The sequence below is a fragment of the Anopheles bellator genome, chromosome 2 (assembly GCF_943735745.2).
Source record: "Anopheles bellator chromosome 2, idAnoBellAS_SP24_06.2, whole genome shotgun sequence".
In the NCBI taxonomy this organism is placed as follows: Eukaryota; Metazoa; Arthropoda; class Insecta; order Diptera; family Culicidae; genus Anopheles; species Anopheles bellator.
This window is the reverse complement of record NC_071286.1, coordinates 56,820,086-56,892,174: the sequence shown is the minus strand read 5'-3', so window position 1 is coordinate 56,892,174 and position 72,089 is coordinate 56,820,086. Positions and strand designations below refer to the sequence as shown.

At 47.5% G+C, this 72,089-nt stretch overlaps 1 protein-coding gene across 1 annotated transcript; it reads left to right on the top strand.

Moving 5' to 3' along the window:
- The first annotated feature begins 33,328 nt into the window (after positions 1-33,328).
- Positions 33,329-61,360, top strand: LOC131207757 (locomotion-related protein Hikaru genki). Its single transcript, XM_058200385.1, has 11 exons — positions 33,329-33,569; positions 49,151-49,924; positions 52,771-52,974; positions 55,857-56,197; positions 56,289-56,451; positions 58,590-58,763; positions 58,842-58,976; positions 59,065-59,208; positions 59,401-59,610; positions 60,450-60,644; positions 61,146-61,360. The coding sequence occupies exons 1-11, from the start codon at positions 33,329-33,331 to the stop codon at positions 61,358-61,360; spliced, it is 2,796 nt and encodes a 931-aa protein (XP_058056368.1).
- Positions 61,361-72,089: the final 10,729 nt, after the last annotated feature.

Here is a 72,089-nt window from a genome sequence, read left to right as displayed (position 1 = left end):
AATAAATAGTCACACAAAAATAAACATAACATATTCAATACAAAATCCACAAACTGCGGTAGCAACAAACTTTTCGACATACACGATTTTCCAAAGGTATATAAATCAATGTACACAAAATGGATTAATGAACGATGTGCCATAAAAATGTAATATGTGTTGTACTACTGTGCGCAAAAAATAATATAAATTTGCTTATAGCTCGAAAATGTTTTATTTATTCCCCAAAATCTAAGTTCTTCAAGGTGATCCCTTCTATACGCAGTATACCTCTGACTACATTTGTTCCAATGTTCGAAACACCTTCTGCGGTTGTGGCTCTTATCTCCACTATCGAGCGCAAACGGTGTCCTCGGAGAGGCTTCTTGAGTTTATCGAACAGCCAGAAGTCACAGTTGATGCAACACTTGTCTCATAATGATTTTCTCTCGTTAAATCCCATCTTTTTAGACGCACGGTATCACTCAAACGACACATAACACTTTGGCATTTGGAAATAATTTTTAATGCAGTACTCGCTCGATAGGCGAAGCAAACTTCTGGTTCCTCTGGGATTCGCACGCTTTTAGTTTTTGAAATGAAACAGACATAAATTCCTAGTCGCTTCTCACTGTTAGAAGGCTCTGTGTACTGTGGAAAACGCAAGTTTATGTAAATGTTAAAAAATAATTTAAAGTAGAACATAAGAACTACTTTATAAGAGATATTAATAATAGGAGATGTTAATAATAAATTCATCAACAATTCATATGGCTATGTAGATAAAATGCTTTATTGCGAAAAGGGAGTGAAGTTTAAAATGTTAGCAATACAGCGAATTTCAAACGCTAATAGCCGAAGGCCGAATTAGCGGAATTCTAAATTTCTTATTCATATTTGCGTTTATAATATGTACGAGAATTTGAAACTTGTTCGTCACTAACAAAATAATTTCAATTAATTCATTTCGAACTCAGGCGTTAGCACACTGAGTTCTTTCATTCTTAGAGCACTAATTTAAATCTGAACCGGAGCGGAAAACAAACGAAAACTTGAGTAACGGAGGTTTAAAGAAAGCAAATTTAAGTGACCACATTTTGGAAGAATGAACCGCAAATGAAAGAACCTTAAAGGGAATTGAACAAAGGGGATTCAAACCAAATAACGTTACAACAGGTTGGTCGGCACTTTCGGACTGACCTAATAATACTCGGGCACCGGCAAACGGAACAGGTGAAGGTTCATTTCAGGACTTTCCTTAGCTCCCTGAGCGGTTCTTTATTGGTCCGGCCCCATCCGAGACGCACGTTCGCCGCAGTGGACCAACAGTGGCCAGGGGTGGCACCAATACTCATTCGCCCTTTTTTCTCACGCTCACACTCCACCAGAGGACAGTCAGGACATTATGGGTGACCGGTACCGGTGTGTGTGCAGTGGAAACCCATTCCGTTCTCCATTTGCCCAATCAAGCGGAATGGACGTGTGCCAAGCGACAAAAAATAAAGCAATAGGACGCACCTGTCACTGGCGAATGGCGAATGCGTGTGCCCGAGGCACCGGGACCTGTCCGCGCGGGACTTGAAACGCGGAAGATCAAACCACTCCCCGGAAGGACCCGGAGGCCATGGCACGGTGATCACTCTCCCGCGTGTGTCGTCACGTCACGCACGGCGAAACAAAGCGGCCAAATCGCTCGTGTCGATAGTGAAATGTGGCGTTCGATTTCGAACAGACAGGAGCTGGGCCGGCGTTTTATGTCCTAAGCCCCCCCGGCATGAATGATGAAGCATGTTTTCGTGCCACCCACACAGGCACAATGGGGCCGTTGTGTGGCTCTAATTGGTTGTGTCTCGATTTGCCGAATGGCTCAGCGCTTGACTCGGTGCGTTGATGTGGATGATGATGATGTTGCCCGCTGTTGCTGCTGCTGCCAATCGGTGGCTCATCGCTCGGATGTCGATGAATGATGGCGCTTATCAGATTCAACGCCCAGCATGGGCCGCTGGGTGGTCGGAACAAATTGCCTGAAAGAAGGGAAGGCGCGATGAGAAAAAAGGACACACAAAACAAATAAACACAGAAACAGGCACACACTGGCACTCACATAAATCCGCATCGACACAGCTCCGATCCGGTTCCGGATCCACGCACAGCACACCGAGCGCCTAGCGTTGAATAGCCAAACATGTGCGGTGGTTACATGTGGCCGACAACCAAACCCCAACAACCGGGACCAGGACGACCAACCCAGGACCAGGACGAGGCGACGAGAACGTGCCCACTGTTTATGCACATAAATTCCGCATCCGGCGCTCGCATCTGCAAATATAATCTGACATGTTTAATGTTTGTTGCGTACGGTTATGACATAATCAATTACGGGAGGTCGTGGTGCCGCCAATCGAAATGACTGTCACCAAACCACGAGCCGCCGCCCCATCCGCCCGCTCGCCGAACCGAATTTTCCCGGGGAAAACCCTCGGCTTCCGGATTTTCCTTTTTCCTTGCTACGCCTCACATCAAGATGCTAACATAATAACGGAACGATGTCGCCGTCGTCGTTAGAGTCCTGCAAAGGATGAGGTCTATTGTGCTGTGCCGCGGAAGGCAGTGGGTTGCAAATTGAAGGGTTTTCGGGGTAGCCGACCCGTGCCAGGGGATTGAAACCAATTTCTGCTGGAACTGCTCCTCGGCCTCGGAAAAGCGGAAACCAATCTCTCGGCAGTATTCGTGCACACTGTGTGGACCGTGGGGCGGAAGTGACTGCGCTCGAGCCCCGGAAGGCGCATCTTAGGGAGCCGAGCCGTGATTGGACTGCCGAACTAGAGCCCAGCTAAGCCTCTCGCTCTCTCGCTCTCTTCGGCGCCCGTGCCAAACGACACGCGCGACTTCGAGCACATCCTCCGACCCGACCGACGGCCAAAAGGATGTGCTTCAGTTTCAACAAATTCCTCGCTGTCAGCGGCCGGATGATTAATAGCCGGGATGATTTGTTCCGATTGTGGTGTGCGAAGTGTATCAACACCGGCACCGGCCGTCCGGGCGATAGTTTATCCTTGCCGTGCGTGCCCGGTGTCCGATGCCCGATGATGATGCTACGATGTCCTGTTGCCGTGGCCAGTTATTATTCAATATCCATTAGACTCGGACCATCGGAAAGGGCCCGAACGAAGCCGAGAGCGAGTTGCCGCCGTCGGGACGTAGGGACAGGGACAAAACATCGGCCTGAAAGAGGATTAGAGTTACAACGCCCTACAGCGGCCATATGGCCCACATACGTGAGGGTGTGAGCTGTGTATTGATTTCAGTAAAGCCACCGACAACATTAATAAACCAACGTTGGGTTTGAAAAATTGATAAGCTGGGATTGAAACTGGAAGCTGCTTGGAAAGTGTGCCTTCGTGTGATATGTTCGCCAAATAGCATGAGATACATATTCACAAAAGAGTTTAAATATTTTTAATCAATAAACTGTTTCAACAATTGCATATTTCATATGCATAATTTCTGGGACAATCGTACAAAAATAGATATTATTGCTTAAAACTCTAACTTTAAGAAGAATCTGAAAAGAACGGGGTAAAGTAAAGGAATAGAAAGGAAACGTAGATATGAAAGTTAATATTAGTAGCAAATGGTATACGAGGTGTATTCTAAAAGTTCTGACAATTTTGTAATTACTCAGTTCATGCCGTATTTACCAAGCCGATCAATTGCAAGAACAGTGCGTCCTTGTCCCTGTCTATCAAACGCCATGTGAACGCTAATAGAAACTTGACTTAAACTAAAATTAAAGTAATATTTTAAACTAAAAAAATGATTAATCTATAGAACCCGCCCAATTCGGGTTCTTACGAGGGAGAGTTTACAAGTCGAAAATAATAAGACGTAGACACCGTGACGTTCAAATCAACTCTCCGCTAGTCTCTTTTTCCATTTCTTATTTATAGCAAAATGCCGAGCTCCCGGCATGTATTTGCTAACTCTTTTAATCTAGCATCTGCTTCCCCCTAAGTCTTTTTCCCATTCATTGACCGTTATTCGTCTCCGACGTAACGTTTTAAGTGCAGTCATTTTTCGTTTGGTCTAATTTGTCTTTCAACTAATTTCGTAACTTTCTTATTTATTTTGTGGACAAGACGGTTTTTTGAGGGGTTCGTTCTTATTTTATGAGGTTTTCTTGAAAGCAGGACGATCTTGTGCTGCTGCGTTCTCATGTTACTCTATGCTTCGTCCTGGCCATACGGGCTATGTGTGAACAGATATTTTCTTTGCGTGTCATATAATTCATTGGTTTGCACGAGCGTTGGTCTCTGCAAATCATCTCACTACAAATATTATTTTGTGAGTATTTTTTGTAGATTTGATGATTGAAGGAATCTTTTTCGTAAGTTTATCCGCTTGATAGTTGAGTTATTCGTTTAGCAGCTGTATTTGGGTACTTTTACTCTGTTTGCATTAGAAATTTCTTATTTCATAAATACATCCAAGATGAGACTAAATAATTAAACTCGTCAGATGTCATTGTTTATTTCAGGTATTTGATATTACATCCAGAGTTAACATTCGGAACTAAGAGGATACGTCCATTGGATCCAAAAGTTATTCTATGTTAACTTGACCCAGCATCGACGACCTCGAAATCGACTCGAGCCTACGAATCCAATCCTCCCCCGGAAAAATAACTGTCAAATTGTCACGGAAACGGCCGACAAAAATTGGCTTCTAGGTATAAGGTGAGTTTAGTTCATTATTTTTCAATATTCTAAGAGCGAAATACGAACAAAACTCATCGTTACTAGGCATGCCTAACTAAGACGAAAAATAACTATGGTCTGATACAAAACCCAAATGAACACCGTTTCCTCACATCTTGCCCAGAAGACTTCAAATTAATATACATTCCAGCAGCACACCCAGCACTGTTTGAGTTGAAATATTTGACAATCAATCTCTTCATGGTTTAGGTAGCACACGTAGCCGAGCACTGGACAATCAGTGGGCTTTGCTCGTACGGCTAGAGTAAACAGGAAAAACATCGGCAAAAATGGGTTGTTAAAAGTCGCCAGGCCAACGCCTACCGGCATTCCGATGTCCCCGGTACGGAACGTTCATATCAATTAATTTACCTGATGCATGCTGATTCCCTAGCTAAACTAGGGCGCAACGAAGCAGAATCCGGCCGGCAAACGGAAAGATGAAACTGGGTTTCTGCGGGGGTCCTTGCCGGTAAGGTGGGTTTGGCAAGTCATAGCAAGCACGACGATAGAAAACCGGAGCCCGTTCAGTGGCGAGCACTTACTACAAATTGTGCATTTGCATACAGCACTCATTATTTATGATGCGTTTTTGTGTGTGCTGCAAAAGGACCGAGACGGAACGGATCCCGAGACCCGTCCCGTTTCTTGGGCCCGGGGACATCAACCCCAGAGCAGAGAAGTTAGTCGGTGGAGCTATTAGTCAAAGTAAAAAAATGATTAAGCAAATGTGGAACTTTGGTGACGTGCCTTCGGGTCGGCAACGGCAGCAGCCGTGCATACAAAAAAGGGGGCCACCTTGGCAAATGCAAAAGTCACTCCGTCGTCGTCGTCGTCGTGTCGAGTCGAGGACTGGGAAATCACACCCAGCCAACCCCCCGCCAGGGCGGGTGGTAGCCGATGTAACGCCAAAGCTCTCCAGCTAAATCCTGCTCCGAAGTGAAAATCCGGTGAAGGCGACCGACCGACGTGTTCCGACACTGGTTCCGTTCCGTTCTGCTCCGGTGCCCCCTGACATGGGTCACCCGTCGTCCTTTGTGTGTGCATGTGTGTGGGGAGGTGGGGGTTGGTATTTTTGCCATGCCATGTTTTGTGGGCCCCGGTTCCATCTTCTATCTTCTATTTTTGCGCCCTCAGAGAGTTTGCCCATCGGCTTTTTTTTGCTCCGATCCCGGGTGTGAGATGGTTACTGTCGCTCCTTGAGATCCTTTATTCATCATTCCATGCTCCAAGTGCTTATGAGGCCGACGGGTTGGCAAAAAAAATTAACCAACCACCGACGACTGTCGATTGGGGCCATTGTGGCCCGATGATGAGAAGCGACGATGAGGGCTGCAGCCCATCATCCGGTGGATTTGAAACGTGAAAAGGATTCGCCGCGATGAATGGCGGACAGGGCTTTTCCAAAATATTAACAACTGAAAGTACACTTCACTTTCGAGTTTCTCGGAACTCGGAATACAGTCTGCTAGGTGTGCTGCGCTGTGGAAAATCGACCGACAAAAAATCCCAGCACAACAACTTCTCTTCTGTTATGCTTCCCGGATGGGCCGAGATCCTGTTTGAAGCCGCGTTCATTCAGTCCACGTCCGCGCGGGAGTTTGTTATCGAAACCGGGCAGCTGATCGGTGGTCAGTTTTTGCTTCCATCGGCGACAGGGCTCCATAATGCGGGCACATGGGTAATGCTCAAGTTGCTTGCTGCTGGTGCTGAGCTCGAGCATGTTGCTCGAAGTTTCAGAGGATGCGATAAAAAGCAGCGGCCGGAAATGCCTGATTAGCTGTTGAGCGAGAGAGGGCAATGAGAGTTCCGTCCATATTTCTACATCGACCGGAAACTTTCAATCACTTTCCATGTTGCACATTATCGTGTAGCGCGCACCAGGACCGCGGCGTTCGCGTATGATCCACCGTTCGATTCGAAGGGAAAACAAAACCCGCTGCGAACGGGAGATGGTTTTTCTGCTTCTTGCCGGGCTTGCCGCGAGTTTCATCGTCGCGCCGGGAACGGCGGTGGGATAGAAATTGATTTTCGAACGAACGGGAAAACAACCCTTCCGAACGGGCTAAGAATTGTCGTAAATCGTGTCACTCGTCGTTCCGTCGCTGGAAAATCTGAAAATCAACCGAAGGATAACGAGCTCGAACGAGGAGTGCGAAGAAAATCCTTTTTCCGGGAGCATAGTTTTCCCGCGAGACGACAACGGCTGTCGGTCTGTCTGGGAGAAGGACTCGCCTGGGTGTGGACTGTGTACGGGATAAGATTCTTCCTCACACGTGTGTTTGTGTGTGCTGTTTCGGATGTCCCAAAGCCGGATGTCGCGCAGACATGTGCCGTCACACGTCACCAGTATATTCGATGGACGATTTGCGATGGAAAATTTCCCACAACGGTGTGTCGGAAAAATGTCGAAACATTCGCAATCCGTTTCCACATTTCGGTTCCGAACATTTCTTCGGAACGCGCGTCGGGACATCCGACACCCAGGGTGGAGGTGTTGAAAAATGCACGAGAGCCACGCAACGACACGTGATATCTGTCCCATTTCGTCACGCCGTTCACACCGGCCAAGTGCGCCCTTAACCCCTTCTGTGAGGATTACGGAGAGTGATATTGAGGGGGGGCGAAGCGCACAAAAAAGGACCTGACACCGAAAGACACTGTGTGGGAAAATCACGGTGGCCGCTCAATCCTGCGTCAACAACAACCCGCGCGTCGTAAATCCAATCCTATTAAAGCTACTTTACCGAGGCAAGCCGAAGTGCCGTGGCTCAACCTCTGACCCCCCGCCCGGTCCCAGTCGGGCGGAAGGCGGATGAAGTGAACATCAATTTCCGGTTCCACTTTCCACCCCGCCAGTGCTTCGCCTAACAGGCGGCGCAATATTGCGCAATACGCACGATACACACCGCCGGGTCGGAGGCGCGTCCTGGCGCGAGGTAATACTCCCACGAGGATTCTGCCATTTAGCTACATTTCCGACGGAGCACCGCCTGTCCACCAGCTCGCCGGTGTCGCCTGTCACGTTTTTTCCCCATCTCGACGCGCGCGCGCGGGTTGCCTACTTTTAGGCGCCGAGACCAAACTTCGCAATCTCTGTCTCTCTCTCTCTCGCTCTCACGCCCAGGCCGTGACGGTTCAACGCGACCCTCACGCGACCGGATGGGGCAAAGCTATTAAGGCTCAAGGTATAATTAACTTAATACTGCTTATCTGTATGCAAATCTTGACTCTCATTTCCTGCCAGCCCATCCGGCCAGTCATCGCCCCGGGGGCGATGACGAAGATGCTGCGATACCCGACCGACGTCCAAGGATCCCCCCGCACAGGTTCTTTGATGGAGCGCGGCCTGGGAGGAGTTGTGTTTCGTCGGATGAGTTGTTCGGAGTAATGAGAAGTGGCTGTTCGGCCCTCCCCAGTCTTACGTCATGACTTTGCACTGCCAACACGGGTAATAAACGCGACGGACGCGACGATGAAGATGTGGACGGCGAGATCTGGGCCGAGCGGGTGATGAAGAAACTCTCCTCCGGCTCCTGATTAATCCTTTCCTTTCGCGTGCTCCGTTTCCGGCACGGCCCGGCACGCCAGGCTACTTCTGCACCGGATATTGTTTCAATTCGGCAGATCCTTGTCGGGGCAACCGGAGCGTGCCGTGCGCACGAAATCGCGGGAAAACAGCGGCAATCAGGGTGGGGTCATGGGACGTGCCGCTGTTCCTGCAGCAGCCACGTCCCTGTGTCCCTATGTCATCCTTCGCCCAAAAAGCAACTCCCGACGAGGGCGATATGATGGGAAGTTTTTGGCGCAGGAAATTATTGTTCGCAAACGCGACACGGGGCACGGGAGGACCTCGCGGGGGTACTTCGCGGGTATCATCCCGCCGAGCACTTCCGGGGCCATGAGTGGTGAATTTGTAGTGTTTCAAAAGTTGTGTTGATAAAGAAAGTTTACATGGAAAAATGCGGCTCCCGTGCAGCAGGAAGAGGAGCAGGGAAGCAGGGAGGGGAACGCCGGGAAATGAGGAATTTGTCGCACCCACCCAGCCATCGTTGCACCCTCGTCGAACGGGCCCGACTGCGGGCGAGATCGCGAGGCAAATTGGATTCTTTACGAAATTGAAACTTTCTCTCGTCCTTTTCGGGGCGTCCTTTCGCGCCTCATACGGTACGAGTCGCGCCGTATGCAAAGCCCGCATACTTCACGCCCACGGGGGCGGGTAGCCGGAAAATACTTCCCAACACCCCGTGTCCGCCGCGGCACCACGGACTTTGCCACGGTCCGCCATTAGCGCCGTTTCTGGTGTGGCGTGTGAATTAATTTCAGTCCTTTCTATGATTATCTTTCCTCGGTTTGGCTCGATTACCTCCCGGGTCTCTCTCCCTCTCGCTCTCTCCCTCTCTCTCTCTCTCTCTCTCCCGGTATCTCCCGGTGTAGCTGCACATCGTGTTATATCATTTTATTTCGTTTCATTTTACTTTATTTTCCACGAAACCGGAGGCAGCTCCGCGTCTTCGCGACGCTCTCAAGAAGGTCCCGGTCCCGGGTGAGAGGCGGAAAACTTTTCGATAACGACCTTCTCGGGAAGTTTCGCCACGAGACAAGTGAACTGAAGCGCGACCGCGCGAGGTTGGCGGTCCGGTTCCGGATGAGCTGCTGTTGCTGCAACCGAATAACGGGAGTCTATATGAGCTGTGATCTCGTATTGTTTTACATAATCTTTCGCGTTGTTGGGCAGCCCCGTTGTTCCGTGATGGAATCGCGAACCCGTTTTCGCGAGTTGGGTTGACGCAAAATATCCGTGCACTTTCGACGTGAATCGGAAAACCGCGGAACTGGTGGAAGCCTTAGTTGAGATTCTTGGTTTGTTTGTTTTGGGCCAAAAAAGGTTGTTTTCATCGGGCTCTTAATCGGATATTAGGAAATGGGAGCGGGAACTTTGATAGATTTACATCCGAGAAGAAGTAAATTCCGCTTAGAAGACGGCTTCTTAACTCATTACTCGCCAAGCAAGTTCTCGACATGCGATTGTCAGGCAGATTGTTGTTAGGAAATTCTCGCACTTTGAAAATGAATCAAAATGCGATATGGTATTGTGCGACTTGTTTTGCTTTTTCCGAAACCAAATCTCCCATTTCGAGGAACACATTCCGAGTGAGCTAGAAGGAAAGAAGTACATTTCCGTTATTTATGTGTGAAAATGCAAATATATTAAATCCCGCACTAACGAACTTTCAAATCATGATTGGGGAATTTAAGTTTCATTGCGAAGATCGTTATTTAACACTCGTAACATGAAAAAATACAAATAACTTGCAAACATAAAAATATAAAATACACCGTCTTGAATGCCAATAGCAAATGGCGTACTGGAAAATCACGATTATGGTAGAAGGATCCGCGGAAACTGCAATAAAGTTAAGAAGAGATATTTAGATGCTTCGTTTTACATTGATGTATTGAATATTTATCAATAGTCTGAAACTGATTTTTAGGCCCTAAGTCAGTTTGAATGCTTTTAGACAAAAAAATCGCTCCTGATTTTCATCCACAAACCACCGACACTTTTTCGCCAACCTAACACTCCGTTCCCGTCTCTCGCTCAGTTGTTGCATGCAGTCCAAAACGCATCATGATCACGGTGGTCCTCGAACAACGGAACCGTAGCACCGGGCGGCAACAACTTTTCTCATCGGATCGCCTGAGTTTTTTGCCTAGTTTTTTGCTGAACGTTCCTTCGCAGAAGCGCAGAAGACGGTATTTCATGGAACAAATTAAGTCGAGTCAAGTTTCAAGTGCGAAAGCGTGGAGCACTTTAAGATGGTCGGGCGCTTGGCGTTTTTCCAGAGAAAAACAGAAACTACCTGGAAAGAAAAAACGACGGGCTAGAGATATAGGCGCGTGGCTCCGTCTCGCTTGGAAGGAATACTATGGAAAGGTTCGCTCGCTCGGTCGCAAGGATAAGCCGCACTTGCGATGCCCAAGAGTGTGTCACAATGGAGGTCTCGGTGTTTGTGCCGGAGAACCATCCCGCAGATGATGCAAACCGAATAAAGGGGAAAACTAGGGAATCCCCTGCTTACGTATGCAAAGTACGTTCGTCGCCGAATGCATATGGATATTTCCATGTCTTCGGGCCTCTTCCTTTGTCCCAACAATATCGTTTTGTGTACACATCTTCAGATGCCTCCCCGCCACGGCCACTACCTTCCTAGCCCCGCGTATCCGCCGGCTCAGCATTTCAATCCATTTCTTGGCACAGGACACCGAACACATGGGTCGGGGATTGTTCGTGCGCCGCGCAATTGGCAAAACTCCCACCACCCCGACTCCAAGGACCCGTGAAATGGGGACGAGAAGGAGGGCTACGACGTTGGCTACAAACAAATATCCGATCCGATTCGGCCTTCGACTCCGTTCCGTTCTGGGTTTGAACTCCCGGGTTCCTCCGCTGGGGCGAATTATGCAAATGCTGGCCGCCACACGCTACATGTTGGTCGCTATATTTAATAAACAAAGCCACCCCCCGGAGAGGGGGCCACGATTCGGCCAGGAAGTCCCACGGCAGACCGGTAGCTAAAGCTGCTTTGATCCGGTCCCTTCTTCCAGCTGGATGCGAAGGATCGGGTCCAGCCGGCCGGAGAGCAACAACTGACCCATTTTTCATGCGTTCCAGTTCAATGCGCGTCCGGCCGGCTGCTGATGATGCGCGTTACTGTGACCATTCGGCCGGCTAGACCGGTTCCCGGGAAGGATCACCAGGACCCAGGAATCATTTATCAGCGTGGCCGAACGCTTGATCCTCAGGATGCTGCCGTGCCGTGTCTGTTTTGCTTGTAACCAAATCCTGGCGACTTTCAAATCCACCCCCGGTGGCCGGTTTTCCGATTTCGAGTCAGGGGAATCAATGGTGTTCTCGGCATCTCCCGGCTCGACCTGTGTTGCGAATTATTAGGGTCCTTCCACACCGGTGCCAAACAAGCGAGCGACAGCGTTAGTTCAACCGGCGAGCACTAGGGGGCGCCGGAGAAAGTCAGGCGAAAGAGCAGAGAGAGAGAAGAGAGAAAAGGAGTGAGAAGGGAGAGAGAACGAAAAAGAAGGAGATCGAACTAGCCCGCTGAACAGAGTAGTCGATTTTTATTTGCACGCCACTAATTACTAATACTAAGTGCAAATAAAAATACGCTGTAGCGGCGATCTACACCACACTATACTATATTCTACACTATAAAATACAACAACCTGTGAAGCATGCCGCCCTCTGCGAGCACTTCGAACCATTACACGGAATCCGCCCGGGGGCCAGCGTTCCAAGCATAAAGTGATACGTATGGAGACATTTTTCCGGTGCCACGTGTCCCTACTCTGCTGGTTTCCGGGAACCGAGGGTAACCATCTCCATTGGCCGTCGGTGGCGACATAGAGGAAAGCATTTGTCCTACTTTCGGAGACCAGAATGATGATAAACATCTGGAAAGTGGTCCAAAATCTCGACCGCGGCCGCAAACTTTATTATTCGGCAGGCAGGTCGGCTGGTTGGGGCGGCCGGAAATGGAGATGTCCTTGCGGAGGTCCGTAACCGGTGAGATCGGTGTCGTAATGGTCTTGATAGATTTTGATTATGCTATGGCTCCCGCCAGCCCCTCCTTCTTCCTGTGGTCGGCGGACCGTTCGGACGGACCGTTGTTGCCGATGGTTTGTGGCAACGATTGGCATGATGGTTGCAAGAGTCTCCGGCCAACCCCCGGTACGCGCGCACTACACAATACGTTCCAATATCAATCATCCTTTTGCACGCCATAAGCAGAAGCCCTCTGTGTCGGCCTCCTCTGTGTGTGTGTGGGTGTGTGCGAGGACATTTCGATACGGCTCGGATTCGAATGCACAGCGAGCATGCTTTCCATAGTAGCAATACATTAATGTACAGAGCAAAGTGAAATGGAACCGAAAGAAAGGAGCTGGGAGGGCCAGAATGAGACCGACAGAGAGCGGGAGAGCGAGAGAGTGAGCATCCTGCCGACAATGGCAGCACACAGGCCCCATAAACCCCGGTCCCCTCCAGTCCATCATCCTCGTCGTCGTCATCATCATCGGCGCATTTGAATGAACGTGAATGTGGCAAGAAGATTTATTTGTTTGTCGTGCGGAACACAATATCTGTCAGGATCTGTGTAACGGATCGGTTTTTCCGCAGCACACTTTACAGCTACCAGGGGACGTGTGTAGTGGTCGTGGAAAGCGTGTGCTGGGAAAGCGGCATGTGGATTATCAGTGGGCCACTCCCGGCAAGAGCTGCAGGCCGATGCGAGAGAACGGGGAAAATTGTTATTTTTCGGCTCGCTTTACTCCAAGCCCGGCCCGGCTCCGGGTAGCAATTACCACCGCCCCACCCGGGATGTAGGGATGCGATGGTTATCCGACTTTATCACATTCCGATTGCGGAGGTGGCGTAACGGAAGTTTTACGTAACGCTCGTCGCCGTCCTGGCTTCAGCGGCCCACCGCCTTCGGATTAGTTAATTTGGGCAACCCGGGGGACGGGTGAGTAATGGGATTTCGAGTGCTACCGGGTGTCGGCATCCTCACTGAGTATCCTGTGTCCCTTACGAAGCTCATCTCTTGATGGAATTATTAAGCATTAAAAGAGTTCCTAATAATCTTGACCTTTCTTGTGCCGTTACGGCATTCGGTGGTTCGCAATAAGTGTTTTCTTTTTCGAATTGTGACAAACATCAATAGTGGCAAAAATATTAATAAAGCACTAAACTTGACGATAGTTACGATAGTTACTGACTAAACTAAGAGATAGTTTAGAAAGGCATTGAGGATTGTCGGAGTATAACAGTGAGATTGCAGACACTGAAACGGACAGCGATTATAATTCTCTTTCCTCGAAACGGATACTGAATGGCAATCCTTATGCCTCACACGCCAATGAAAATGATGTTGCGGTGCACTTTACTTTCATAGTTATAGTGTTTCATACAACGGATGAAGGAGTTCTTGCGCTCCATCGATGCTCCATAATATTCCAGATGAGCTAGCTGAAGTTGGCCTTTGACGTATGTTTCTTCATTCTTTCTTCAGACAGTCGAAGCTTTCGTGCTCATCTGTCGTCCATCTTATCGTTGCGATTCAGCACTTTAAAAACTTTATACGATCATATCGGTGGGACTTTGATACTTGCTTCACTTTTCCTAAACATGCAAGTGGGTCAATCGGTTTCGATCCAGCTTCGTGTTTCGTTCCATCATCCTGTGAGCACTGAGCACCTCAGCCTCGATTTAAGGTTATCCTTTCGCTCACGACCGCTTATCGGGCTTAGGAGCTGGCGTTCAATAATCGAATCGAGGAGCTTGGAACGATTTCGTTGTGTCACGCTGAGACATTAACGAATTTTCGACACTTTTGTGCAGAAGAGGACAACACGTATGTGTTGTTGCTTTGGCTTCATTTGCTAAATTATTTGAAAAACAAACTGAGCAAACTGAGCGAGTAAACTGAGAAGTTGGACTCAATTTGATGGGACTAAATTTCTTACGTACGTTCTTATTGTAAGATCGATCGATTTTTTTTATATTTTACAACCACGAACAAACCACTAAACACAATTGACCTAGCAATAGAGCACCACAAATTGTATGGGCGAACATTCCACGCTTTCAAATAAATCTTATCTAACGACAAACTCATAAAAATGGATACGGAGACGGATCACCAATTAGCGTTTGAATAAAGTCAAGAAACTCGTAGGCTTGATTAAATCCACTGTACATATAATAAAGGGTTGAACTGTCCCGGTCTACACAATACGTGACTGAAGCCTGAAGAATGATAAACGCCAAAGCCAACGAGATGGTGCCAATAAACGTTACATAGATAGCAAGGTTGGAGTGTCTATATTGTTGGTTAGGGGTCCACAGTATGAGAAACTTGGTGAAAATGTATAACAGACCAAGAAACTATAATACTTTTGCTAGAGTTCCGTGAGTTAATTTGAGTTGCTTTTGAGCGCCTTATGTTTACGGGATATTTTCCCGTTTCGGGGGAATTTTTTTCAATTTTAAAGTTCATGCCAAATTTCGGCAAAGTTTTTTTGCTTTCCAAAAATATGGCTAGTTTTTCGACAGCGGATCAAATTTTGACAAAAATGGCAATAGAAGGAGAAGGAAAGGAAACTAAAAAATCAAAGCATAAACAAACGAACTGTCATTTCACTCACTGGAGCTCTCGGAATTTTTCGCCTAAAAGCTACTAGTGTGGAGCTAGCATATCAAAAAACCTGTACAGAAAACTTACACTGTGGACGAGGCGTAAGAATAGTTAGATCCTGAACAAATTCCATACGATTGATTTCACCAATGGTCATCGTATAATTGAGCTCAACTCAGCGGTTCGTGGCCGTGTAAAACTAATTCCATTCGTGGCGCAGCTGCTCAGCTCTACGTTATTCCATTCCTCAGCTTAAGAAGATATTAAGGACGAATATAGCAGGATACTGTGCGGTACTCTGCCGACCGCTCCTTTTAGATCCGTATAAAATGTCATTTGGAGTTGGTGTTAGAATTTGATGGAAAACTTTTTAAAGCACACAGGACACCCTTTTACTGTCCAACGTGTCCTTCGACCATCATACCCTTTCGACCAGACTATAACCCAGAAATAAAGCACCAACAATTTATGGGTTCCCATTACGGATGCACATTTCGAAGCTCGTTACGAACGAAACAATGCCCTCGGTGTGATCGATCACACACGGGCACGGGGGATCGGTAACGAGTTTATTCGGAGGTCCCAAAATAAAGGTCCCTGGCGAGTCGAATGAAGTCCTCTCGCATCTCGCGGTTGATGATGATTGCACAAAAATGGTTTCGGACTCGGAGCAACAACAAAAAACAAATGCGCGGGTTCAATGAAATATGCCCGTCCGTACCAAGGAGGCTCACGGTTCCGCTCAAAACCAGACGCAACCAGCTCGCCAGCCGGTCGTGGTCTGCAATTAACTTCTTTTCGCAAACACTGGGGGGACGCACAATAATTTGGGTAAATAAAAATATGCCGCAGCCGGTGCCGTTCTGTATGTGGCATTAAAAATGGATAATATAATTTTTCTGCAGCCGGCAAAATGTGTTTTGGGGGGCTTCGTTCGATTTCGACGCACTGTCGATGGGCCATCGGAAACCACAGATGGGCCTGCCAAAGCCCCCAGCAACCCCAGAATCATCAAACGAGCTGAGGGGGGGACTGAGCTGAAAGGACCGCTCGCACACACACTGGCCGCCGCCCGGGGCTCGGTCAAATAAAAATATGAAAAATTGGCGGTAAAATAAATTGGTTCGTTCCGCTCGCTCCGGAGGCTCCGCTTTTCTCGGAGAGAGAAGGGCCGCAGCGCGGAGTAGAGGGTGATCATAAAAAGGCGCTGGACCCATCTGGGGACTTGAAAAGGTATGTGTCGGACGGACCCGCAGCATAGCGCGGAGGCCGCATATTTCGTGTACATCGGTCGATAATTAAATTATAATGCAAAGCCTCCGACTCCGAGCGAGAGGTTCCCAGCCCACCCCCCTGGTCGGCCAGCCGGGGAATTGAAATCGACGACAGAGGGCGGACGGCGAGGCGAACTCCGGTGTTAATGTGTTGATGTGTAGCTTTCAATATTCATGCAACATCAAGGAACGACCGCCGGGTTGCAGTGCATAAATATTTGCCCTCCCGGGCGAAGGTTGGCGAAGGCGCTGCTTTGATGGCCGACCCCAGGTTGGGCCGGGCCATAATGCGGTGCCCGTGTACGTTGGTCGCATTTTAAGCAAAAGGTCATTAATGAAATATTTATCCCCGAATCGAAAAGCCAGCGACGAAGGTCCGATTCCGTTTGCTTTTCCGGATGAGCGGGCGCCCCGGAAGTCGTCTCGGGCCCCAAAAATGCGCAAACCAGCCGGGGAGCGCCCGAGCCAGGCTAATGTGCCGTACGTGACGGACCGGATGTGAAGCCCCCCGAAGGCTGCTAAACTCCGGTGCTTATTATATCAATTGAGGCCCGGGAACCGGTAGCCCGGGACTCTAAGCATTATTTAGATTCACCCCAGCGGCGCCCCGGTCTAACAACATAAAATTGACATCGTCTGCAGGACGGCCTGTGGTGCATTGCGAGCCGGCGACGTGTGCCGAGCCGAGCGAATTCCAAAGCAGCAGCAGCCGAAGTGATGGGCCCCAAAACGATATGATGGCTCAAGCTCGTCCCGCACGTGGACATCGATTATCTGCCCGCCGGCGGCCGGGGTGGGAGAGGGGCGAAACGGACCACCGTTCCCAAGCTGAGAATGAGAAAATTATGCAAATTCGATGCGGTTGTAAAAGCAACAGTGCTGCTCGGTGTCCAGGGCCCCCGACAGTGCACAGCCCGAAGCCACTGCTGCTGCGGCGGCTGCTGTCGACACAAATAAAATTGAATTCAATCGGTACGGTTTGCCGATAATGGACACACCCTGGGCACCAATTTCCCGTCCCTCTACCCGTGCGAGCCGTGCCATGGAGCCGTCCTTTGTTGCGGCGCCCCGTTTTGCCCGGGGAATGTGTGGCAACGTGCCGCAAACGTGTGAAGGAATATGAGACACACAAGCACACACATATACGTGTGGCAAAAAATCGCCTTAAGGCTGCCATTTTTCCCATAATCGCCCGCCGCCGGCAGATGGAGGCGCCTGGTCGGTCGTGGAGCGATGGAGGCGCCTGGTTCTTCAAGTCATCGCTGGCGCAGAAAAAAAATCAAAATTCCCACGATTGCCCGGCCAGGACAAGAATAACGACTGGAAACGAGTGGCTCATTCGAGCTCGAAGGGAGCGATTCGATTCCCAGCTCCCAGGGTCCCACGACTCACATTCGCCACACATTCACCGTTGGACAACATTCCGTCCGGTCACGGCGATAAAACTGTCGCTCGGTGGCACGACCGGGGACGGCGGTGGTGATGGGAAAACGAAAATACCGATGCTGCCGACCGGGGTTTCAGAAATTCTCGGTTACCCAACACAAACCGACCGAACAGGACATCTGTCGTGGTGGACTCGAACCGAACCACCGCAAAGCCACGCGGCACAAGTGGTGAGGGGTTGTGCAGGACCCTCAACTAAATGGGATATCGTTGCGGGTAAAACACTGGCCACTGGAAACATAAACTTGAGCTTGGCCACCGCTCAGACACCGGTCCGCTTGAAGTGGCCACGCGACGGACCGAGTCCGAGTGAAAAAAAAAATACATATTCCAATTATACAACGAGACGCTGGGAGACGCTGGTTTTCGTGAGTGCACTGCGGCAAGATCCTGGCCGGATTTATAACGAGATCCACCCGTTTTGACAGAGGACCACCACTGGGAGCCGATCGATCCCGGAGAGAGGGATTACCTACATAAACGCTTATGTTGACCAGCGGTCCCCCCAGCTAAAATGACGGTTTTCTGGTAACGAACCCCCGGCGAACGGGAATGGTTCCCCCGGGAGGCAGGGCGCTCTGATCCCGACTCCCCCCGAATGGTCGCCCATTTTTGAGGCAAAAGTTTCACTTCAAAACCGGTCGGATCGGACGGTCCATGGGGCTGGACGGCAATTGAAACAAACCCATCCCTACCCGGTCGGTCCGGTCCCACCGGGAATGGTTCGTAACGACGTGGAGCCTTAAGGTCCCTCCATTTTGGGGGACTTTTCTTTTTCATGTACCCGGTTTAAGATGGGTTTCTAAATGGAGACCCGACCGACCGGTGGCCAATGTTGACGAAACAACTAATCAGCTTGTTTCCCATCGTTTGGCGTCATTTTTCGGCAAACATTCGACCACACATCCCGTCGGAGCACGCCCATGGCCGGATGCTACGGGGTCCTGCTGTTGTCGTCGTCGCCATCGTCGTTGTTTGCTGTGCTTCGTATGACCACAAAGTGTGCTGGACGTCTGTCGGCGAAACTGAATCCTGTCGGACCGAGCGAAAGAGAAAGAGAGAGAGAAAGCGAGAGCGAAAACAATGGGAAGAAGCAAAAGCAAACGAATCGACATAATGGGTCTGCTAAATTAGGATAAAGGACACCGGCTGCCGGACCGAAAACAGGCACCACCAGCACTTCGAGCTGCACCGGACAGCTGGCCGCCCCGGTGGATAAAGGGTCAGCCTCTCAAGTGCTGCAGAAGGACCCCCCCGGGGCGGAGGCCCACTACCAAGCATCCTGTGGTCGGGTTTTACTTTTATTTCCGCATCAGCGACCGAGCGGTCCACAAGAGAGGACCGTCGAGTCGAGCATCAACCATATCATGAAGTTCATACTTCATAAACCGGGCACCGGGACACATCCGGTGCAGGATATGAAAATGGTGCCGCTTCCATTCTCGCTCGCTCGTTCGCTCGTGACGCTGAAGTGACGATCGACGACGATGGCTCCACGGGCACCCGGGCACGGTCGTCCTGCCCGGGATTTGGTGGCCCGGCACAGTGAGCGTGAGGCGCAAGAAAATAAACAATGGAAAAGGATTTCTCTCATCAGGAGCGCTAGCGTTGCCGGAGATCGAAATGGTGTTACTGTGTATTTCAAGCCGAGAGACTGGCCCGGAGGGATTTTTGGTGTTGTCGCTTTCAAGTGAAAACGCCACGCCATCCGAGGGGACCGAGTCCTCAGTCGCCATCGCCCAGAGGCACCTCACAGGACACGAGTTGCCAGGGCAACGCGCTCCGGCGGCGGATGTGTTTTGCATCTCCGGTTGCCGGTGACGACGTTGACGACGACGACGACGCAGCCGACCGACCAAACTCGGCAACAACCTGAAGAGGTCCTTAAACAGAAGGTCCTTACGGGACGCGGGCGTAGGTGAAAATTAGGACGAGAACGCCACCGTTCGATTTTCACTCGAACGTCACAGCGCCGACATCGACATCAGACGACACAGCTCTCTCTCTCTTTCTCTTCCTGTCCCTGTCGCTCTCTCTCTCCCTCTCTCTCTCTCTCTCGCACACACCATCATCAATCATGGCGGGGTTTTGTTTTTTGCACTACATTCCATGTTGGGCGCTCGTTTTTCATGGCCTGCCACGCGAGACGGACGCCACTTTTCGGGAAGTTCGCAAACGGCCCGGGAATGTCCTTTGCCGGGGCTTCGATTTTATTTCCCACCTTCGCCTTTTTAGCACTCCACGGGTGGCCCATCCGTGGTGTGGGTACCGGACTTTGACCAAACGGTGGCGTCCTTTTGAAGCGTGGCGCGTGTCGTGGCGTTGATCACCTTTTCGGACGGTCGAGCGCAAATCGGAACCGACCGACGAGCAACCGTCCCGGGGCCTTTTGTCCATTGTCCGTAAATATGATTCCAGCTGCCGGGGACGGACACACCCAGGATTCGAGGATTCGAGCCGCGGAATTCGGCGGGCGCAGCGATTCGATTATGTTTGTTTTCCATTTCCGGCGTGCGAAGATTGATCACACTTTCTGACAGTTCGCGCCCCCCCCACGGGTTGGGTAGCCGAGGGGGTGGCACCACCCATCCATCCCGCGCCCCTTCCGGCAGTCCATTTATAATCGACACACCTTTTGATCCCCTCTGCAATGGCCTGTCACTCGAGGGTTTGTCAAGCTGTCGGCTTTTATTTTCAGGGTGCGCTTCGCTCTCTCTCTCTCTCTCTCTCCGTGGCTCCATGTGTATTTGTTCAAGGACTTAAGTTAAGCGGCCCGGGAAGCGGGAAGACGTGAGTGGCCCATGAAAAATCGAGGCTCCACGGCAAAGAAGAAAGGTGACCGGGCGGGACATTCAGATTCCGCCCGAAACGATAACAAATGGCATCAAACACTGCACTGTCCCGAACGCGGTGGGAAGGACCCCTCGCCCAACGGTTTGGGAAAAATCATGTGTAAACTTTTATTGCGATTGTCGTTTGTGTGTCGGCCGGCCGGCGTGGCCATAAATAAAATGATGTCCCCCGATTGCTGGGCCCGGGCCCCTTTGATCCGATGAATAAATTATGATGTCGGCCGTTTCATCGTTTTCTGTTTCGCCGCACCTTTCATCTTGCCGCACCTAGCCTCGGGTTTCTTATTTTTTCTTCTGTCCCTCTCGGTCACTTTTATTAACATTTACACTAAACGACGCCGGGGCGAGTTTCGCTTCCTTTCGGTTTCGCTTTACTTCACTAGTCCATTTTTTGTTGCATCGCTTCCTTCCGGTTATTGCCACAGTCGGGTCCCCTAAGGGGGCGGCTAGAAGAGAGAAGTTATTAAAGAACCGGCGCAACCTGCGGGATAATAATGGGCGACACTCGTGGGAATTTTGAAGCACCCCTTAGAAGCAACCGGGGCGCACTGTAATCTTCCAGTTCATGCGCACTAGAGAAGCATATTTATGTCTTTCGCTCCGCGCGAAACCACAGCGCGAACATTATTAAATTAATTTCGCATTTCTGCGACCTGCGAGTGGCGCTGGACCGGAAGCGGGTTGTTTGTTACGTGGTGGGTTGGACGAAAACTTCATGCGCCATCCACGGCATCGCCTCGATGCAGGTTGTCGATTTTTATTTTGAATGAAACTGGATACGAAGTGGGGTGTTTGCGATTTAGAATCATTCAGGAAGATTCAGTAAATGTAAGATTATATTATAAAATTTGTAACTCGGAATTTATGGTCAGTCGTCTGTCAAATTTGTCGTCAATTCTTTACTTTAATATGTCCCTTTATCAGTGTTCGCGTTCGATTCGACTGTTCGCGTTCGTTTCTCTGTAAATACCGGTTAACAGCATTTAGTTCTATGTTAGTTCTGTAAATTGTCAATCAGTTTAAGTAGCCCATTTACTGTTTTTTTTGTGTAATAAAAATAGTACCAAACAAAGATGAATTGAATTAGATATTGGACCCAACTGATGGTTTGACTGTAGACTTCGACCTGATCTGAAGGTCTTGGAGTTTTATTGCAATTAGGCCTGACTTCATATAAGTTTCTTGCCTAAAGTACGGTACCTGGGCCTAGAGTTTCTGGAAAATTTAGATGATTGCATTGAGGGCAAAACTGGCCCAATATATTTTATTGAATTGTTGCGTACAGAGTTTCTGATACCGTTGTGTGATACAATGCTGTATTGAGTGTAGTATAATTTGTGTACCTCATGCGTTAGATGGGAGCATTGCGCAATATAAGTTAAAAGAATGATAAAGCACTAAAAAACCGATATGTTAGATTCCAATTCGTAGTTTAGGAATCGACCAATAATAAACCTGAATAAATCTTAGATTAAACAAAGCATGTTTATGGCTGAATAAATATTTGTTTAAAACAGCAATCAAATGTTAATTTTTGAATTTAATTTTATGAAATTAAACACAGGTTCTTTCGTTAACAAAATCCTATTCGAGGTGGCCTCCTTACAAATACAAATTTCCATGTTGTAATGATATTTATTTCATTTACAAGTCTATATTTTTTAGAAAGTAGAGGGATCATTGTAATGAGTATTAAATTAGAAAAATGGCCGAAATGACAAGAATTTATTTAGAAACACATTGGAACAGTTATCGTTGGAAAGCACAGATTTCAACACCAATACCATAAACAGCATATGCTAGTGGTTGAAACATTAATAAACATTTTGCCCATCTCGTTTCCAAGAGCTTTTCGATTTACCCTGCCCGCTGCACGGCTTCGACGCAGACCGTAAACATGCTCCAGAGCATAAATCGCAAAACATAATCGAGTTGGAGTTTGAGTCCCCGCGGGTTGAGCACAAAAAAGCGCGTGTGTTTGTGTGGAAATAAACTTTGCCCTTTCGCTGGGCATAAATCCCATCCCAGGGGCTTACGTCAGATCGGTGTCTCCAGCTCGGGATCAGTTAACGCACCCAGTCAGCCGGCCGGGCCCGGGAGTCGCAACCGGCAATGGCAGCCGTCAAACGCATCAAAGCCCACGGTGGGTGCGGCGGCGCAAATGCAGCATGGCACGGTTCGTTACACGATGCACACCGCGCGCAAGGCGTCTGCCGATATGGAGGCGAAGTTTGAAGCATAAACGCCGAATCACGCCTTCGTCCTCGTTGCCCGACTGGGGCTCTTTTCATGCAGCACCGCCGTGCGATGCGCGTTTTTCACGATGCCACGAGCAGAACCCGGAGGACTGCGGACGACGGACGGCGGGTTCCTGTGCAAATGCAGCTAACGAAATAAATCAATTTTGCCATATTTTGTGCTTCCTGCGCTGCTGCTTCCCTGTTATGGAGAAGAGTGAACTCGGGTCCCGACCGACTCGCGGGCTTAGATTCAAGAATTTCAATATTTTTACCTCCTATTTTTGCCGGTCGTCGTCGCGGTTGATTGCCACTGTCTGCCGCGACATTAGCGTGGCCTCAAATGGGACAGGGGCTAAAGCGTAACAAAAAATGTGCAAAATTAAAATTGAACCCGTGTGCGGCGACGTCGCCGTTTCTTTTCGCGTTAAAAACGCAAAACAAGAGAGAAAAAAAAACCTCATCGAGCAGAGGGAACTGCTCAGCGCCGAGGCCACGACGGGACGGGAGGAAATTGCATAAATATTGGAGCACGACACTCGAGGATCCCGACGCGGAGTCCTTTCGACGACAGTTCCGCTCCGCGATACAAACTTGGCGCCCGGAAACCGGAAACCGGGCGTACGTTACCCGGGGGCTGCAGTGGGACACGGGCCGGGGGACAAAAAGCTTGCGCCCCGGTTCCGTTTGTTTCCCGTGTTGAATATTTCATTAAAATCCGGCACCGGCCCGGCCGGGTCCCACCTTTGTGCCCTGTGTGCTCGCCCCGGCCGGCCAGGCCAGGCCAGGCAGTGTGTCATAAGAAGGGTTGAAAATTGGAAATTGCATCATAAGACTATGTGACCCCCCCGTTGGTTTTGTTTTGCAAGCGCGGGAAGAAAAACGGACCGAACTCGGAAGCACTCCCGGGCGGTCCGAGGTTCCGCGGCGAAGAAAAAAGGACTCCGCGGCCCCGGAAGACGGCGAACAGATTCAGGAGAAACTTTCGCTTCGCAGACCTTCGCCGTCCAGTTTCCGGTGAATTCCTCTCCTGGGAAACACAGTGGGAAAAATCGGGCAATGAACACTGTGCCGTTTGAGATGGCAAATTGTGTTGGCAAATTGTGGCCATGTTTGAACGGTAGAAGACTAATTGACGTGTAATCCACTCATTTTGCCATTATGTTGGTAGTCAAATACGGGCACAATTACAAGTAAACATAACTGACTTAAATAAATAAATAATAAAAGAAATAACCTTTTAAACCGTATTATCATATAGCCACAAGTTACGTTATTTTGTCAATATGAAAGCATGATTTATTTATGTTAATTTTCTTCGTGGCATGAACTGAAAGCTAGCAGAACTAAACTAATATGCAAAACTTACTACAGAACCGCGTTTAACAGAAGATTTTTAAACAAAACATAGAGTGGGTTAAGACAAGAAGTTCAGTTCAACAATACCTAAAATTTTACGAAACACAAGGATGAAAAATTTTCTTCAGTCATTCACAAATCAATCAAAAAAATTATATAAGAAGTATAAATGATAGTTTTGCTGTATTTAGGGATCATTGATACCAAAATAATAATTTAACCAAACATATTCCAAACATGCTAAATTCCAACTACGAAAATGAGATTAGTATACAGAATGCAAAAAATTTCGCTTAGACAATTTTGCCAAACAACGGAATGTTGTCATCTAATCTTTTCTACAGTGTCCTCAGGAATTATTTTAGTTCAGATTCATTTGATTAATTTAGCTAACTCAGTTAAATTGAGAAGGATCTTTTCACATACTCCAAAACCCATCAATCATCTCCATACTTTCAACATGTTTTGGTCAGCTCTCGAGTCACCACGGCCAGCAAAGGCTATTTGTAAATTTAATAGAAACAATGCATCCCTGTACCAGAATGCCGTTGTAGTTTTGTTTTCTTGGTCGAAATTGGAAAACTGTAGACTACGTCGAATCATGCACTGTACAGCTATGAACACAAAGTATTATCAATCAATCATGTAATTTATTTGATCCATTTCTAATTTTAGCTCAAGATGGTGAAACATTACTTTGCGAACTGACCCGTTTCAGTGTATTGACAACAAACTTCATGGACTCGTTGAACTCAGTGACTGTTAAGTTTATTTCATTCTTGTGACATTGGAAATTATCATTGAAACAGTAAAAATGTTTAGATAAACTAGTAGATTATAAAATAAAAGATTTTTACATTGGAATTAAATAGCTTTTCCTACTACGACCTAATTAAGGTCATTTATTTAAAAGCCATTTTACACTCTACAAACCTCTCAAACAGACATAGTCAAAGTAAATTTTGACCATTCGCCGGCACATGTCAGAGAACGGTAGTCCATTGTGCGTGGACTGCGGCGAACTCAACAATGAGTGAACTTTTGCTTCATTCTCCCCGGTTCCCGGTATGTTTTGCACCTTCGCCGAGGGGTTCTCCGAAAAGAAAGGGTTTCGTTTTTGCTGGCGAAAATGAAACATTCTTGAACATTGGTGGCCCCTTTCCCGGGGGCTGCCGTTTTGTTGTGTGTGCAAGGAGCGGGTTTTGTTTCGACATTTTTTTATATATTTACTCCCGTTTATGCTGCCGGTTTGGCCAGGCATTCCATTTCTGATGCGCGCACACGCTGGACTTCCGGTCCGAGGAAATTTCATTACGTTCTTAAAGGGGTCGTGTTACGGAACGGTGAACCCCCCGTCGGGTGGTGATACCGAATTTGCGTAATTTATTGCACAAAACCAGCAACGGCGGTGGCGGCGGCAGCAGACGGTGGCCCTGCGGATGCGGATGTTGCAGGCAGGTGAAAGTCAACGAAAAATTTAACTACAAAACTTTGGCCTCGCCCTGTGTGTCAGTCGGCGCCAGCCATTTCCATTTCCGTTTGCCGATTCTAATCCGGTTCCGGGCGGTGTCGGATGGCGGGTGGGAGAGGGCTGAACCCTGGCGCGGGAAGGCGAAGGTTAGCGAAAGGCAAAAGTGCAACCGTTCCGTTCCGTTTCGATGATGAAAAGCGTGCAATGGTTCGGTGCGTAGCGCACCGGAAGCCCGCCGTGCCGTGCCAGTGCGAGGACGATGGTCAGCGTGTAAAGACGGTGGCCAAGACGGGTGGAAAAGGTGGGGGGCGGGGGGCTACGAAGAAAGTGACCCCCCGGCGTGGAGCCCCCAGCATAAAGCAAACGACAGTCAAATGTTCACAAAACTTTCAAACAGCATGCTTTATTTACGAGCAAACGATTCCATGCTTTTATGCTGCGCGCGGGCACCCACCACCCCCGCCGGCAAAGGCCCCCGTGTTTGCTCGTCTCAGATGCTGCCTCTTACAGCCCTACACCCCACCTGCCCACTCCGGCTCCGGATGCCAACTTCCTCGGGCCGCTTGTTGATTTATGCTGATGCAACAAACTCCTCAAAGGATGTGGAGCCTTTTGCCGAGGCACGAGTGTAGATGAAAGCGGACTCAAAATGCCACAACACACACATACACACGGAGCGGAGTGCCGGAACCGGAAATGGCAGTAAAAGCGGCGGGCCGGGTTTGCGAAACTACCCAACGGTGGCAGCAACGACGAGACTTTGGAAAAGAAATGTCCCGAAGCAACGGGGGCCGGAGTGGGCCGGATGTGGGGCGAAAAGTGAACATAAAACACAACCAGAGCCACACAGAGAGCCTCAGGATCCGCTACCACCACCACGGGCCATCTCGGGGCCTCGGGAAGAAGCCGAAGATCATCTACGACATCTGCGTCCGGTGTCGGAAGTATTGCGAAAATATGCTGTTGCGGCCAGGCTCGGCCCGGCCCGGCCCGGCCCGGATTGCTGTTGCTAGGCGGCCTGTTTTTTGGTTTCCTTTTCCGAACTCGTCGGGTGTGTGCGTCGGCGATGGTATGTGCAAATTGCGCCACCAACTTTACCGATACGGCACCGATGACGCCATCACAGGGGGCGTCGGGGCACCGGATTGATTGATGTTTGATGGATGGTGCAAAATTCTTCGCTAACAACTTTACTCCGGACGCCGGAAAAACGACCGAAGCAACCCACGACATTGCGCCACGCTACTAGCAGCGCCATCTGGTGCCCCGCCATGCCCAAAAAGAACTTTGCAGGATTTTGTTTCATGGCGCGAATGGGGAGTGGGGCGCCAAAGTCTGGTCTGTGGCTGTCCCCGGTAAAGGCCACCGACCGGAAGTGGCCGGAGATGAGGATCGGTTTAGATAACTTGCTTGGCCACCCGGCCCCAGCCCGGCCATCACACGGAAGGTGCACCCAAAACTTGGAATTTTGGGAAAAGTTTTGGGTTGCCTCTTGGTTGAGTTGTTTTTTGCAATTTTTAAGCAGAAGCAGATAATGTCGTTGGTAATTTTGGGGAAAATCAAACCTAATATGGGTTATTTATCCATTGCTAACAACAGTAACAAACTTTTAAAAACTGTCTAAATGACAATTAGGGGTCTTGTATTTAGTTTTGTTTAGCATAGAGGGGCTGAGGTACAACCATGAACTTCACCATCCTTCAGGCGCGTTCCAATGGAGTCACTTTAAACGTTTGAATGTCAGTGAAACAATACGAGTAAACACAACAGATGGACCGGCAACGGCATATGATTGTTTGAAGTTAAGTACAGTAGGTACTTAACTTCAAACAATCATATCTTTTAAATCCCTGAACGATACCTACATCTAGAATGTACTAAAGACAGATTATTGTACGGCGTACGAGTGGCCACCTTCAGTCGTAATTCAATAAACTAGAAAGTTATTGTTATTGTGTTAAAATTTCTGCCCGGATGTGATGTAAATACTAGAGCGGTTGCTTATTTGACGGTTAAAATTAATCTGTTTATATCGAAAAATGCAAAGTATAAATCAACTTACGAGAAACTTCTGAAGCCTCGAATGAAGCTCTCAGTCCGTGAATACCAATCGGTGATTGATATGAGATGGTGGCCAGCGAAGGGTACATAGGTGGCAAGATCACACTAAGGCATCATACGAGGGTTGTACAAAATGTTTTAAGACCTTTGAATTTACGCAGCCTAAGTATGTTCATATTTCGATTTTTGTGGCGTTATCTTACAACTCATGTCACTTACTTGTGCCAAAAAGTTCGGCTATTTTGGCTTTACTTGGGCGTGTTTTGGTTCGTCGTCGATTTTTGTCTACTCCAAAACTAATTGATGACAAGGAATCTATATCAAATGTTGTATGAAAAACTAAATTAAATGCGCGGACGCATTGTTGACTCCGGCTTATGGTGAAGCTACCTTGAACCGAAGCAACGTTTATCGGTTGTCCAAAATGTTCTCAGAGGACCGAAAATATGTGAACACAACAACAGACGAAAACATTGATAAAGTGAAGGAAACAGTACTGTGCAATCGTCGATCCACAGTTAGAAACGTTGCTGAGGACCTAAACATATCGGTTGGCTCATGCCATTCGATTTTCACCAATGATTTGGGCATGAGAAGGGTCGCCGCTAAATTCGAATCAAAAATGGCTTAATTTCGACCACGCGCTGTTGGAACCAAATTTGCAACAGAGGAACATAACTGGTGACTAATCATGTGTTTATGGCTTTGGAGTGGAAACCAAAGTTCAATCATCCCCATGGAAGCTGAACTGACCTTAAACTTTCGAACTGTCCTCGTAAGTACGTGCTTGATACTTGCTATGATAACAATCATAACAATCCACTTTCAGTTCATTTTCTGTTTGTATTTTACGGCACCGATCTCGCGGCCTGATCAAAGCCACATAATTCCAATCCAGCTGAAGTAACGCTTCGATCGTTTTGTTTACGTTGTTGCCGTTTTGCCTTTGCATCTTTGCTAGGCTCGAACTATTTACGATGCATTTCCGCCCTTTAGAGCGTCGCTTGATTATTCATTGGAATGCATATTTGGGAGACTGTTTTTCTTTCAGACGTCGGTTCTAACGTTTTATGATCCGTCTACGTTTGTGGCTGGCTGTTCAGTTTCAAAATTCGAATCCTTAAGGACACTTTTAATGTTTCACGCATCGCGTCCCAAAGAGTATTAGCATTAGCAAGAGCGTTGTGTATTTTTCCGCGCTTCTTTATTTACTGTTGCCTTCTTTCTCATGTCCTTCTTTCCGAGATAGTGCTAATTCAGACAATTTGAGCTTCAGAATAAAAGCCAGAAGCCATTATTCATAACAAGGTAATGGGTTTGCGCAGCTGTGATCGCCGATTGATGTTCTTCGACAGTTTTCATCTAGTTTGGCATCAAAGTCAGTGCGATTCATCACATTTCAACAAGACTCGTGTTACCTACGTGAGCATAGAAATGTTAATCCGATGCACTCTTCTCTCAGGTCCATTTTGAAGCTCACAGTAAAATCTAAACACTGATCCAGTATGGACGTGCCAATTTTCGTCTTTTGAATAAACAATATCAATTTGATGATTTCTTGTGTTTGTGACAGTACTAAATACTAACTAAAGCATTATAATATAGAAGAGAACTGTTCAAAGTTTGTGCAAACCTTCGCCCCACAGTACATCCGTTAAAACCGGAAGCCGGCCAGTAGGGTGCTGTTTTGCGTTTCAGTTTGTTGGTTGTTGCTGTGCGCTGTTATCTAGCGGTGGATGTTTTCGATTTGGCGATGCTAACGGACTAACGACCATTGACCGCCATTAGAATTTCGCCTGAGTGGTCCCTCGTTAGCCGGGGGTGCTCTAATGCACCGGAAGTGAGTGTCAGAGTTGGTTGCGTGAAGGACTCAATAAGGAGCGCGCTTTTATTTCGTTAGGCTTTCGCGTAGAGATATGCGCTTCCTTGAGGTTTTCTTCAAACACACGACAACCAACATCCGGTGGAGCCCGGGACTTTGCTTCAGCCCGGGACAGTTGTTGATTCTTTTGTGCGAGAAGGAGAGAGCGAGAGAGAGACAGGAACCAACAAAATCAACACCACAACCTGGTGCAACTATCCGAGTCGGACCGGCTTCGGCTTCGGGGCCCTACAGAAAAGAAGGGCCACGAAAAGCAGGAAACTAGCCTCAGGCATCCGTACCAGGGCCTCATCTCTTATCACGACGCACGAAAGCGACGTTCCGCACCCAGATTGAAGTGAAATGGGTTTTCAAACAGGACGGGGCAGCCAGCACAGCATATTCGTCCCGAGGCCCACGCTAGCCAGGGAGTGGGTTAAACACCGCAAAAAAGGACGGGACGGGAACTTGAAGAGGCACCCGCAAAAAACAAAAAATGGCGTCAACCCATCACTTTCGACCGAAACTGCAAATAAAGTAGCGGGTAGCGGCGGAAGTCCCGTTGGCAGTCCGGCCGGTGCTGAGTCTGCCGCATCCGGGGATGCCTCTGGGGAGGGGACAAAAAAGTTTTCTCGCTACTTGCTACCACTTCCGGGGACTCCACACGGGGAGTTTGTTTTTCGTCGACGGTGGCGGCTCACGGGAACACGGTGGGCCACCGTACAATTTCATCATCTAAAGGGCCAGGGCCAAAAGGATGTCACCGAGGCAGCCCGTGAAGTGTTCGCCATGGCGCGCTCGAGAGTTGTAACTTCCCGGACACTGGGAGGGAGTTGAAGATTCTATCTTCCGGAGCGGCGTGTTCTTTGGGTTCAGATCAGTCCCTTTTATTTCTGGATGTTGTTTCACTTTGCGCACTTACCCGGCCTCATCCTACGCCGGTCCAGCTGGTCCTTACAGACTCGCTTTCCAACGCCTTACAGCTGTACTTGTCACTTCGCCGCCGCCTAGGCTCGTCGGGTGACCGCAAAACCCATCAACTAGCTCATCATTCTCAACCCGGACGACAGACGGTCCCTCTAACTGCTCGACCTTTCGCTAGTCTACGTCCTGGCATCAACGGTTCCATTTTTTCGCGTCCCTTTCGACCTCCGGTGTGTGAAGAGTATTTTCTATATCACTTACCTTACCCGACGACACGGTCGACGAAAGTCATCGATCGGAAAGCGGACCATGTTTTTTCGCCTCCAACGAAAACCCCATCCAGCATTTGAATCCTGCCGGTCCGGTGGCGATGACGACGAAGCGGAAATGTTCGACAAACATCCGAATGTTCCGAATTCGATTCCAGCGTCAGCCGCTAGATGAGAAGCGAGAAAATATTGCCCTCGTCCGTTAGTCGTCCTCTCGTCCTTCGGGTTTCGAAATTTTGCGGATTTGTTACCATCGCCATCATCATCGTCCTGTTTCTGGTGTTCCAGTACCAACAACACGATGCTCCACGATGCTCCTGCTGCTCTCCCGGCGTGTTTGCGGTGTGTCCCTCACCTCCCCGCAGTGAACTACACTCACCTTTGTGTTCGTCCTCGGGGGCGTCCTAGCAGTTTTCGCAGTCCCATTCCCCGACAGATGGCCGTCGAGCGTAGGGTGTCCTTCGTTTAATTCATTTTCCGATTGCCACCACGGCGGCGAACGGCATTGCGCTGTGTTTGTCAATAACTGCACCCTAGAGGAGGTGAAACCGCTGCCCATCTACATCCTGTGGAGCAGTGGTGGTGGCAAACCCTTGAAACAGAACTAAATCCGCACATCCACAATCCGCTCGGGCACACAGTGGGTGTGTTTCGTGAAGGAGGATGTCAAAAGTGGTGATTTCCTGGGATATAAGGAGTAAATTTCTCTTATTAGTATCTTAAAATTGTGTAAGTGTTTTAATTGCTCTTTTAAATCACGAAGCTTGCATAATGTTTGCCCAAATGAAACAAAGTGACCATAATGCTGTCTTCCATCACTTGGTTCGCCTTAGTTCCATTAATTCCAGAGGACGTTAAACTAAACAATAGAGCCAATTATTGGAAGTGCAAATTAATTCATGCGGTTCGACATTTGTGGCTTAATTACAAAAAATAGGATTATTTTAAAGAAAGTATTGTCCGTCATTAGCTACTACTTTCTCACATCTTTCAAGTAATTGGTTTCAGGTTGTCATTTTGAAAAATTAGCTTATTAGCCCGTTCTCGTAATTAAATGTATAAAGCTTTGCTTCAAATGCATTAATTGTTGTCGATGGGAGGGATTGTCGGATAATGGGATGGGATCGATGGGATGGATAAATTCATTGGGTTTTAAAAGGTCACAAGATCAAAGGGTAATAAACAGTATTGTGGTTCGGAAAACCCTGAGAACTGGGACAGCATTTGGTTTCAACAGGATGGTGCTACTTGCCATACAGCGACAGTCACGACCGATATTTACGTTATATTTAAAGTAATATTTATGTAATGTTATTCGAACAAACCAGCAACAATTGACAACCTCAAGACCCAAATTCAAGTTGCTGTTGTCGAAATAGGACCAGATAGAATCGAAAATGTACTCAAAACAAGGTCGGTCGAATCCAAGCCAATCGTGGTGGACATTTGACTAACATTGTTTTACATAAAAATATGTTAAGAATCAACCTTTCAAATAAAAGTTCAAGCATTGAAAAATATTCAGCCGTTCTTTTATAACCAAATGAAAAAGTACACAGCGATTTACTCACCGTACAATCGATTGTTTTTCTGGTTCGCCTCTGCTAACAAAGCTTCTCCGTTCGGTTATGTTTATCCTGTCTGTCATGATAACAGGCGACTGATAAACTAGATTTAATTATTTGCCCAAAACATTATAAAATAAATAACTTTTCGGTCCTATTTTTAATGTACTTCAACCTATCCCATTTGTACTCTTTTCACAACATTCCACCCATTAAAAGATTCTAGTCGTTAAATGTTGACCCCACGACCAACCCACAGTGCAGCGACAGAATGGTAAATGGCGAAAAGGCACCGATGCAATTCGTTTGCAGACCCTGAATTCAGACCCTCCGCTTTCTGTCGCGCGCAAAAGGAAGTGTGAAACGAGTTTGGAACACGAGTTACGGTTAATCTATCACCACCTGACTCCCTGCGCGACCATTCTTGGCTATGTCAATACGAGAAGTGCTCAGACAAATTCAGACTAACTCACTCCGCCTTCCCCCGTTCCTGCAATTCTTTCTTCCCCAGGCCGCGAGACCGGAGCCGAAGCCGGAGCCGGAAGTTGAAGGTGCCAAATGAAACCATAAGTGACGCCGTGGTCCGTGAACGCCGAGTGGACTTTCGAGTCGACCGGAGCCGGAGGCTGATTGTTCTGGCTGCGGAAAGTTTCCGGATATCGAACCGAAAAACCTACGATTTCCGGGTGACGTGAAGTGCCGTTCATCTCTAACTAGCGCGCGGGGACCCACTCCCAGTGCAGTCCACGGGTTTCTCCGCTCCGATAGTTGGTTTTTATTTTTCATCTCAATTTTGTGACACCAAACCCAAAGGTGCCGACGATCGGTCGGCCAGCCAGCGGAGAGTGCAACACCGAGTGCGGGACGAATTCGATTGTCGATTGTCGATTGGATTCGGAATTCAATTTCACTGTGCAAACCGGAAGCGGAAGCAACTGTGTATGTGAGGTGTTCCGGGTGCATTGTTCCGGGTGCGAAGGTGTGACAAAAATCAGCCAAAACAACAGTTGGACCCCGGCATCCCGGGAACCGGGAATGTCAACATCCGGCGCCGTGCGGACGATGGCCGCCAGCCGGATGCAGTGGACGGTGGACGGTGGCCGTCGGAGGCGGCGGTCTGCGGCGGCAGCGGTCGGGGCACTGCACAGCAGGCGGATGAAAATATGTAAAATGGAAATCGGAAAATGTTTGCTTTTCGTCGCGCTGCTGCTAACGAGTGTTTGCTTTCAAGGCGCTCGGACCGACGAACCGGAAGCGGGCGCCACACCGTCCGATGCGCACCCGACACCGACCAGCGAACCGGGTAAGTCCGACACTGACTTCTGTTTCGTTTCGTTTCGATTGTTTGGTTTCGGAATTGATGGCTGGCGTTTCTGCTGCATCCTGTGCAGTGGTTAATTCAAATTTTCCTCACCAACGTTCCATAGATAAGGCTCCGAGTGGTTCATCCGAAGCTATGCTTCCTGCTGGCTTCCCGCTCGTTTGTCAACCCCGTAGAGATCTGGTCACCTAAAAGTGGCGTGTGTGTTGATTTCCATTGTTTTCCAGTAGACAAAATAAAATATTAAATCCTGACGGTAGCTTACGGGGTTGTAAGACCGTTCAAATGCTACAAATTAACTTCCTTGACAGGGATCCTTCCCAAATAAAGACTTCCCGGTGCGTTGAAAGCTCCACACTTTTCGCTCCAAATTGTTTTTCGGCTCAATTTTCTGCTTCGTCTTGTGCCGAAAAGGCTCAGGAGTATTCGCGGGCCTCCCGTCCCGAAGCCGGGTAGACATCTCAATCTCCGGAGAGCCATCCCCGCCACCGCGGTGGTTAATCCTTCCGGCTTCGAAATCCGGCGCGGGCTTTGCGGGAACTCTGCGGGAGCGTCTGAGAAAATGGCCAGAAGGTATACAGTGAAATCCGTTTCTCGGAAAACTCGGAAAATCGATGGAAAAGGAAACAGATTTCCACACTGCCACTTGCGTGCCGGGTACGGTACGGGGAGGAGGGCGTGATAGCGTGGAAAATTCTGCAATCCGCACCGCGATCCTATCATTTCATACCGAACTCAGTGAAACGCGAAACGGAAAACCGTGAAAACCGGCTCAGAAAACCGCCGGCATAAAGTAACGGTTGTTTGGCGCACTTTTCTTTCTCTCTGGAAAGTGCTCGGAAAAGCCCATCGCTCCAGGGACGCGAAATGGGGAAAACACAAAAAGGCACCAAGGCAGATGAAAAATAAAACTAAGTCCGCGCAGTGGCTCTCAGGATCGGGACCACGGCGAAGGATTGCGAGTGGAAGCAAACAAAGCCTTCGAAAGAAAAAAAAACAGAGAAGCCACGTGAGTTTTCGACGGTAATACGCGGCCTCGGGGCGCATCTCCGTGCACAGCGCGACATCACAAACAAATCGCGAATCATCACGCGGCTTCAGACGCCCGGGCCTTCCGGCGGGGTTCCGGAATCGATAAATGTGATATGAAATTGATGTGCGCGCCGGCAGGCAGGAGATTAGAAGCAGGCGCCGGATGGCAAGCGAGACGGAGCGGAAAATTGTCCCAACCCAGCCCAGGACCCTAGGGCACCCACCGGGGGGACCCCCCACGATGAGGATGCACGTTTTGAGTCTGGTTCGGGGCTTTCGGTTCGGTTTTTTTGATCCTTCCGATTTTTTCTACCTTCATTCAAATATTGGAACACAGGCTGCCGGAAGCTGCGTGTTTGCCCGGCTAGCAAAAGATAAATAAACAACCTTCGGGAAGAAGAAGAGATTGGAAACACAGTAACCGGTCCCAAACATTACGCGCCGTTATGTTGGCCCGTGGAAGCCAACGTTGTCCGACGGCCGCGATCACATTAAGGTCCTTCCGAATGAAATTGCCGAGGATGAGCGGCTCGACGGTTCCCACGTATCGATACGCGGGGTCGAATTGGGCCGGACGATTCCGTTCCATTTTCCGCGTCAATCGAGTGGAATTGAACCAATTTTGCTCGGTGTCTAATCTCGGTCGTGTCGAGCGCACTAACTCTCCAAACACCGTAACGTAACGATCGGCTCCGATAGATCATCCGCGCTTCGGTGGATTGAGTAGAAAATTTTACGTGGAAAAAAAGAAACATGTTCCGGCAATTTTCGGCAACTCCACGTCCGCGACTCGCAGCGGCTCGCCGGCATAACTGTGACACGGTTTATTGTTGGTTGGTTCGAGGATAACTTGAAAGAGAAAATGGAGAGAATTGGAAGAAAATTTGAAGAGAACTTATCGTGAGAAACGATCTAATAAAGACCATTAATACAGGCTGATGTAGACTTGGCGATGTGAAATACAATTTTTTTACAATTTTCAATCAAGAAATGAGGATGAAATTAGGCTTGGCGACACGCGCCGGAAACAGCTAGTACTTTAAATAAAATAGAATTTTCCATTTCAATGCAAAAACATGTGATTTCTTAGAAAAAAAAGTCCATTTTCATTGGGTTACATCTGATAATCGATTGAGTTCGCAATCGAACAGTGCATCCTGGATATTCGCCAGTAAACACTAGTGCTTACAACGCTGCGCTTCTGGCGGTCACGATGCCTTAAACAAGTTCTCACAAGAATGAAGTTAAAATGATGGATATTTTTGTCGATTACTGTTCACAAGCATAACCAGCAAAGAACGACGCCACGACGGAAGCCACTAAAAGGTCAACAAAAACTCGCAGGACGCTTGAATTGCTTTGTGGTAATGAGTTTCGGGGTCCTAGATTGGCCGTCATGGTGTAAGAAAAGGTAACGAGATGGGGTGTAAAACTGACGCGTCATCCCACCGGTCATTCGACTCGCAAACATCCCCTAGACTTACGCACCAACCCATAGCCTAAAAAACGGTGCCGAGGCAAAAGCAACTCTCGCCTGTAAGGGAAGCAAATTTCGCTGCCACCTTCCGCGCGGTGTATGTGGGTACTTTTCGGCACCATTTTCACCGACCTTCTTTCCGCCCTTCCGTTACACGCCGGCGGGCGCCAGAAATATGGTGAATTATTGGAAAACTTCTTCTCTTACTTCGCGAGGCGCGCCGCAACCTGGCGGCGTCGTTCGCGCGAGCAGAGAGAAGACAGCGGAAAAACGATGGCGCGCAAGTGGCCGTCAGCAATTTTCACCGCTTTTCTGGTTGTGCACGACGCCGCCGCCACGGCAACTCACCTTTGATGTTTTGGCCGAAGAATGGGGTACGGTGCGCGTGAGAGATGGGCGAGGTGCGTGCGAAAGCGCTTTAGCTTCCATTATCGGTTGCCGCCGGTGGCCTGCGCGCGTCTCGGATATCGATTGGCCGTAGCCTGTGGAGTGAAGTAGTTAAGAAGCCGGGTCCCAGGGTGTGCGGGATGATGGCGGGGCAAATATTAATGCGGACAAATGCGCGCCGGGCCGGGGAGGGCCCGGTCAGCGTAATCTAATCACCGGGCCGGGCGGGAGAGGTCGGAATCGGACGGTGCCCGGATCCGACCTGCCATTTTCCATCGTTTTATTCGCTGCGCGTTTCATTTTATTTCCTGCAGCTGCCCGTGCGCTTTGATGTTGATGCTTATGATTGTGCCCGGTGGTGTTCCGGAGGGGGGCTGAAAGCATAAAAAAAGAATTGGTGGAATGACAAACTGTTTCTCGCTTCTCGGTGAGGCGTAAAAAAGGAAAGCAAATAAAAAGGCATCATCCACTTACTCGAGGTCGACATGATTGCATTTGCGTCCTTCTCGTCGAGTTCTCTATTTGGCCGTGGACTCGGACGGCCCCGCTGTAGCTGGGTGACATAAACGGACACACACGGGCGCGCGTGTATGCTACATCATTACATGCCCCCAGTGCCGTAGTGTCTTTCGGAGTAAATGCCGTTCTAAAACCCGGTCCGGTGCTGAAATCCCCAGCCCAAGACCTTCGAACCGTGCCTCATTCGTGTGCACCGTGTCGAAGGAAATTTATTCATTTATGCTTTACCTTTCGTTAACAGGATTGGGGTTGCCACTGCTAAGGCCCCTCATTTTTCTCCGTCAATTTTCATTCCCGTGGTCGATGGCCGCATGCGACACATGGCTGGCTCTGTGTGAGTGACAGCGACAGACTCAACACTTAACGTCCCTATTTAATCCTCTTTCTTGTGTCCTTGTGTAGCGTAACCGTTTCATAAGATTAGTGGAAAATGGTGAAACTCTCAAACATCAGAAATACTTTTACTATTGCTCGTAAAATACTCCAAAGCACTTGCTTTATAACCATTCAAGGGCTCTAAATATTCATTCCCGAATTTACAACTCTCTCTTGCTATTTGTACCTTGATTAAACACTTCTTCCCACTTTGTTCTAATTCCCAGTACCTGTGTCTAATATTTAGAAATTGCCGTTTCTTTCATATTTAGAAACTTAGCTTTGCTGAGCTTTCGAAATAAAACAGAACGTTGTTTCAGGCGGAACCTCGAAGTAAAGAGACCTTTACACTTCAACGTTGGTCCAAGATTCGTAACTTATTATTTTCCGTTCGGTATTCGTAGCCGATTCCGCGGCTCACATGCAGCAAATAATTCTAATTGAGCCACAATGTACTTGTAGATTTCTTATTGGGTCAATGTAATCCAATTATTTTCGATAGAGGCGTGTTTAGGTAAAAAATAGAAAACTAAAGCATTCATCACTCAAAACATTTCTCACAGACTCACAGATTTCCCATTGTAATTTGATTTAAAATTCCAACAAAAAATAAAATAAAATAGAACGGCCATATCCTAACGATCGTGGTTGGAAACTGACAATGGCAAACCTAAATTTCGGCTTAAAAACGGGAGAAAAGTAGCTTAAATTGTTGAGATACTACTGAGATGCTGTAGGGTGTAATAACACGCTCCACAGCAAGCAGCATTCCGTGGTCCCAAAACATCCGGTTAATTAAATCCTTGCTGAAAGAAACGCAGAGGCGCAGAGGCGCTCAGCGTTGTGCTTCGTCGGACCATCCCCTAGCAGCGTCAAATCAATCCACTCGACTCGAGTTTTGCGACGACGGGCTGCGGGCCATTCCATTCCATTACCACGGCCGTACCAAGCGGCCCGCTAGACCGATCGAATCGACACGGCCCGGCAGAAGTGTGTACAACAATTCTATCCGGATGGGCAACACTAGCTGGCTGTCTGACTGTCACATTCGGAGAACCTGTTAAATAATGTAAATGATGTCCCGTCCCGTCCTGAACGATTGATAGGGTTTTCTATCGGGCACGCGCCGACCGCTCGCGTTACAACCCATTCCCGAGTCCCGGTTCGGGGCTGCTGATGAGCAAGCGTGTGGCGCAATGGAGGAATGGAAATCGAGTCAAGCAAAAAACGGAACAAAAAAACGAGCACTCCTCAACCAGCCCAACGTTGGACGTTGATTGAGGTCGACGTTGGTGAGGTTCGGCGCTGGCAGAGCCCAGTTCCCGGCTTTACTCCTACTTAACCGTTTCGAAAGATTCAATTCAATCAATTTCCCAAAAACCTCAACCCCAGCTTTCGCGCACCCTCGGCGTTGTCTCGCGCAGACATCACGTGCGGTTCGCGCTGTGTTTGCACAGCGTTTCTGTGTGTATGTGTGTGCTGGTGGTGCTTAGATGTGTGTGTGTGTGTGTCGATAAATTTGTTTTTCCGGCCCAGCCCCCAGCACGCCGGAAACCGCTGGGAACCGTTGTCCGGATCGCGGAAGGAGTCGAAGGACGTTAAGCAAATCAATTTGCTACTTGCCGGTTCATTTGATTTCATCCCTGCGTCGGGCACTTCCCCCCGCCCTAGGGTGGTTAACCTTTTCCTGTGGCACGTTCCGCGATGGTCGAGGCACAGGACACCGACCCCGCGCGGAGTTGCGGTTTCGGTCGGTCGGTCGGTCGCTGTGAGCCACCAGGCGCCCCCATGCGCCTCGAACGGTCTCGGTCCCTGCCGGTCGGGACCGCATAAAGTGGGGAGGAAAATTAAACCCGACCCAATCTGTGCGGGGTCAGCGTGGAGTTGCAATGACGGGAACGGGATGAGGTTTTTGTAGCAAACCGCACGAGCACGCCACGGCGCAGAAGTTCACGTGCTCCTCGAGGAGCTCGGAGCTCGGAGAGCGGCTCGGTAAATTCGGTTAATCAATCAGACGTGCATTAGCTGCTGATTACACGATCGGAGCGCGTCCCTGCAGGCAAGGAGCTTCGTCTGCCATCTTGCAGGACACTGCAGGAACGTGCGATGAACGGATCGACATTGCGAACGGCTTTTGCGTGGGGCGCGCCATGTTTCATTTGCATCCCCCAACACGGCTCCCCGACGGATGGTGGCCACACCCGGAGCCACCGGGGTCGGTAACTAATTTGTTGCAAAATGAACCAATGTTTCAATTCAATTGCGAGTACTTCAAAGCGTACGGAACCGGTGCGGCGAACGATTGAAGTTCCCCGGATCCCTCTCTCTCTCTCTCTCTCTGGGGCCTGTACACCCTCCAAAAATTCCCGTGAAGGATTCATACCCAGGATATGTGCCAGGACAGGCAGTTTTTTCCAGTGCACTGCGTACGCATCAGTGTACGCCTTGCCAGAATGCGTCCTCGCAACCAGGACACGCAGCCCACGGGACGGAAGGACGATTTATCCCGGGAGCCGCCGGAACTCGAGCAGCCGGATGTGTGCGTGTGAGTGTGCTGCAACATAAATTATTCAAATGACGCCTTTAATCTACAAGCCATGGCAATGAGAAATGGCAACAATAACGTTCATCGTTAGCTCGTTGGCTTAATTTTATTGTATTTTATTTTTACTTCATTTTGTTTCGAGCCGGGCGTGCGATAGAGAGAGAGAGAGAGAGAGAGAGAGAGAGAGAGAAGGAGGTGTGTATCCATTTGCCGTGGTGCCGTCTGTCTTCTCGCCATTCACCGTGCCATTCGATTGTGAGCCATCCTTTCACGGGGTTCGTCCTTCGCAGTTCCCTCTTCCACAGTGGCGCTCGCGGGTGTTGCTGGGTAGATGTGGCGGGACGGCCAATCGCAAGTGCAATAAATCTTGCTACGGGGCGCATGTGAGGACACAAACGCAACGACGTGACCGGCAAGCCCAACGAAGCCGGCCCCCGTCCGGAGGCCGGGATCTGTCTGCGTGGTGTTTTGCGCTTGCGTTTGCGCCACACGGAGAAGCTCCTTTTGGCTTCGGAACACTTCCCGCAAAGTGCGGCCGCGGGCACCGCGGTGGTCGACGTCGGATCCACCCGACCGATTGACTTTCGATTTATGCGTCCCCGAATTTTCACTGTCTGTTGCTCGCTGCGTGTTTAGCCTGAAAAAAAAATGGCGAAACAAATGTGAGAAACCACCGAAGGACAGGACACGGGCCCAAGGAGATGCCTCTTGGTGACACACCAAGGTTGATTTTGCCGAACAACTTTTCCTCGTTACCGGGGCGCCGGGGCCCATATTTACCGTTTCTTCGTGCGTGGCGTTGCGTGTGAATATTTATTATCTCACACCGCGACGTCCCACAGACGACCGCCGCGAAAGGATGAATAAATTTTCACTCTCAACACCCTCCGCGGGTCGGGGGTCGGGTGGTTCGGTTCTTTTCCGATTTTCTTTCCGCTCGCGCCGGTGGCAGTTCTCGTGAAAAGTGAATATTGATGTTAAGAGATTCATTTTCGCCGGAAGGGATGCCGGCAGCGCTCGGCATCGTAATCGTGGCGGCAGACAGCTCAGTCTCAGTTCGGCCGGTTAATTCTGTGGCCTCTGCCGTACGGTGTGTCGGTGAAGTTTACTCGCCTTATGTGGCCCGGGCCGGGCCGGCTTTTAAAATACTGCCAACGTGCGCGCGGTGCTCGTGTGGGCAAACTTTATAATTCAACTTTACGGATACTTTCTCGACCGCGGCCTGTGGCAGCAGACCCTCCCTCAAACTGGGGCTCCGGGTGCGTGCCTTTTTACAATCTTGTTACTACTTTTATTAGCATCGATGGGCGGGTGATGTGTGGGCGCCAGAGACTCCTCGCCAGTCCGCCGGGCGCGCTGGTGGAGCGAAAATTTCATTTTACGGATTGTACCCATTCATCATGGTTCGCGAAGGGTTTATGCTCTCCCCCGCCGCCCCCTCCCCTTTTGTCTGCCAGCGTCTGCTCTGTCCCTGTTTTTATGTTTCTATTCTCCGCAACATATTTCGCCACCGCTATCGGCTTTTTCCGCCCGCCCGTTTGTTGTGGTGTGAAAATTTTTCTTCACCCTGTGCCTCTGTGCCGCGGGTCATCGCGGGACGTATGAGTGATGAACGACCGGCTGACGGAAGTGTGTCTGTGTGTCTGTGTGTGTGGCTCATTCGAGAGCCACATCTGCCGTTTAGTTTCCTCCGGAGATGCAACCGCACTATGGGGAATTTGTATGAGGCAGGCGGACATGGATGGTTTCAGGAATAATCTACGGATGCGTTAAACTTGTACATCCGCTTTGCATGTGGTTTGATCAATTTCAACATTGTAACTCACTCTCGCGTGCAGGAATACTTAATTAGCCATTTTCGATATATTAGGGGTTTTAATGCTCCAAGTTATGAAATCGGTTATGATTTTTCTGTTCGAAAGCATAGTTATGATTTTTTTTAATGAATAGTCATCCGCAAAGGAATATTAATTAGTTCAGTAATTAGTTTATTCCTCCAAACTCATATCGATATTGTCTACTTCCTAACAAGTTAACGTCTTAAGCGTCCCAAAAAGTTGGGCCTCGTAATTACCTTCTTTTTGTTCTATTAACTTATTCCCACGACTTCCGAGGCATACCAGGTCACGGATCAAGGTTTTTGAATATTTCCAATCTCAGACCCATCGTCGTTCGATTTGATAATATCACTTCAACTCATAATTCATCCACGTACATTTTACATACTACATAGTAAATGGCACAAAAGGACAATGCTATGTTAACGTATACTCAGTATCAGGTAAATATTTATTACCTGCAGAGACATATTCGGCGGTTCGATAAATAAAAGCATGTAACATGATAGAAAACAACAAGTGGTACTTTAAAAATTCAGTAAGCTGATGTCGGTTTGGTTTTATATAGTCATTTGTACCTATTTTACAAGAGTCCAGGCGTTCTTGCCACACAGGAGTATTTTCCCAAAAAAACAATGGCGGTCAAGAATACAAAAACTAACAAGTGAAATTTGCTGGAAACATTCAAAACAAAGTAAATTTTAATTTAAATGCCTAGTTTTTGCAGCACTACCAAAAATAATAAAACGATTTTTTTTTCGTAGTGTTTGTAACACTACGGCAAAAATTCCCGCAAAAAAATAAAGGAGAAATTCAAATATTATGCATTTTTATAGCAAAAAAGGATATATTAACTTTCCAATGAACATTACACATATCGCAAGGTACATTGTCGCTGGAAAGACATGCAAACGATCGCTTTAAAGAAGTCAATAACAGATGGCTAAAAAGAGCAGTTTTTAACGCTCTTAACTTTGACAGATCAATTATCGGGATCTACGTAAACCAGAAGGTTCGACATTCGGATTGGTTGTAGTTTATTTATCTATTTTAAGGAAATATAACTGGAGTCTTTGAAATCGCTTAATGTCCGCCTGTTCCCCATAGTGCGCCAGTTTTAAGTCTGTCACGGTCGGCACGTCGGGCGGTGGGTTCGTCGGTCGGCTTTGGGGTTTTTCTCCCTGTTGCACCCCAAACACACACGCAGCCAGACGAAAATGTGTGTACAATAATAAGGGGTGAGAAAATGGTTGGCCACGTAAAAACCACGATCGTGGTGTGCAAATACAATAAAAGTAAAACCCATAACGAATGAGGGCTTTCCGTGTGTTCCGGGCGAGTTCAAATGAACTTCCCATCCTCGCTTTCCTCCACCTGAATCGGTTCCTGAGGTTTGCAGGGGGCGAACCCCAACACAAATTTTCATTTCCACCCCACATTTCAGTGGCCACGCTTCGTTGCTTGATACGAAGCATATTTTGGTGGCCATTTTTTCATAAAACAAGTTTCTGTTTGGTTTTGCTCTTACGTTCACGCTCACGGCATTTCGCACAGACAACATATCACATCACGCCACGGTCCGCGATGGCGATTTTCCCTGGACCCGTCAACGTCATCCTGCCCGACTTTGGTGCCAAAGAAAGAAAAAACCCAACAAACAAACGGAAAACGGAAGCTTAAGGAATTGCAACAATTTTGGGGGAAATTTATCATCTTCCCCGGGCCGGGCCGGACCGGGCCAAATCGCACGTTTCTGCAACAGCTGTGGAAAAGGATACGCGAAAAAGAAAAAAAACAAAACAGAACCATTCCTTTTCGCACTCCCTCTGGAGCCGGCTTTCCCCATTTCACGGCCAGGCGCAAGGGTTTGTTGTGCTTTAATTGCTGTTTGCCCAACCTGCAGATCACGGCTGAGAGCGCGCGTGCACACACACTAGCACATACACAGGAACACAGGCACACAGGCTTCCGTTACCCGGTACAAGGACGACGATGCCGGAATAACGATTGTTTTCTTCGAGCAATTAAATTTTTGGACTCGACTAATGAGCTTACACGATCACCGGAAGGAGCTTATATTGTTTTCGGTCGCCACACCTCTGGCCACGTCCTCGCGGGTTCTGGAGGGAGTGGAGCGGAATTCGACCCGACCACCAGCAACAGCACCACAAGAAGACGCGCCGAACGTTTTCGGTGGGCAAAATATACAATAGATGCTCCACCCGGTCCGGTCCGGGGGTCGTCAGGTCGTTCCGTAGTTGCTGTTATTGTTGTTGTTCGAGGACAATTAGTTGCAATTGTTCCAACAGTGGGAGCAGAGCGCAGTCGTGCGGGATGCATCCGTCGGGACCGGTGAAAGGAAGTGACCACGAGCACGGGCGTCGCCTGTTGGAACTCCGTAATGAGCATCGGATTTGGTGAACCATTTGGCGAACACGGAATTCAATGCCGTTTTCTACCGTTTTTTTTTTCCTTTTCATCCGAAATACGAGATTTTTCCCACAAAGGAACCTGGAAGCGTGGCTGTGGCATCGAAGCGAATAAAACGTGGAGCGACGTCCGGTTCGATGAGCGATGACGAGCTCTCGACACGATCGGAGACTGTGTTATTAATGATGGAATATTAAATTTCTTTGTATTTGCACTCATTTCGATTTTCGAAATGTATCGCAATGTAACACAGTTTTACTTTACGTTGGTCGAAAAGTACGTTAATGGTAATAACGTAAAATAATTCTGATTTCATCCATCATTTGCAAAATAAAGCCATTATTCCGATCACCTTAAATTTCTTTTTCTTTTTAAGTTTTATTTATTTTAATTTAATTTATTTTAAGTCAATATTAACGTAGCGTTAGTTTAGGGAACATAAAAAGACACGAAATACCATATCAGGTGAATTCGGTAATTATTCGGTTTTTGCCTAAAACTCCGTCAAAAAACATTCATCAACTTTTTCGGAACAATTCGGAATCACATCATGTCTCATAGCCAAAGCCGAACGAAGTGATTCGAATGTATTTTTTTACCCTTTGAATGCATAATCTATGCAATTTGATAACCTCTGATTTTTGTCTCTTTTGTTGACTGTGGCTTATGGTGAAGCTATATTATAACCCAAAGCAGTACTTTGGGTCGAGAAGATGTGAACGACGAAGAGTCAAGTTGTGGTCGAATGTGAACAGTTTTGCTTGCAGTTGTACGTATTTAACCTAAGTCGGACCATTCGAACATCTTAAATACAGTTTCGAAACTCACACAAAAATAATTGATTTCTTTTTCCCCAACCCAATATCATTATCGTATTGTATTTTTGTTAACAAAAATGAGTCCCACAATTTCGTGTGAATCGTTTAGTTTCGAAGAAAAAACCAATAAAACTTGCTTGAGATTGCCCGAATCAGGGTGTTAAGAAAACTTCTACTCTACTTCTCCTGAACTTCTCAAGAATGGCGAATGTTTCGTTCGTTTAGCTTCAGCTTGATGATGGAAAATCGCCCAATTAGGACACGTCCGAGATCTCGATTGTATCGTTTTTTATCTCAATACTTAAACATATGTCATCAATAGGAAGAATGCTGTTGGCTTTTGTGTTGTGGGTCATTAAATTGATCAAATGGGACGAGCAACAACTCGAAGCTTTAATTTTTCAAACCACGAATCGTTCCTGCCAAGCCTGCCACAACATGAGATCGCTATCATAATGCGTTTTCAATTTAACCAACCATGATAAAATCACTGATAGTCGTGCCCATAAATCATTTGAGGATTCAGATTGATTCGATTCAATTAGTCGGTACATGTGTCTAAGCATCGCTGCACCCGCATGATGGACGATAAGATTTATTTCTTTTCGAATGGCATCGATTCATTTACGTGCCCATTAACTCGTACACATATTGGCGACATTCGTACGCATGATGCCACAATTTGCATTCGAATGAGTTGGGATGTAGAGGCAATGAATTTTTATTAGCGAAATAATACTTCGAAACATCGGCTATTTTTCAACCCCACGCCGATGTTACCCGCCTTTGGCCACGTGCAATCGGGGGCGTTGGTCGATGTTAGATATTTTATGACCAATCATTTCTCATCCCCACAGCAGTGTCTACTACTAAATCGAGATTTTGGCAATCGAAACCCTCTACCAAAACGGTGTGTTCTTCGACGTCCTGTTCCATCTTTCTCCGTCTGTGGGAGACACCAGAGGGTGGCCAACCGCGGATGGCAGGTTGTTTGCATGTTCAATGATAATTTATGCTCGCATAGAGACCCACCGAGTGCCAGCAACCAGCTGTTTGCCGCAACAAACCCTATTGCCAGTTAACAGGATCCACGGCGCCTCACTCACTCTCACTGACGGGTTGGGTGTGAAAATCGGAACATGCCGCACCGAGCCAGCTCAACCGTCCAACCGGGTCTCTGTTTCCCGCAACACCGGCAACCGGTACCCGATTGTCATGGGAGTGAAATATGATCTTCGAAAGAGCGATATCGCTTCTGTATATGGTGCGATTTTGTGGGGAGGACACACCAAGTAGCGAAATGAACGCTCGCTGTCTGTTTCGGCGCGCAGCCAGAAGGGGAATGCATTATGCACCGGTCGCTGTCGAGGACGACGAGAGGCCCCAACCGTGACTATCGACCGTTTTGTAATGTGTGATGGGTCGTTGAAAATGTTGCGACCTTTAAATTGCGAAAATAATAAATCACCATTGTGTTTGAAACATTTCACGATAAATTGATACACAGCACCGATGGGTGAAGATGTCTTGATAATTAATTGAAATGCATATCACATTTAAAGCACCATCCAAAGGCGTTTGTATGTAGTTGCTTTAGTTGTTCGAATGGCAATAAACATTCGATGAAACATCGATTTATTGGTACAGCGATTGAAAAAATCATCAAAAATTGATTGAAATTAATTAAAATATTAATTAAAAAGTAATCTAAAACAAAAGCAATCAATTACTATTGATTAGAAAACATCGAACATTATCTCTACTATCCCCCCGTTGTGGTTAAATTGTTTAAAATTAAAATTGTTTGAAAAATAAAAATCTAAAAGCGGAGTGTAGCAACATGAAAATAATCATTTGGTTAGCCCAATAATTAAAAGGCACACGTTGAAGTTGACCCAATTTCATAATTTTGAAACTCATATGCTCACCATGCAGAAGCATGTAACTATTCAGACAACCCGACCCGAAAACCGCTGCATCTGCCGCCAGCTGACGCTAATCGAAAGTGACGGTTTGTTAGCGGTAGCCGCGCAGCAAACCGAGTTCGTTCCGATGAAAATGGACGGTTGTTCGGTGAAATAGGAAAACGTGGAACGCGGAACACGGAGTATTCCAATTTTCCGCACATGAAACGAATCTCGGAATCGCACCGCATCCTTTCACGTTATCGGCCACGGGAAGGGATTTGTTATTGGCGCTGCCGTTGGCGCCCGCCTTCGCTGCCTCGTGTACCGGAGAGGGTTTCCGAACTGACACCATGGCACACCCGCCGCAATGTGGCAGATTTTCGCCGTCAACCACTGCCCCCATCGCCAAAAAACCAATCAATTCCGGACCCGCGACCGAAGCGACAAATGACAAATTATTAGCGGTTTAATGACCGCTCGCCGGCCACCGGCCGTTAATGAGCCAGCCGCGTTCGATTGGGATCGGAGCGTAATTCGATGTAATTCCCACGGGCTCGGATTCGTTCGAACTCGGTTTAATTGCGTGCGAACGTGCGCCGCGTTTGATTGAAGCCCCAGTAGTGCGCCTCGCGCCTGCAACGCACTGCACCGAACGCTACGACGAGTAGGGTTTATGTGCCCGTCGGCATCGTTTAAATGACCACCATTTTCCAACAGAGAGTCACGAGGCAAAGTAATTGAAAACTGTGCCAGGTCGCCAATCGGGTCGGGGCCACTCGGGAAAACCGAGCACACGTTGTGCGAATGTGCTGTAATTATTTGAAACCGGATCCGCAACGGCTCCGGATACTGCGGCGCGGCGGAAATGAGACTATATTTTTTCGGCCATCATTTCATCATTTATCGTTTTTGAATTTCATTACGAAAATGGCGAATTTCGTTTTACTTTGGCCGGATTGCGTCCTGATTTGCAGGACGCACGAGATATTCGTTCAAACAATGTTTGTTGTTTCATTCGTTATTTTTTTCATCCTTTCCATGCTGTGTTTGAACAAAAGGTTTTTCATTCTAATTTCAACAAACATTTCGCTGATTGAAATCAAAAACGGTTCCCACAAGTAAATACAATGTTTTTCGAAATTATTTTAGTAAGGTGTCAAAAGTCGGTGGTATTTGCGGGCAGCTCGATTGATCGAATCGTTCAGATGTTGGAAATGCAGCATATGGTGATCAAAGTGGTCTGTTTGTACAGTTTGCTACAGAAGTAATAGCGGATTTTTTAACTTACTGATTCTGAGACTTGACTGCGATTCAGTGTTGTCAAAACAACTCAAATGTTTGAATTGTATGGAGCTGGAGAAAACACCACTAACATAGAATAATTGGGGCTCAAATGTTTTTGTTAGAGCTTCGGAGATGCATTACAAGTGACTAATTGACCGATCAAAAATGATCTTTACATTCGGTGAAAGACAGCCACGCAGCATTTCTTGTCTTAAGGGCAGTTCGTCCTCGTCGAGTGTCGGTGAGTCAATATGGGAAGGCAAGATTTGAAATCCGAAAGCGAGCTGAGTGCTCTTAGACCAATTACGAAGTAGTGCGTGTGGATCAGAACTGTCATCAGGTCATACCAAGCAAGGCTTTTAACAGCAAACTCAACGCGCTATCTTTTTTCCCAAGCAATCAATCCATCACTGACCTTGGGGCGGACGGGAGAACAATACATAGCTTTTGGGCAAATAATATCCTGGACGTAAGAACTTATACGGATAACAATTGCAAACACAGCAATGCTTACAGATTAAGGCAATCAGACAAATTTCGTACATACAAAAAAGCACTTGAGATCGTCAGCATCAAGCCAGTGGCAAGACAACCGAAGCATTCGAATCGAATCGACTAGAAGAGTCGTGGCGAGAAAGAAAATGGTCTGTTAGGCTTTCACCTACTTTCTAAGTCAACATAGCTGCTGGAGGGGACGCATAAGTAACTAAGCATTTATATTGCCACACCATGACCTTACTTTGAGCAAACTAGAAGAGTAGTATAGACCTGTAACTCATGTCATTCCAACGTGCATATCGAACGTTACAAACACTTGACAGAGCACTTGTGGTCGTGTGGTCATCAAATTTGATCTCCCCCATAATTTGACCGAATCGATGAAATGTTTCAAGCGAACGAGCGCTTTAATAATGGTTTGTCCTTCTTCTGTCGTTTTTGGCCGTTCCACAGAGACAACCACCGGATGTCCACCGCCGGAGTTGAAGATCTCGCGGCCCCGCAAGCAGTACGCAACGACCGAGCCGCCGTTCGTGACGTTCGAGACAACGCAGATCTATCTGCCGCAGGACTTTACGACCGCCGACTTTGAGCTCGTGGAAGCCGGGCGGTCCGGCTCGCACGCCGGCCTCTCCGGCGACAGTGTCGGGGACACGAAGGGCGGCTCCTCCGCCGCGCTCCGTGCCCCACACTCCGACACCTCCTTCTGGTGGGAGTTGGGTGTGCAGAATGCGGAACTTCGCGAATCACTGGCCGCTGCCTCGTTCCCGTCCGCTGCGCTCCGTAACCGGCGTGCCACCCGGCCACGCCACCGCCGTCGGCGCCGCTCTTCGTCGTCCTACACTCCGTCGCAGCACGATCTGCACCAGCAGATGCTCAACCTGGAGGAGCTGACGCCCGCCATCGTCATCGACAACATCTTCAACGAGAACGACAGCGATCACAGTGTGTTCGACAATCTGTTCCTGAACAATGGCCCCCCGGAGGAGGACGGCGACGAGGAGGACGGGCGGGACGGGACCGGCGAAACCGATGGGGGCCGGTACGTGGACAAGAACGAGATCGAGGGCGAAGAAGAGATTATCGTCGAGATGGGCGACAACGGGAGCATCATCAGGCGACGCGTCAAGCGAAAGTCGGGCAAGACGACGGGCGCCCTGAGCCGGGCCAAAGCGGGCAGCGGCGGCGACGGGGGCAGCAAGAGCATCGCCCGCCATCACAAGCAAGGTAAGAACCGGGGCCCGGTGCTGGCAAATAGGTTAAGGGTGGTGGTGGTGGTCGTAGTACCGCTCAAAAACTCCTACTCAAGGTCCTTGCAGCGTTCGCTGATGGGTCTTAACTCCATCGTACACAACTATCATCGATCGGCGAGAGTGGCCAAGGTAGTCGTTCGCAGGAGTCAATCAATCCTTGTAGTGTGTGCGCGAGTGTGTGGGTGTGAGGGTGCTCTGAGAAAAACTGCAAAAACTGGTCCTCATTGGCTCTATTCTCTGATTCTCTGCCGCCCGCTCCTATATCCTTGAGCACCGGAGACCGGCCGCGAGGGGATCCGCCAGGTGTGGCGGATTGTTCGATATAAATTTCAGTCGATTGGACCCACAGGACTTCAACTTCAAGGATTGAGCGATTCCACCCGAGACCCAAGGTCTTATCGTGCGCTTGGGAAACGACGCACGGATACGGACACTGAGCACATGTGTGCCTCTGTGTGTGCCGATTTATTCCGCAGCAGAATAAACTTCGCATCGTGTCGTGTCGTGGAGCAAAGTTGCTGATAAACTAATCATAGAGCGGAGCGAAATCGTGTCCCGTGTCGTGTTTGAATTTGTTTCAGCCCGATCCCCGTTCTCGGCCTCGAGTTGCCAGCGTTGACAAGCGGCACAATGCCGCACACCGAAAGTTTAACATAATCTAAAACACGTTCAAGAGATACTTTGATTGTCATTTGAATTGCTTTAGTTCATAGTTTTATCATAGACCCAACAAATTAACATAGTTTTGGTGGAAGAACTATTGACAAAGGTTGGCTTGCTTCAGGGTCATCAAATTAATCGGCCAACAAAAACCCACCCTTACTAAGTAGATAGAATAGCTCACAAATAACTAGGAAAAATGATACAGACTTATCGGATTATGCCTGGAAAAAGACTTAACCCGTATTTGTTAGTTAGATTTGATTTTGATAATTCAAACAAGTTGAAAATTATTATTTATCATGATACATTTTGTCAGATGTGAACTGAATTTTTGTTCCTGAACTATCTTAATTTTTTTTCAACATTGTTTAATTTATGAAGATCTTCGTGTAGTTGAACTGTACTATCATAAATTACAAAAAATCCAGCAACAGTTGTGCGCTTGAAACATAATTTATGATTAATTAAGTTTCTTATCTATTACTGGCACAATTTTAGAATCCGAATAAATTTAAATATAAAAGAATCAAACATGACTCGACCGCAGACCGTTCCTACGAAAGTGGATGATGTGGAGTGGAGAGTGGATGGCGAAAAAAAGTTTAGCCGTTGAACATTTGAATTTTATGTGAAAATATGAGTACAAATATGAACGGCTCTTTTGAGACGTTGAATGTTAGTTTGGGGTTCTAACAGCAAAATTTGGGCGATAAAATGAGATTTAGATGTAATCTAGAAAACTGGTGCGACCATTTGTGGCCATAGGTCAATTTGAGCACGGCGAAAACAAGTTTAGTTTAAGTTGGAAGCTTGAAGTTTTCAGTTTTTCACATCAATTCCTTTGCTTTGCTCGGTAATAAAGCAACTAGAGTACATTTTTTAAATTTTCGAACTTTAATAACGTGATATTTTTAACGTTTTGCATGTTTACATATTCCAAATGCAAAATTAAAGCTGAGAAACGCACGGTGAAGAATTCACATAACATTATGCAACATAACAAATTAGTTATCAATTTGAATATTAGTGGTAGAAATAATAGGGATATTGCACGTATTTTTGACTAAAGCGAGCAAGTAATCGGCAGCAACAATAAAGCTGTATGAAAATGAAGGTCGTATTCATCATACTAAAGCTTGTGTCCGTAAGAAATCAACACCAAAACGAATTAAAAAACGTATTCCTAATATCTCCTTCACAAACCATTCACAATTGGGCAAACCTAAAATATTGGGCTAAAACGAAAATCAGAAAATATACAACTCCGCTCCGTGCATATCATTCGACGTAGCCTATAGCATGTAGACAAATCTGACCTTGTTTTCAACAAAATTCTGAACCGAACCATGGCCAATACAAAAAAGAACGGTATTTTGCTATGTGCATGCTTTGAAACCTCACTTATTGTGAGAAAAGCTTTTTTGGAGAGAGGGGATTTTTATGCATTGCGGATACTAAACTTGTTTTCGCCGAAGAGAAATTTAGCTTGTTCTAAATATGTTTGGCTAAAATTGTTTTCTTGTATCAATCATCCCTAAATACACGTAAACTATCATTTGCACATCTTATTTAATGTTTTCGATTAATTTTTGATTGATTTTTGATTGACTAAAGCAAATTTATCATCCTCGTTTTGCCTAAAATATTTTGTGTTCGGAAACTAAACTTCTTTTCGCCATCCACTGTAGCTTGAGTGCTTTAAGTTTATTGAAACAAAATTCCACAATCTGTGATCAAGTGTTTTCGACAGAGACCAATACTAGTCCATTCCCGATATGATTCGCAATCAACAGATGGATTAGAATGTTTACAAAATCGGTTCCTTGCCTAACTCATACGCCAATCCCGTGCTTAGAGCCTTCGAAATTCCAATTGTAATGCGAAAACGCGGTTCAAACAAAGTCAATACACGGCAGATCGCTAGAGAACGCTCGCTTACACAACCTGCTCCCGACACTGCGATCCGTTTGATCATTGATCCAATCAAGCGAATAGTTTCATAGTTTCCACCCGCCGCGTGCAAAGTCGTAAAAAGAACGTTGTTTGTGTACGCGCGCCGCGAACAATGATCGGATCGGATCGGACCGGAAAAGCCTACCCGCCAGCCAGCCAGCGCTTACCGACGCATCCTCAATACACACCCCTCCAATTCTCCAGATCACACATATGACGCGGATGCTCCGGAAGCGGTCGAGTTTGCCGGCGACCTGCCGCACGGCGGCGACGGCCACCAGCAGCCGGCGGGTTTCCTGGGCCGGGTCCGGGTGAAGCGCAAATCCGGAAAAGCGACCGGGGCGCTCAGCCGACCGAAGGGCGGCAGCGACAGTGGCAGTAAGAGTATTAGTCGCAATGCCAACAAAGGTGAGCTCTACCAATCACAACCAACCAACCCACAACCCCCACCGTGGGGTCTCTCGCAGCCTTTTGCACAACTTTTGCACCCGCTTCTCGCAAACCAAGCCGGAAGTTCCACGATTCGAGAGGGCAAACTTTGGGGGGAAAAAATATTTACAGAATATGAACATGAAACCCAACCTTTTCCCACACATATATGCGGCGCTACAGGACAGGCACTTCGTACTTTGACGCAAAACTGTAAATTGCTCCGCAAAAAAATGGGGAGAAGTGCGCCAAACGCGGTGCGCCCCGTTTCTGACCATATGTACAGGAGTGTGGTGACTACAATAGTGGCAAACGGCCGGCAACAAATCTGTCCCCGATTGTGAGTCATTGAGTGGTGGGGAAAAAAACTTTGGCGCTGGACGTTTATTCCGTCGGTCTAAAAATAACACATTGTCAGGAGTCTGTGAAAGGACCAAGAAGGATACACCAAGCAATGGAATATGAAGAAAGCAAAGTTTGTGGCGATTACAAGGGCTGACTTGTAGCAGCGCCCAATAAAATCGTAAAGTTTAACAAATTCGGGAAAGGATCTTGTTACTTGTCTCAAAACAAACCCTAAAAACAAAACATGATACTGAAACTGTTGAACAATGAATTGAATAATTATACATTAAAACACGAAATTACCCTAAAAGTATAAATATAAGTTTGGCTTGAAAGAAATCCATTCTTTTCTCGCTAGATAGATGGCTGTCTAATGATATCTCGGAAAAAATCGATCAAACAATTTCAAGATTTTACTCGTTGTCATAGTTCGCACTAAAAATCATTCTTAGACTAGTTTTGTTTGTTCTATTCAATTGTGAGATACAGTAAAAATAGCGGTAAAATCATAGAAAAATCGAAGCATAGACCAAGAGCTGAAGCTTCTGCCGGCCAAAGCTTCTACATGGTGGCCTTGAAAGGAAGTATTTATTATGAGTTGCTTCCGTGTGGACAAACACTAAATTCAAATCTTTACTGTCAACAATCGGACCGTTTGAAGTTAGCGATTGGCTCCGGAAGCTTGCTTGGTAAGCTTTAATGCATTCAGCGTATAGTCCGAACCTTGCACTAAGCGATTATCACCTTTTTCGCGCATTGCCAAACTTCCTGAGTGATAACGAATTGAGATCAAGAGAAGAATATGAAAATAGATCGCTAGAGGGTTTTGCCAATAACGACCAAGAAAAAAATTTGGAGTTTCAACCAAAAATAATTAATTTTTTTTGAGCCAAACTTATATTGTGTGAATGTCAGATGAAGGCGTGCTCAGCACTTTAACGGAGCGCGTCGGCCATCCAACATCAGTCTAGTTGGATTTATAGTATATTCATAAATGTCCTCTATCAAAAATCAATCACTAAAAGTGTGTTTGGTAGTTCAAATGTAGAGACAGTCCTGCGCAGTCAAATCACCTTTTCAACAATTATTTATGTTTGTTGCGCATTTGCGCAACTGTATTTTGTTTTGTGAATTTGTGAATTGCTTTCTGTAAGATGTTCGAGATGAGCATGGACCATTTTCCACTTCGTACGAAAAGGCTGCCATTGGGGGAGCAGTACATAGTGTCTTTCTGCCATCGCGAACTGTGCCTGGGTAACAAGTTCACGACGCACGTAACAATTTAATTAGCGTACATTTCACTTTTTCCGCCCCGACGAAAGTGATACCGCGAATAGCGCAGTCAATTTATGCTACATTTTATACGTCGGCAAGCGGAATCGGAAAGATTGTTCGTCGCAAAAGCAGGAGCGAACGCAAACACCGAGGCTTCCCGACCCCGATTCTTCGACCCCGTTACACACCCTCCTGTACATGTGAGCCACCCGCCCGCCCGCACGTTGCTTGCCAACCGAAACCGACTTCGACTTTTGCACCGATTTTCCACGGTCGGCCCCCCCGGAACCGGAAGCCCTTCGCCGAGAGCCGCCAGCTTCCAAATTTCTGCTCCACAAAGCGAGCTTCTCGCCCGTGTGGCACTACAAATCACCGCCATAATTGGTAATCGCATCGTAGTAAAGTTGAGCCAGGCTTCGTTCATCGTAGCTACGTTCGCGCTCTCGATCGACTCGAAGCTGCTCGAACTTGATTTCATCAGCCCGCGCGCATAAATCCGAGCCCGTCGGGGACGCTACACGCCCACACACACACATACATCACACGGCGAAAAGGGTTTCCTTTTTATGGCTTTTTTGTGACCGGCACATAGTTGTGAGGCCACTCCAAGAGAAGGTGAACATGAAGGCGATAAATGTTATGCCACTTCTCACTCGAGCCCGCTCCACAGTCTGGTGTGTGTTTGTGGGCGTCTAGTTGTACGGTTCCCGTTCCGGGTAGCTCATTCAGATGCAGTCGGCGTCGGCACCGAACACGCGCCCGCTCGCGTTCCAGTTCACTTCCTTCGACGACTCGTCATCCACTTCCGGTGCACGGCTCGCCTCGCCTCGCTCATTCATCGCGCTTGTGCTTATTAAATGCTACCGTCTCTGTGTGGGCATCTGAAAATAGTTCCTTGTATCGGTGTGCGAGGGAAATTTTCCAGCAACGGTTTCCTGCGGTTTGCGCTTGATTGGCATTATGGTTGCGCTTCCTGCTTCGCTTCGCCCGAAAACCCCTGCGCCATTTACCACGCGACTTCCGGTGCTACGTCACCAACCGCACGTCACCCCGCACCGCATCGGACCGCACTTCCTCCTGTCCGGCTTCCGCTCCTGACGTAGTAGTGTGCTTCTGCTGTAGTGATTTGGCGTAGAGCTCCCGAGTTACCCGAGCGCACCGTGAAGGGCACCGAGTATCCGCCTCTCGTCCCCCACACGCGTGAACTGTTACCACTCACCTGCATCACCCGCTACTTGCAGGCCAGTACGACGAGGACGGTAGCTACGTGCCACCGCTGCCGGACTCGGGCGAACACCCGGACCGGGAGGATAAGGAGAGCGAGGAGGTCGAAGAGAACCCCGAGTTGCACCAGTTCCGCGAGGTGTCGGAGGTGCGGTTCCCGGGCGAGGTGGGACCGCTCGGTGGGCACCGGCTGTGCAAGATCCAGTGCATCCGGGGCCACTGGGTCGGACCACTGTGCGCGATGAACGAACACGAGCAGGACGAGCACGGCCAGCTCAAGTTTGAGCCCCTCTACAAGCGGTGCGTCGTCGACCACATTCCGCCCCATCTGCTGCTGAGCTACAAGAACGTCTCGGTGGTAAGTGGTGGGAGGCCCAGTGGGCCGACGCCGATGGGGGCCAAGAACTGAATCTACATACGTACCTCGGTTGTTGTCACCTTCCGCACAGACGCTCGGCTGGGACCTACCGCACGGACACACGCTGCAAGCCCGCTGCCGGGACCTCGGCCTCTACAAGCTGCTGGGCGAGGCGAAGGTCCTCTGCTCCAACGGGCTGTGGGCCCCGAAGATGCCGTCCTGCGTGCCGACCACGCTGCTCACTAATTACTCCGGTAACTACTGCTCCACGAAGCCGCTTCAAGGAGACTTGAGACGCAGCAAATCTTGGCCAAACCAAACTAAAAAACAAACACATAGTAAAACACAATGTTTTAAAATTACTTTCCAAGCAAAAATACTTAATCCCAAAACAGAGCCATTGGCATCGATATGTTGATCGTTCCCAAAGTCTCCGGTCACTCGCCTGGAAGCTGTAACGCACATGTTGGCGAATCCCTGCTCACCGTTTAACCTTGGCCCAACATCTTTCAATCGAACGAAGGTTTGGTGTCTCAGGAAAACGTTGATCTAATTCTCGGCATCTCATTTCTCAGCTATTTTTCTATAATGGCAAGGGGCTGATCCAGTCCGTGACTAGAGATAACGTGTGTCCTTTTTTCAATTAAATACAGTTGCCGGTACAGCTGAAGTTGTGAACTGTTGACGTTACACAAGTTACAAGTTACACATTTTAGCGAAATTCGGCAGCTTTAAGGTCTAAAATTAGTCACACACCTAGCTTGCCACTGTGGCATGCTGCGTGAAATTAAAAACTGGCCACTGTATTATCAGGGCCTATCTGGCCACGATGCGTAGGTAAACCTTAGAAGTAGTCCCAACAACTAGAACCATGTAATCTCCAATCGTGGACCGCTTCAACCACGGGCAAACGATAATCCAACGATTGCACCTACAGATTGTACAAATATTAGCAACAATGGGTCACCGTGAACGAGATGCGAATCGTCGGTCTGGGAGCTTGCTGAGAACAGATCTACCTCAAAGGGTTGTGGAGCTCGTGGGCTGATGTGGCCATTTGACCGCAGAGGAGTTTGTGAAGAAACGGCAATCGCGCTACTGATCTGCTTCGCCCCAAGGTGTCCCAGAAGAAGCCAAACCACTATGGAAAATTTGGAAGAGGCGAGCGGACATTGATGGTTTCAGGAAGAATTGAAAAACTTTAAACTTGATTTAAACTTGAAAACTTGTAGTTTGATCCAATTCAACATTTTATTTCTAACACACGCGACCAGGAATATTGAATTATTTTAACGACCCAAATTATGGAATCGGCATAACAACTGCTTTGATATCAATAATAGAATTGCCTTTTTTATCGATAGCCATGTGTAAATATCGAAATTGTGATAAAAAAAAATCATCACATATGCGTGTAACGGTTCAAAGGAACTCTAATTAGTTGATTTCGTCATCCAAACTCATATCGACATTGTTTTATGCCTAACAAGTTTGGCATAATAATTGCCTTTTTTCACGATAATTTCCTTGCTAATTGAATCACTGCATCCAAACTATATTCGTCTTTCAATAAAGTTTCCATTACACGTATTCGGCGTCGCTTTTGATGCTTTGATTAGCTTTTTAAGGAAATATAACTGAAGTCTTCATACTTTGAAATCGCTTAAAGTCCACCTTTTCCTCATAGTGTCACGAGATCTGCATTAAGGGGGCATTCGGGGTCTCCATCGAAGACTACTTCTGACAGCAACTCTCGTGAACGATTTTGGTATAACTTCTAACCGACTCCATCTGTTCTTATTAGTGGGTAACCATACCAAAGACCCATATTCAATTGCAGGTCAGATAAGTCTGCAATAAAGATTTGATATTTATGATACGGATGTTTTGGTACAGACATTTACACAATTCATTTGAATACTTTGTACTATTTTGCTGCTGATTTGTTCCCTTGCTCCACATTTTGCGGTGATCGATCATTTTGAGCGGTACGCTCCGCATATCGTTTTAAACTTGTCCTTTCGCCGAACACAAAAATTTGGCTTCAGATCCTTCCGACTGACTCTACTCACAATCGAAGAGTTCGTAGCGGTCTAGATCTCGACGAGACTTAAATGCATTACTTGCACCCTTTACGCAACTTTATTGGCCGGTACGTGTTAGTGCTTCGATTTAATTTGCATGGGATTCCATTTCCGGCCATCTTTTTATAGACATAGACTAGATGGACAGAGATAGAAGCTAGAGTCCGTTTACTGTGGCCAAATTTTGCTGTGTCGACCCGTTTCTTTTTGCGATTCCACAATTAACCTCTGGCGCTGCTTCCGGTTTTCGGAACTCTCGCACCTTTTTCGGTCCACACTTTCACAATGCTCACGCGGCCTCGGCTCAGACGACAGCCCGCCGTCGATCCGCATCAAGGTAGGCGTCGGTTCGGCCGCCTACGAGCCATCGGGCGTGTTGGCCGTGCTGCCGACCAGCACCATCCACCTCGACTGCATGTACCCGCGGCGCCGGGGTTCTCCCGAGTGGACCTGGACCGGATGGTTCCGCCAGTATCTCACGGGTACGTAGTCACCACCGCAGGGATTCGCCCGGTGATACGGATTCCATTTTCACTTTTGGGACCACCCACCTCCTGCAGGCTGGTCCGCGGTACCGGAAGAGAAAGCATCCCGTTATCGGCTCACGATTAAGGACATCCAGAACCAGGACTCTGGCACGTACACGTGCGCTTCGCCCCGCGGACTCACGAACAGCATCGTAATCATCGTGGCAGGTACTTGGCTGACAGCGGCACTCGCCGCCAGCGGATCTCATATCGCGCCGCAAAAAACCTAATTTCGTATCAATTTGCCTCCACACAGTGTCCCAGTGTGCCGCCCTGACGGAACCGAACCCGCCACTGTCGCTCCGGCTCGAGGGCATCAAGCTGGGCCAGCGCGCCCTCTATCGATGCCCGCTCGGCTACAGTCTGCAGGGTACGGCCAACGCAACCTGCCTCGCTTCCGGTAAGCGCCCGTAATGGCGAAATCATTCTGCCCCGTCATGACCAACCGGAGGACCGGTTAATGGATCGCCGCATAACGCGCCCGCCGCACTCACTAACATTTGTCCGCTTTTTTTCTGTTGGTTTCTATTTTGTCGGCACTTTTTTCTTTCCGCTCGGATTACGAATTTCGGACACCATCCGGCCCCCGAAGGAAACTGGTCGTCACCGACGCCCAACTGCCACCCGATCCAGTGTCCACCACTGTTCCTGGAGGATCCGCATCTCAGTCTGGTCGAGCTGAATACGTCCGCCTGGGGCCGGGCGGTGTTCCGCTGTGCCTGGGGCTACCGGCTGAGCGGACCGCCCGGTCTGGAATGTGAACCGAACGGTCACTGGAGCGGTCCGATACCGCGCTGCCGTGGTATGTCATTAGGTGTTGTTAACATTAATCTGAGCCCGGTAGAGCCCGAGCTAGTAGAGCGAGGCAGTAGGATTCACCCGAGACCGATCCGAAGCGACCGCCAGGGCCGAAGCGACTGACGTAGCATTCCTCACATTCACAACATCCTCATCTGCATCGTTGTGAGCGTATTCACGGCGCGGTCGGATGGGAGTCGGATCGCTAATTAACCTACCGACGACCGACCAGCATCATCCACCATCCCAAAGACACTCGGTTTATTCATTCAACCAATTGGCCACACATTCCCTGGATGGTTCGCAGTCGCACCTGTAGGGCAATTGGACAGATTCCTCCGCGCATCCTCTAGATAGATTAGACCAGGGAGGTGTGTTGGCGAACGCAGGGACAAAATGACGAAGAACTGACGGAAGTCAGGCGCTCTGCTCTCCAGCCACCTTCGTACGCTTCATCCACTGTCCTCCGCGACTTTATCCACCGTAGATGGTGCTAGCTACCTTCTTCACGTCACGTTCCCCCGCTTCAAACCCGCCTCACTGCTTCTGGCACTGTTTTCGATTTTCCGTTCTCACCTATCAGTGGGCGCGCCTCTCTCTCTCTCTCTCTCTCTCTGTTCCGTTCCGTTTCGTTTCCTCGCTCACCTCTCACCTCGCTCTTTACCATACGAAACTATCTTCTCTATCGATCTATCTCTCTATTCTTCTGTCTTTTGTCTTCCACTCTTCCACACTTCTTGTGTCACCATCGTTCCCGTCCACCGTCCGTCACTTCCTACTTCCCACGTCACCGACCATCACCTTTCATGTGGATCCTAAAACCTTCTGTATGTCTACATCTAGCCATTCAATGTCCACAGCCACTGGTTCCAATAAACGGCAGAATCGACGGCACCAGTGGCCTGACGACGTTCGGTCAGCGACGCTATGCGGTCGGGGCACTGGTAACGTTCAGCTGCACCGAGGGTCATCTTCTCGTCGGCGAGGCGTCAATTGTCTGCACCGAAACCGGATTCTGGTCACACCCGCCCCCGTTCTGTAAGTAAAAGCAAAGGCCGGACACGGCCAAAACGGACGCCACGGCCGAGCGATCACACCACGCGAGTCCAAACTGACAGACCCCTCCTACGGTACGGGAGAGAAAGATTACTGCTACACACGGTGACAGACGTCTTTGTCGGCGGACACCGAAATACTTTCAATTGTAACTTGCCTTAGCGCAGGGGATGATGAACTCGTGCCCCAATAGGACCTCTCATACCACATGTAGCTGTCGCCCGAAGTCAAGTTTAGCGCTCCATCAAAACGTTCACAGCTCAAAATTAAGACATCCACAAGCGCGTAGTCTGCGTAATAGTATTCGCGTATCAGCTAAAACTGAAATAATGACAGACAAGGCAGTTGAAATGACAGTAGCCTGAACTTATACGGGTCACTCCATTCGCAATGACCACGGCACCCGACTCACCTGCGCTGCATTTACGAAGACCATCGACGACAACTAATTCTAGTTCTTCTCGCTCGCCCCACCGCGTTTAGGTAAAGCACAGTGTCCGTACCCGGGCGATCCACCGAACGGTCTGATTGCACCGCTGAAGTTCCACTACGATCCGGGAGACTACCTGACCGTGCAGTGCCGCCCCGGGTTCGTCGAGCACGGCGCTAACGGTGGCCCCCCGGAGCGTCCCCGCTGCACGCCCGAAGGAGACTGGTCCGGTCCGGTGCCGCAATGCCGAAGCTACGAAGAGATCTAAAAGCATCCGCCGACCGAGTGAAAGCAGTCACGCTACAGTCAAACAGCATGAGACCATCATCTTCCATTTCTTCGTCGGAACCATCGACTACCAACCAGAACCACCAACCAATATCGTCGTCGGCCGGTGAATCGGCGGTAAAATCAACTCACGGTGTAACACACAGAGCAAAGTCCTTGTGATATATAAATCGCGTCAAGGTGGCGGCATGGGAGCGGAACGGCAACGGTGGAATAAGCCGCGTGGACACACCACATCACCAAGCCTAGTAGAGACGGAGGGAGATGGGTCACAGCCATAAAACCTGCAACAGACAGACATATACATATTTATAAAAGTACAACTCTGAGCGGTTTGGTATTTGAGAGCAGTAGTTACGCAGAAGCTGAAGTTGCTGTCCCCCACGTCCGGCCACAATCTTTCACTCAGCCTATCTTCACACACAATAGGAGCCGCCAGCGCCGGCAGGACTGTAGAAGGAGCTGCTGTCGTCCCGCAGAGAAGCTGGATCACGGAGAGTATATACTGGGCCTTTGTGGCGGTGGCGCATAGCAAGAGGAAATTGTTGACGTGAGCAGCAGCTAGGGTTAAGGATAGAGGACAGTCAACGCATAGGATAAGCTATCGTTCCAATTACAATAAGCGTTTTAAGGCGGTGGGGTTGGCGGCGTGTATAGAGTAGCCAGAGCATCATCTTGGCCAGTCTTGGGTTGCATCAGCAGATAGCAAGACATCAAATGCATTATCCATTGAAAAGAAAACCACATATGCGAGAACTGGGGAACCGTGCGCTGTGGCGCTCGCGTAGGAAGTCTGTTGATCCTTTCACCATCCTCTAAACGAACCATATCACAGCTACGCGGAAGCTATATCAACTAAATGTACACAGATGAACAGGTACTTCTTAAGCCACTTCGGAGGAACACGCCGGGCACCACACGCTCGTCAGCTGGTCTTGCCGTGCGTTATCAACCCAGCTTTTACGGCTTTCGTTAACTGAAAGGAACTAGCCGCACTGCGTGTGAAGGCAACTGTTTTAAACTGTAAACTTACCAGCGCAACACTTATAAATATCTATGAATACTTTAAACACGAACCATTACACACCCACTCTAGTCATATCTTACCAAGTACTACACCCGGCCGCACCGGCCCAGGCCAGAGGAAGCGCTGGAACCTCCTTCCTTCGCCGCTGAGCCCCGCGGAGTACCCGACACACGAACCTATAATCAAAATGTCTGTACACACAGAGATATACCTTTTAGTGGAGTGGATTATCGCCAAACTTGCAAGTTGCCCAAACCCACAGTATTTACAACAAATCAACTCACTCTCAACCCTTGTTCCCGGTGCACGGCTAGCGGAATGGAGAAAGTTTGTTAAATGTCCGAGTTGTTACAACGAAACTGGCGGCCGGCCCGGTTTGGCGGCAGGGCGATTGCCTGACACCTAAGACCTAAGGGAAATCAAAATTGGTGTGTGTGTCTGTATGTGTTGCCCTGTCCTTTTAGAATGTTATATTTGCACCACACCCACCAGGGAACATGTTCGAAGGAACTGTAAGGTGTAAGGTGATTGGCTTAAGTTGTGTTGAATATTGGCTTGTTCAGATAGTGCACCACTCGATACTCGATATCATGCGAACTATTCCAAGTGTTTTCTCAACCACCGTCGTGCGCACCCCGTTCCATCAGAAGAACCAGGTCGGCCTGCTAGAATGACACAGTTTACGTGCCGGAAGTGTGTGTTTAATTGAGGGGTTGATTTCGCTCATTATTAACGTCTCGGTATAGGGAGCAGTAGGTTGTCATTGGCAGAGCCATGCTCGCCAAGTGCATCACACCCGTTGGGGTTCGGGAGTCGATAGGACGACATACCGATTCCGGTAGCTGCAATCAGCATACGCATACGTCGTGTTCGAACATCTTAGCTAGAAGGCGCACCGACCAGCTCTGATCCTGGGGGACTAATACTTGACGAGCCTTGAGCCTTGAAAATTTTGAACTGTAGCATGACGCGGGAAGCACACGTTATTTTAAAGAACTTCTTTTACGACTTCCATTCGTTCGGCAGTGCAGTACTATGTGGACGAAAGAGCTCTACTCTTTTTATGGACGGAAGAAGCTAGTCGTTTGGGGACTACTACAAAACAGAAGGACAAGAGAAAGGAAAAGGAAGAAAAGGCATCAGACGTGTCCGCTCTCCGTTATGTGAAGCTAATTCCATACATTGAACAACAGTTCTCTGAATTGCTCTGTAACATAACGAATAAGAACACAAAATAAAGAAATAATGAAACATTTATGTAAAACACCCACAAAGCAGGTGTTGCTAAATATTGATCGTTTGAGATTGTACGTTTTTCTGGTACGAAACATTATCCCAAGCAGACGCAAACTTAACCTTCGTCTGGCGCTGGCATCAGTATGCTGACCGTTCACTCTAGGTTGATGGAATCTGTTCAACTTACCTGCAGTCAAAAGACAGCCCCAACAACAATTCTGCAACATAGCCTAGCGAACCTTGTACCTTGTACAAGCAGAATAAGTCGATCGTTTCAATGGTTTACCGGTAAGCTCGTTTGTTTTTTTGTTTTTTAATTTTTACTACAATCCACAGGCAACGGACATCTAGATTTATTGCCAACCTTAAAACTAGTTTACAACAGTGATTACAGCTTAATAACTAGCCCTAAACAAACTTATCAATAAGCTCTACTCTCATTTTTTCTGGCTTTTTTGTGCATTGTCGCACGCAGGCATGTTAAAATCAAACACTGACGGAGCGAAAAAAAAATACTTTGAATGGCTGGTGGGTGATGGCCGTTCGGCGACGAAATGGCAACATTAACTCAACGTTCGTGGTTCGTGCATTGTGTGCTATCGATCGACCAAAAGCCGCAACTTGTTTTATGGACTACAGGAATGGAGAAATAAATCAACACTGTCAACAATCTAAACGCAAACGACGCCTGCGTGAGTTAGCTTTACTTGTACGATCGCGCAAGTTCGTTCTGATGATAATTTACAACTCTAGTGTACTTTTTGTGCAACCAACTATCTTTGTAGTCTATCGATCCAACGACGATCCAACGAATTGGCACGAAGGATTGCGTTAATACACTACGAAAAATACTGATCACGGCATGTAGCCACGGGAAGATGGCTCCTCCCAAGACAAAAAAGCCGAAACTGATAGTGAGATAGTGCTTCTGTCGGCGGTATACTGTGTTGGATCGAGCTCACGGGCGCAGGAACATGGCAACAGTGAAATTCGTAGGATGTTTGACAAGGATGTTTGTCAAATACTGCAACGGCTAAAAGGAGTCAAAAACATCGGCAGCCAAGGCATCAATAACATCTTCAACCCGCAGGATTAATCGCTTGCAAAGCATTCAACGTGAGCATTCAAATGCCTAGCTTGGACTGATGAAGACAGGGTGAAGGCTGAACTGATCAGACTCAACTATCAGACACCCTATCATGTCCTGTGTCTCCTGCCGAATTCCGTGCTAGAATCTTTTGACTCCAGACGTGGATGCACTCAGTGCTTGTATTTAGCGGAGTTTCTCACCAACAATATTGACTCTACAGTTTTACTTTTTAAGTTACGGTTATCAACGCCATCTAGAGAGCTTTTTCATTATTGACTTCAGTTAGGTGCTCTACTAGAGTAGGACAGTTCCACTCGTTATATTTTATGTGCGGTAGGATTTAATCAAGTCACTTGTTATAAATTTTTTATATGAGTTCGTAATAAGATAGTCGGCCTTGTATCCAGTACCGGCCCTGATTGCATCCCAAGCTCACAGGCTGCTATCTAGTGATCGATGGCCCTAGGATTCTGATTCGCTGATTTCGTTGCTGATTAAGAAGAAATAAATAACCCTTCCAATCTGGCGAATCGAAATATGAAGCGATCAAAGCCTGGAGAAAAGTAGCAAAGTCATTAGTATGCACCGAGTTCTGTAATGGGGAAGGATTCCAACGCCTCTTGAAGGACACATGGGCTCTCCTCCCCCACTCCTCCTAAACACGTCAACGGCAACATATTTTCCGAATTTCCGGCCCTCCAGCGTGACAGGGGGTTAGCGCGGGGGCCCAGCAACCCCGCTCATAAAAACAATACCGCTACAGAAAACAACAAAAGGAAGAAACGACACCGGAATTATGATGACAACAACTCGCTACGGATTAAAAGGACTTCGAGAACGGACATGAAACTAGGGACATGGAACGTGCGCACTCTGAGAGGAGCTGGGAGCCAGAGGCAAATCGATGAGGCCTTAGCCGCGCTGCAGCTGGATGTCGTTGCACTTCAAGAAATGCTAGGAAGTGGTTCGCAGAAAAGGGGTGGCAGCACATACGATATCTGCTACAGCTGCCACGACCGCAACCACATGCTTGGAACCGGCTTCGCCGTGGGTCCACGGCTGAAGCCGGCGGTCATCGATTTTCGCCCGGTAAACGACAGGCTATGCACCTTACGCCTGTCTGGCAGATTCTGCCATTTCAGCCTGATAAACGTTCACGCCCCTACCGAAGACAAAACTGAGGAGGAGAAGGACCATTTCTATGGCATCCTCCTTCAGGAACTGGACAGATGCCCCAGATATGACGTAAAAATCATTCTGGGGGACTTCAATGCTAAGGTCGGTAGGGAACCGGTGTACCGCCAATACACCGGTCTTCACAGTCTACACAGAGAGAGTAACGATAATGGTTGCAGGTTGATCAACTTTGCATCCGCAAGGAACCTGCTGATTGGAAGTATTAAATTTGCGCGAAAGGACATCCACAAAGCTACGTGGGTGTCCCCGGATGGAGTTACTTCCAATCAAATAGATCATGTATTGATTGATCGGCGGCATCAATCGAATCTGTTAAACGTCAGAATGTTTCGAGGGGCCAACATCGATTCTGATCACTACCTGGTTGGCGCAGTGATCCGATGTAGAATAACTCGCCGAAGTACAACGGGCGAGAATACCAAGCAGATTCGATTCAATACGTACTCCCTGAAACAAGAACGGATGCAAGAGTTGTACAAACAGGCTATCAGGGAGTCCCTGCAACCACTAAAAGAAGAAGTTACTACGAGCGAGAGATGGAGCGCTCTAAAAACATGCATGGGGCCAGCAACCCCGCCCATAAAAACAAGACCGCTACGGAAAGCCATAAAAGCAAGATGCGCTTGGGACACTCAAACACTTGGGTGTCGTTGGGGTTAATCCCAGTTCCAGAGCAACAAGTAACCCCGAACGTCGAAACAATCAACACGGACGATATTCCAACGTTGATTTATGTTTGCGTAAATAGATGAGTTAGGAAACCAGTATGAGAGGATTCTAATGTTGTAATTTGTTTTTAACACATCGCTCAATAAGTTCGCAGGATGACATATAGATGGCGGAACAAATACAGAATCCTTATGATTTTTAGACAGTACCAACCTTCAAACGATATCTGTCAAAGTTTCATGACATTCGGACTATTATTTACCAAGTTACAGTGTGAACAATTCAATCAACTTTTCTAAATTGAAAAAAATGTAAAAATCAGAATTTCGTGTGCTCATTAAGCATTGCTTTGTGATGGGAAAAAATACCGTGCAAACTAAACAGTGGCTTGACAAATGTTATTCGGACTCTGCTCCATCGAGGCAAATGGTTGAGATGTGGTTTGGTGACTTTAAACGTGGCCGTACGAACACCGATGATGCTGAACGTTCCGGTCGCCCAAATTCGCCAGTTACTGAAGAAAACATACAAAAAGTCCACAAAATCGTCTTATCCGACCGCAAATTGAAATTGAAGGAGATTGCTGAGGCCGTAAAGATATCAGAAGGCAGTGTGTTTACCATTTTGCATGAACATTTGGGTATGCGGAAGCTTTGTTCGAAATGGGTGCCGCGTTTGCTAACACCGGACCAAAAACAACAACGAATCGATGATTCTGAGGCATGTTTGGCCCTATTTAACCGTGATAAAAAGGATTTCTTTCGTCGCTACGTCACAATGGATGAAACATGGATCTACCACTTCACTCCTGGGTCAAATCGGCAGTTGGCTGAGTGGACACCAGCCGGTGAAAGCCGCCCAAAGCGCCCAAAGACTCAAACTTCTGCTGGCAAGGTTATGGCCTCCGTATTCTGGGATAGTCATGGTATATTGTTCATAGACTATCTTGAGAAAGGTAAAACAATCAACAACGAATATTACATGGCATTGTTGGAACGATTGAAGGCTGAAATCGACGCAAAACGACCGCACATGAAGAAGAAAAATATTCTCTTTCATCAAGACAATGCACCGTGTCACAAGTCAATGAAAACGATGGTGAAAATGAATGAATTGCACTTCGAATTGTTGCCCCATCCACCATACTCGCCAGATTTGGCCCCCAGCGATTATTGGCTGTTCTCGGATCTCAAAAGGATGCTCCAGGGAAAGAGATTTGGATCGAATGAGGAGGTCATCGCCGAAACTGAGGCATATTTTGAAGGGAAAGATAAATCGTTCTACAAACATTGTATCGAAATGTTAGAGAAGCGTTGGACTGACTGTATCGCCTTAAAAGAAGACTATGTTGATGAATAAATACAAATTATATTGTTTCAAATTTTCGTAATCAAATCATTTCATCAATCAAATCAAATTGTAATCAAAAATTTTTTCAAATTGATTCTATTTTCTTCAAGCCATGGCTAAGTTCATCGAGCTACCTGAAGAGCAAAAAAAGTTAATAAAGCTGATGAAAAAATACAAACTTCCTCCTAAAAGACGGACAAATGATTCGGAACAAAGATGGAAAAACTTGGCAACGAAATTCAACAAAAATGTACGACAATGTAGAAACATTTGGAACTTGATAATGGGCAGATATAGGAAACATTTAAAACAAAACAACTACAAAGATTGTTCTTCTGAACATGATGCCAATGACATTTGCAATTTGGTGCTATTTATGTATGAAAGAATTCACATTTCTAAACATATCGCACAAGAAGCAGAAAAAAACAAGATAAAAAAAATTTCTGGGTACGACGAAGAAGCGTTGCTAGAAGCTCTTCGAGAGAAGAAGAAACAGAATGACTTGGAGAACATGGAGCTGGAGCTGAATATCGCTCATCGCTCGGAGGATCGCTCATCGCCAGAAGCAACCTCGGCGAATGACATCCCCATCATACCGATTTATGATGCCGTATGTAGATATGTTAGAAAATCAGTATGAACAAATTCTAATGTTCTAATTTGTTTTTTTATTTAGGCCATTGTTCCCGTGGCGATAGATGAATCTAGTGAGGAAGAAAGAGAGGAACACGAAATACTAGTTGAGGAAGGAATGGCTGAACCTGTGGCCAACCAGCAGCCAGAAAGAGAGGAACACGAAATACTAGTTGAGGAAGGAATTGCTGAACCTGTGGCCAACCAGCGGAAATGGTTTGGTGAACAGATGGAGAACCAGCGGAAATGGTTTGGTGAACAGATGGAGAACCAGCGGAAATGGTTTGGTGAACAATTGGCAATAGTTCAGCAACAAACAACATCATCTCAGCCGCTGCCCCGGCAACAGAACCAAGTAACATCACCACACGCAGCAACAACATCATCTCAGCCGCTGCCCCGGCAACAGAACCAAGTAACCCACCACCCACCAACATCAGCAGTTCAGCTTCAGCTTCCAGCAAATACTAAGCAGAGGCTTGATTTGCTGGAAGCTGCGGCAGCACATACAGAAAATTTCTCCATCGTGGAGCAACACGTGGAGAACTACATAGAAGAGAAAGACATAAGAAAGCCGACATTTAGCCATATAGTGAACAGTTTATTTACCAAAGAATTCCTCCAAACAACAAAATGGAGCAAACGTACAGATGAGGGCGACATAATTTTTAAAACGAACATTAACTGCTTACATTTACTGACTAAACTTCTACAACAAGAGAAATACAACAACACCACAAAACGTGTAGGCTTGCAGGATGTAAAGATTAAAATGAAAACATATTTAAATAATATTAGATTTAACTGTAAGTAGATTCCACTGTAAGTTAAGTACTTTTAAGTAAGTAAGTTAATTCAAACACATCCATTGTTTTATTAGTATAGCTTTTATTCACGTGCGCTTAAGTCGCTGTCTGATGATGAACTGAACTTGGTGACGCGGTGCTCTCTATCTTACATGAGTTCCCTCTCTATCTTACATGAGTTGCATACATGAACTGTCATAATCATTACACGCTTTTTTTTTTTTAAACAAAATAAAATTATAATTAATAGATCCATTGTCCGTAACGATCTGGTGGGACAATTATTCGGCCACTGCGAGTTGCTGCTGTGTTTCCTACTCTTGTATCTCCTAGGTTGGGCTGAAGAGAGTTGGTTGGTTGAGCTGAGCTGATTGGGTTGTATTGTACTCAAGTAATCGATATTGGAACTGGTCCACTTCCCGTGTTTCATAACATCGTTTTAGAATATTCTTAGCGATGGCGACTCCTTTCTCAGCTAGCCCATTACTTTGTGGATATTTGGGACTCGAGAATTGGAACATGATATTTTTTTCGTTAGCATATCTCGCACATATACCTGAATTAAAAGGGACATTATCACTTCGGACTATAGTTGGGTACCCATACAGAACAAAATATCGCTCAAATAGTTGACATACGCTAGGCATGGTCTTGTCCTCTAGGTAGTCACAGCATATGAATCCCGAATATGAGTCAATAATCACAAGCCAATTACGACCACCATATTCGAAAATGTCAGTTGCGACACGCTGAAAGGGATATTCAGGTGGCTCAGGGGATATATTAGTGGCTCTTTTTGATTGTTTCTTCGAAATTTCTCACAGACAGTGCAATTAGCGGTTAGCTCTTTAATGTCGTTAGTCATTCCAGGCCAAAAAAATTGTACTCTCGCTCTCGCCAACGTTTTTTCCGTCCCCATGTGCGGTGCGTGAAGCCACTTACAGATAGCTCCTTGTAATTCTGTGTGTACTACAAGACGATGATCCTTTAACAGAAGGCCGTTCTCCGCGTGCAATTGTTCCTTATACTTATAAAACAACTAGCAGACCCGGCGAACTTTGTTCCGCCCCAAAGGCAATGGGCCCCTGGTGATAGAGCAGTCGGTAGTCGGTAATGCTCGTCGCTGTCACGCTGCTGTCCAGGGTTCGAATCTCGGGATGGTTGGCGTTGGGCCAAAACCGCACCATAGTGTGTTAGTATAAAAATAAATATTCGAGTTCCTTGGTTTTAGATATAACAAATTAGATTTAGGTGTAGATGATCTTTGCTGGTGTTTGTTTGGTGTGGTGAAACTAACTAGCCTTATTACGATTATTATATTATTATTATTATATCTTCTTCCGGCTACAGCCTTGAATTTGCGCGAACTATCTTAAATTGTTGAATAAATTATTTTTCAAAATATAAAGCGATTTTCTTATTGATTTTTGAAAGAAGTCATGTTCCAATGTTGCTCCTCGTTCGGGTATGCTTTCTGCTTGGTGGCAAAAGCAGGTGACCAGTTGAAGTGTAACAAAATACTTTTAATTTAATCTCTTTCTTCTACATTCAACTTACTTCAAATCATACTTTGTTTCCAGAATAATGGATATGCCTATGTCGATGGAAATCGACTTTGATGCGGAGCCATCGTCTAATGATCCGCAACGTATGCCCACAGCTACATTGGAAGATCGTAAAAAAGGAGTACTCTTCGCGCAGAAACTTTGTGGCGTCCTTGTTAAGCGCAAGATGTACGACCTGACCTTAGCAAATGATATTTTAAATGAAATGGGTTCATTGTACCCGGGAATTCCATGCGATGTTGAAGACGCGTTCAACATGAAAAAGGAAATCGAACCCGTGCCATGCACAGCTATGGGAACTGGGTGGTATTGGCACCGCGGTATAAATGAGTTTACCGATGCATTTGCTTTAAGAAATCTTTGATTTTAATAACTATCCATTTATCACAGAAAATGGTCTGAAGAAATATTTCGCCAACGAAAAGAAATCCAGGAAAGTGTTCCTGAATTTTAACGTTGACGAAAAACTGTACCGCACAATGAATGCTGTATCGTGGGCGATCATGGGACGTGTTAGCGAACAAACCAACGAATACACGGTGCCACTTCTGATCGCGCTTTATGTCGGCACAAAAAAACCATCCAACCAGGAATTTTTAAAAGAATTCGTCGTCGAAGCTCATTTGTTTGCCGAAAGAAAAATTCGTCTGGCGAGTGGAGCAACACTTACCATGATGATTCGTGCATTCCAATGCGATGCGACAGCACGATCATTCGTCAAATGTAAGTTTCGTGCAAAACTTTCGAGGACTCCGGTTTAATGCATAAATGAATAAATTCCAGGTACAATAAAACAACATGGGATTCACGGTTGCCTAAAATGCACAACCATAGCAAAGATATACAAAAACAGCGTCAACTTTGGAACAAACACCAACGCCCCCGCACGCACAGACCATGAGTTCCGTAACGGCACATATGTACAACACTATTCGAAGGACAAAAACGGTAATCCTGCAGGAACACAGTTGCAGTTTTTAGACATAGAATTATGAGTCCAAGTATAGAACTGACTTTATTTCTTACTTTTTACCTTGCTTAGAATGATTTCTTACTTCTACCTTATCAAGCTGACCTATTGGGAGGGCCTGGTCTGTTTTTGCCGCTGTTTGCCTATGGTAAATAATTGTCGA

What these genes read in the sequence shown, in the direction of transcription:
- LOC131207757 (XM_058200385.1), top strand. Translation starts at nt 33,329, where the DNA reads ATGGCCGCCAGCCGGATGCAGTGGACGGTGGACGGTGGCCGTCGGAGG. An exon ending in GACACCGACCAGCGAACCGG is followed by an intron (nt 33,570 to 49,150) that starts GTAAGTCCGACA and finishes GCCGTTCCACAG; the next exon opens with AGACAACCACCGGATGTCCA. An exon ending in TAGTCGCAATGCCAACAAAG is followed by an intron (nt 52,975 to 55,856) that starts GTGAGCTCTACC and finishes CGCTACTTGCAG; the next exon opens with GCCAGTACGACGAGGACGGT.